Source organism: Leptidea sinapis, chromosome 32, assembly GCF_905404315.1.
Source record: "Leptidea sinapis chromosome 32, ilLepSina1.1, whole genome shotgun sequence".
Taxonomy (NCBI): Eukaryota; Metazoa; Arthropoda; class Insecta; order Lepidoptera; family Pieridae; genus Leptidea; species Leptidea sinapis.
This window is the reverse complement of record NC_066296.1, coordinates 2742730-2814818: the sequence shown is the minus strand read 5'-3', so window position 1 is coordinate 2814818 and position 72089 is coordinate 2742730. Positions and strand designations below refer to the sequence as shown.

General features: G+C 34.4%; 1 protein-coding gene across 1 annotated transcript; it reads right to left on the bottom strand.

Moving 5' to 3' along the window:
* Positions 1 to 30475: 30475 nt before the first annotated feature.
* Positions 30476 to 70093, bottom strand: LOC126974538 (putative transporter svop-1). Its single transcript, XM_050822057.1, has 11 exons — positions 69785 to 70093; positions 53972 to 54133; positions 53092 to 53254; positions 50234 to 50355; positions 45084 to 45322; positions 42210 to 42355; positions 39401 to 39524; positions 36873 to 37014; positions 33876 to 34032; positions 33023 to 33150; positions 30476 to 30649 (listed from the first exon to the last, which is right to left on the bottom strand). Exons 1-11 carry the CDS (start codon positions 69918 to 69920, stop codon positions 30570 to 30572), a joined length of 1599 nt encoding a protein of 532 aa, XP_050678014.1. The 5' UTR covers positions 69921 to 70093; the 3' UTR covers positions 30476 to 30569.
* Positions 70094 to 72089: the final 1996 nt, after the last annotated feature.

The window sequence follows — 72089 nt, the reverse complement described above, 5'->3', positions numbered from 1 at the left end:
GGTCATAGTATTGTAAATATAGTTATAACAATTGTTTACATAAAAATACAAAATAATTTATTTAATTTACACTTTTTAGTTTCAACTTAGAGTAATGCGGCTGATATATAAGACCAAACAAGGCTAGGAAGACAGTCAGCTATTATATATATATATATATATATTGTAACGCTAGACGGAGGCGTGCTCAATAGATTCAACGCGGAGATATCGCAGATATTAGCTAGTATTATATATCTTATATTCTTCTATCTTTAAACGAGCAATTCTTGTATATATATATATATATATATATATATAATCTGAATCTCGGAAACGGCTCCAACGATTTTCATAAAATTAAGTATGCAGGGGATTTCGGGGGTGATAAATCGATCTAGCTAGGTTTCAATTTAAAAAAAATGGTTTTATCCATGTTTGAATGAGAAACAGCTACAATAACAGTAGAATACAAAGGTAAATTTCGCCACTATATACAAGACTATTATAGCTCAGATGGGACATTGGGTGATCCGGAAAGCAGAAGACCCCGGTTCGAATCCAGATGTCCTATTAGTTTTTTTTTGTTCAAGTTTTGTACATTCTTAAAAATCCGAGCAAGGCTTGGTCGTCCGGATATTTTATAATAAAATCGCAAACAAGCTGTGTCTGTTATTGTTGCAATGAATATATTTTTTTAAACATATATTTTGCATAATATAACAGAATAGGATGGATAGTTACGTATTAAATAATTATAAATAATAGATATATAAATTATCTGAGTATAAATAATAATAATCATTTATTGAAGTGTAATAATATATGGTACAGAATGTTTTGTGCCCTACCCTCTGCAGTAGGTTTTTTTTTATGAAAATAAGAGACGAGACGAGCAGGACGTTCAGCTGATGGTAATTTATCCACCCTGCCCATTACAATGCAGCACCGCTCAAGATGATTGAAAAACCCAAAAATCCTGAGTGGCACTACAACTGCGCTTGTCACCTTGAGACATAAGATGTCAAGTTTCATTTGCCCAGTAATATCATTAGCTACGGCGCCTTCAGACCAAAACACAGTAATGCTTACACATTACTGCTTCACGGCAGAAATAGGTGCCGTTGTGGTACCCAAAATCTAGCCGGCATACGGTGCAAAGGAGCGTCCCACTGGTACCCTGACATCCTTCCGAAAGCTTATGTTATAATGAAATTGTTTCACAGTTTTGAAAGCATCGTGACCATATCGTACTATTGACAGTTCGTTTCATAATAACAGTGAATAATAATCAATCAATCAGTCAATAATAATATATAATAATAATTATAGTTGATATTAAAAAAATAAAAAAAAATCATAAAAAATTGTTACGTAGATTGAAATTATATGCAGAAATCGATACCGGAAAAGTCAGGGCGCTCGCCTAGTAATAGATAGTCTAGTGAAGAAATAAAAAAACAACTAATGACAATTCTTCATAAATATTACAATACCAAATAGAAAAGACAGCGTTTAACGAAATTATAGAGCGGTGAAAAAGGAAATATACGGAGGCTGTTAGAAATGACACTTTAACGTCTTCTTATGTGGTTCTCGTAGATTATGTGCTATGGACTCGGGAAGTTGTTAGTGGTTCCGGTTAAAACGAAACTCCCTACCAATTTAGTTTATTGTGTTGAATATATAATTAAAGTTCTATAACAGTAAGTTTACAGTAAAATAATATTTCTTTTTTTTTATGAAAATTAGGGACGAGATGAGCAGGACGCTCAGCTGATGGTAATGCAGTGCCGCTCAGGAGTCTTGAAAAACTCAAAAATTCTCAGCGGCACCACAATTGCGCTCGTCACCTTGAGACATAAGATGTTAAGTCCCATTTGCCTAGTAATATCACTAGCTACGGCGCCTTTCACACAGTAATGTTTACACATTACTGCTTCACGTCAGAAATAGGCGCCGTTGTGTCATTCTATCATTGAATATCGCTTGTGCTTCTTTGGTGTTCCATGACTTCTGTGTTTAATGGCTTTAACGGGTGCAGCTAGTGGTGCCATGTCGTTCTGTTATAGTTAATAAATCATTGTATTTGTTGGATGCAACTACTTATTGTGACAGTAATCACGACCATCATGTTCACGAAGCATCCTTACACAAACAATGAGTTCAAGCTCTAAAGGTTAATGGATTCAATAAACGATAATTTATATTTTACAGTTAATTTTTTTATTAATTTTTATGAAATAATTTATATTATTGAACACGACTCATATATTAGATGCAGCACCTTACGAGCTAATTTGTTATGTATATTACAGCCGTTGTAAAATACTCTATTTGATTGAAAAGAGTGGCCGTTGAGTTTCTTGTATGTTATTCTCACGAGCTCAACTTATTACGGATATATGGAAAAATCAGTAATTTTACAGAAATATCTCTAGTGACGATTAAAAAGCGCTTAGTTTAAGTCTAATAGAATAGTAAACTAAGTTTATTTGACGTTGACTTTGTGTGACCAGTGACTTTCACAGAGGAAATTGCTTAATTTTTATAAATCAATTTTAAGTTGCAAGCGAATAATTATTATTTAATGCGTGAAATATTAATTTACTGATTGTAATAGAAAAAATATTGAGCAACTCTTTTATCGTGCTTTAATTGGATTTAATTTTATATGGTAAAATCTTCTCCTCCCAAATACCATAGTGTCTGAAAACGAAGGCTTCCAACCAGTGTGTGTTGCCAGTGATGACTTGTACGCAGACGTGGTCGCTAACTATGGGCCTTATGAGACAGCTTATGATCGCTCAGAGGGCTATGCTCAGAGTTTCCCTACGTGATCGAATCAGAAATGAGGAGATCCGTAGGAAAACCAAAGGCACTGACATAGCGCAAATGATTGCGAAACTGAAGTGGCAGTGGGCAGGGTTCATAGCTCGACGGACAGTTGGTCGGTGGGCAGAAAAATACTCGAATGGCCACCACGTACCGGAAGACACAATGTTTGTGGGCCCCCACAAGATGGACCGCAATCTGGTCAAGATCGCCGAAATACGTTGGATGAGGGCAGTGCAGGGCCGACCGTCATAGCGATCTTTGGGGATGGTATTTGTCCAGTACTGGACGTCTTCCGGCTGATGATATACATAAAGACTCGCTATTTCGAAAAAATCGACTTACAGATTTGTTTGTTCGTTGTATGTCAAAATAAAAATAGCACCATAATTTTTGATGTTTGATACCTGGACACGTTATATAAACTGGATTTGATAATAATTACTATTAAGCTAAAAGAATCATAAAACGAATATTTATTACGAAAATTAAAAGAAAAACTACTTGTAGAAAGACAGAGCTTGCTGATTCTTAAAGTAGTAAAGTTCCGTGCTAGTATAAATATGTTCGTAATGCGTTCACATTGTTAGATAATTCTTCTGTTCGTCACGGACTCAAGTAGCGCTATCTGGTCCCGTTGTATAGCATTGTTGAGAGGCTATTTATATGGAATTCCTCTACAACCTGCAAATACACACTACTTGTTTTATATAATGGAAAATCGGTGGCGAGCGTGGGGAAAACTCATTCATATTCATTATAGCGCCTATGAAATAATATTAAAAAGATACTATATACCTTTTATTACGGAATTTCATATATATTATCTCACATAAATATTTAACCCAACCTAAATTTTATTACCCTTCACCCAAATCAATAGGTAAAAGAGAAAACAAAAAAACCCGGCTGCTAAACTTGTACACTAATCCTTCATTGTTTATACCCGCTTTTTATTAGCTTCACCTGTATGTATGTTTGTTTGCATCGACTCATTTGGGCGCGACTTTGACCCACTTTAAACGGCCAGATTTCGTTCAAACTTCGTAGATTTATCGAAGACCGATGACAATACATTATTTTGATAAAATTATTCAATTTACAACTTAACTTTCATCTATTGTCGAATTTAAAATTCAAAATACTTTTATTATAAAAAAATCTCACTTACACTATATACTAATATAACTTAATATAAATTTATTATTTATTATTTATAAATTGTTATAGTGGCAATAGAATACACACTGTATCAAAATTGTAGTTGTCTATCTTTTGCAGTCTGCTAACAGACAGACACACAGAAAGATCACTCTTAAATGGGTGTTTATGAACAAATGATATTTTCGTGGCGTCTCGAAGTCCGTTCCTTGAAAACAGCACGATGGTGGAAGCATAGATAATTTATACTAATAGATAGAGTCTTTTGCTGTTAGACAACCAATAAAAACAGACCAGGAATATTACTTCAGTGTCCGTGACAAGCTACTACACTCGCGATTTGTACGACACTTAGTTAAAATATAGATCAATTTTCTCGACGCTTTCACAGCTGTCCTATGACAGCCTTAGATCATATTTTATAAGTCTAGATAGACTATTCTATCAAGACGTACAAATTATCTATGGATGGAAGTTCTTTGCAGACTTAGACTTATTAGATGGTGAAAAGCGATGATCATGCGAATCGGCGGCAAGAAGCATTTATATTGAAATAAGACCGATTAATATCAAATTATATAGAATAAAATAAGTATTCTCTCAATATTTGCACAGACTCAACCCTAAAATTATCAAATCATCAGTAGACACGCTTTCCAAATTAAATAGATTATTATAATTTGATAATTATATTAAATTGATACCGAACTAAGGCGGCGCTGACTAGAGTGTTGAGATAGCCCCGAAGGCACAATTTGCACCTTAAATCATTATATATTTGTTTTTAAAAGGTTTAAGAGAATTCCGTCAGGTTTCGCTGTCAAAAGACACGACTGTGCTCTTAAATATCTATATTTTCTTTAATAAAAAAAAAAAATAAAAAAAAAGAAACAGACTTCAAAAACACTATTCCAAAACAATTTATATAATATGCACTTATCAGTATAAAAATAATTGAGTAAGTTTATACAATCTAAGTAATTAACTTAATTCAAGTTACGAATATTGTTATTTAGCAACGACGTTATTGTTATTTAGTTAATTATTAAGAGTTATTCGCTGTTGATTTGTCACATACATATTTATAGCAAATTTAAGACTTTTATGGTTTTCTCATGGTTGCCAATGTCAGATCTGGACCAAATTGCAATGGGACCACACAGAAAGCATCAGCTTCCAAATAAAAAATAAACGGTTTATTCAGTCGAAAGTTCTGAGGTATATAAAATTAAAAAAAATACCGACGAATTGAGAACCTACTCCTTTTTTGAAGTCGATTTAAAATCAAGAGTATATTATTTATTAAAAACAAAAGCACATTTACTATGTAACCCAATTTACACCTTAGGGAGATGGGGATGGCTGAAAACCAGCGCTGCATGAAAATATTATTTCAAGCAGCATAAGCTGAGCCAACTCCCTTTTTCTTTTCTTAATGACTATGTTTATAATAAGCTGATATTGTATACTTAAATTAAGTTCAAGGCAATAAATTTTATTATTATTATAATACTTGGGTTTCATATTTATAATATAGCAAATACAATGAAGTTTATTAAAACGAGAAATAAAAGAAATACAACAGTAATAATAGCATAATGCTTTAGAAATTCAACTGTATTTATTTATATTTCTTTCTTTATTTCAAAATAATCTCTCAAGAAAGATATTTCCTCAAAGTACGGTAGCTTTGTGCAATTAAAGTATTTCATCAGTTTGCTACTGTCCCGCTACAAAAGATAACCTAAATTCAATTGAAAGGCAATATATTGGTAAGCAACAATGATACGCAATAATTATCTGAAGCTATTTAATAAGTTGTTAACGTATGAAGAATATGGTATCAATGGTAGACCCAATTTGCTGACCTTTGCAGTAAATAAGAGCAATTTTAACGCAAACGGTATCTTTGAACAGGGCCGTACTGTTGAATTAGGACTAAGTAATTAAGGGCAACAAAATCAAAATATATCGGAGAAGAATTATATAGCTGGTGGTAAATGGTTTCACAAATTATCATTTTTTTGCATTTTAAGAACGTGGCAGCTTATAGTTAAATGAGATTTTATGTTATTATTGGTAGTAAGGAACATTAACAAAATATCAATAAAAATTCTAGTAACATTACAAAAAATGTAGTTATTAAAAAACTGTAGAAGACTTACTACTCCAATATAGTAAATAACAGAATAATTAATAGTAAATGGTGAAAATAAATTGAGTACAAATATAAATTATAAGCGATAGTATATTCTAGAAGTAATTATGACAGTAATCACGACCATCATGTTCACGAAACAACCTTACACAAACAATGAATTCAAGCTCTAACGGTTGATGCATCCAATATAATATAATAATTTATATTTATACAGTTAACTCTTTATTACTTTTTATGACGTAATTTATATTATTTAAACACGATTCATATATTAGATGCAGTTCCTTACAAACAAATTTGTTATGTATTATATGCAAAATACTATATTTAATTGAAAAGATTGGCCGTTGAGTTTCTTGTATGTTCTTCACACGAGATCAATTTTTTACGAACTTAATATGGTACATTCAGTAATAAAAAAATATTTGTAGTGACGATTCAAAAGTGCTTAGTTTAAGCCTAATTGAATTAAGTTTTATTTGATTATGACTTTGAAATGAGATTTATCAAAAATATGCCAATATTTAAGTTCGATAAAATCTTACAGAAATCTACTATTTAACAATAAAATACGATAATAAGGTTTTATTTAAAATATTACTAAATGTTGAATCCGTCCCTGGACACCATTACAAAATGAAAAGAGACTTGAGGGTTCATTGAAGAAGACAATAAACACGCAACTCCTGTGGTGCCTTTTGAGGTTACAATGTATTTGCTTACGTTAGCCAAGGCTAATAGAAAGGAAGCTGTGGTGATACGCATTCAAGATATTATATTATACAAATTTACAAAATTGTTTTTGCAACGGTACCTTTTGTTCTTCATTTTGGTTACTGTATTTACAAAAAAGTTTAAGTCAGTATTATCATATTCCCTTAATATGTACAGGTTGATCTTAAAATGCTTCAGAAGGCAATTTAGTATTTTTTTTGTATTAATTTATAAATCACTTTGCTGAGTGTCGGGTGTCGGTCATCTCTTAGAGAGTAAGTAGGGTAGGGCGGGGCTAGTTGAGCATATACCGCACGGAGAAACATGAAATAGCGAAAAGAAAGCGTCGACAAAGAAGAACTTATCGCACGACCGCCAGTGGTGCCACGTCAATCGAGTAAAGTACATGACCGCATTATTTATTTTGACAACAAAGAGTAAAATAGTTATAAACAGTAATATTTCGTCTGAAATTGTCAGATTTCATTTGTTTTCAATCGGGTAAGTGTTATACAATGATAAATTTATTCTACTTTTGATACATATAAAGGTTCTGCGTATAATTCTTACAGATAGTTCATAATCTCACCTTTGTCTTAAAATTTCGGGTGGGGCTAGTTGAGCTATAGTTGCTCAACAAACATGGATTCAGGGTATCAGATATATGGAATGTGGATGAGTGTCCACTGTGCTAAAGCCAAATAAGATTGTAGCTGGGAAGTTTAAAGTTTATCAGGCTAGAAACATGCATACAATGTCAAGTTTGCAGAAAATGGGCTCATACAAAATGTGCGCCTGGTGCTGGTCTAACTATCGTTTGTGTCAATTGCAACAATGACATGAGTTCATTATTCGAATAATTTAGTTTTGTCGTTTTGCCCATAAAAATTATAAATAAAAGATGACTGTCAAAAACAAATTTGATTTCTTGTCTAGTTAACATTGAATCCATCTGAGTGCTCAATTTGCCCCATATCCTTGCTCAACTTACCTCACCCATGGGGTTTGTTGAGCAAACATGACTTTCGGTATTTAAACAGCTGTAGCTCTTAATCTCATCTAGCTAGAAATAATTACTATGGACACTTTTGCTAAGGGATATATAAGTAATTGATCAGTATGCAGAACAAGACATTAAGAGTTATCGTTGAGGAGCTATAGCCGCTCAAGTGAAAAATTACTCAACTAGCCCCGCCCTACCCTACCGTTTATCCTCCACGTACATATTAGATAGTACAAACCTGAATTTGACATTCAAAAGTCACATAGTAATTATTAGTAGATAATTTCTTGTGAAATCGTGCTGTTTCCTGTAGTCACTTCTTGGCCACATCCTTCATTTCTGAAGGTCGTGTCCGTAAGCCTTCCTTATTGCGGTCGTCAGTGGTATTCCAGTTAGTGTCTTGATCTGGTCCGACCAGCGGCTAGATGATCGTCCGCGTGGTGTTTTGCCCTCCACTGTGCCTATGACTATCAGTTTGTCTAAATTAGTGGGAAGGCGTCGGAAAATGTGGCCAAAATACGCCAAGATCTTTTGATAGCAGATTGTGGACAATCTAGTGCCAAAGCGAAGGTGCTCCAGGATAGACTTGTTTGTTCTCTTAGCCGTCCACGGTATGTGAAGCATCACTCCTGCTCCTCCACCACATTTCAAACGCGACAATCTTTTCGACTCGACTCGGATCGTCCACGCTTCAGATCCATTGAGGAAGATTGAGAAGACTGAGATATTCCCGAGCCTCTTTTTGGTTGTATTAGAGATCTTCCTGCTTTGCCATATTCTGATCAATTACATATTACTTATCACGCCATTCGCTATTTGAATTCGTTTTGTGATATTGAGTTCACTCCCTACTTTGTGCGAAAGATCGGGATCCACAAACTCGCTTACAAGTTCTATATCCGAAAGTTTGCTAGTCCCAACAATTTCAGCAGTCCTGTCGATTTGCATAACTTATGTTTTTGACTTGTTAATAGGAAGTCCAACCAGTTCTCTCTCTAGTTTTAGTTTGCGGACCAGTTGAGCTAGTTCTTCACAGATAATGATAACGATAAATATGTATTAAAATTTATAAATTAAAAAAACAAATCATTTCCTACATACACAATTTGAATTTACAACGACAATTACGGATATAACCTCTACCAGGTTGGTTCATTGGGCAGTATTAACTAATTAGGCTTGTTGGTAATTATCTGGTATAATGTTCACGAAATATGCAAGTCAGTGCGAAGGCGCCGGCCACCTCGATAGTAATGCAAATCGTAAAAAAAAACGCCTTTGTCGCAAACCGCAAATTACAACTGTCATAAAATACATCCTTAAATAAAGCCACTCAATAGTAATCCTAAATGTAAAACAAATAAAGACGGAAGTTTTACAACCACCTGCACATTATGTTTGCAGATATCATCTAAATGGCACACTTCGTTAAGCAAATACTGTTTTGTCATAGCGAAAGATGGATGCCTTTGTGCCGCCGCGTAATTAGGACAAATATTACATTTTGCGAGTAGATTAGAAATAATAACCTGTATTTTTGCGATATTTCCGCCTATTGAAGCTGTCAAAGATACGCAGTTTTTTTTGTTAAAACTATGCAATTATTGTTTTGTTTAAACGTTTAGGGTTTTCGGTAGAAACCTTATGATATTCTGCATTTACTCTTTGCTGCGAGAATGTTCATCTACTTTGGTGGATAAGGTATATAATAGCATTTATGCCGAGCACATAGATTTTATTAAAATTAAATTATTAAGAATATTTTAGTCGTTGTAAATGTATTAATAGTGTGTGAATATTAAGTTTACGATAAGATATTCAAATGATTTAGATATCGGTTCAAAATGTTTATATACAAGTTATTGTTTATACGGAAAAGAAAACTATATGCAAAAAATGCTACTAGTTAAACCCGACCACGTTTCACTGTTCTTAATAAACAAATTATTTTGTACAAAGGCACTTAAACATAATATACTTAAGATGTAGGCTCTACCACGGGGTATTTTATAATGCCTAAGTATGATCCAAAAGTACCTAATCATTAGTGACTTTACGTGAGTCTATTTGAATAAAGATAAGGTACTCGAGTATATGGATTGGATATTTTTTTATGAAAATAAGGGACGAGACGAGCAGGACGTTCAGGTGATGGTAATTGATACGTCCTACCCATTACAATGCAGTGCCGCGCAGGATTCTTGAAAAGCCCTAAGCGAGCGAAAACTTCTGAGCGGCACTACAATTGCACTCGTCACCTGGAGACATAATATGTTAAGTCTCATTTGCCCAGTAATTTCACTAGATACGGCGCCCTTGAGACCGAAACACAATAATGCTTACACATTACTGCTTCACGGCAGAAATAGGCGCCTTTATGGTATCCATAATCTAGCCGGCATCTTGCGCAAAGGAGCATCCCACTGGCTAATACGGATTAATGAAAAGACAGATTTTAACTAAAATATTTGGTCGTAATGAGTTTTTTTTCGAATTGACACTATGGGTGGGACTTGAAAATTGGCTTTCCAGCGAAATCAAGTGTCTTTTAAGCGTACCCTTCTGCGAGACCTGAGTCTTGGTCTAGTTGTACGATAAAAGGAGAGATAGATAGGAGTGAAATAAACTAGACGGACCGCTGTACAATGTTTAGATGATGAGTGCCAGCGGTCGGAAAATAGGCACATGATTTTCGCCTATTGTGGCTGTATAGTGAATGTACCTTAGCCTGGATTGTGTATCGTATGAGCCGGTGATGGCGCGACCATGTCAAACTCAACCAGGACGTGTCAAGGTCGTGTTATGTCGAGTTTCACACACGGTTAGTGGGACACGTGGTCGCACGCCACCTTCACCAAGTTGTTAGCGTGACAGGGTGGCCATTTTCGATTTCGATGTTGTTTTATTCTTTAAAGGTGATACCATAATTAATCAAAAATAATATTTTATGCTATTAATGGCGGCCTTAACGTATATGTGTTGGTTACTAAAAAAAATATTACAATTTATTTAGCAGCAGTGCGCTACGGTATATAATGGTCGCGCCTATATTCGGCGCTGATTAAATTTATAATTAATAAAGGCACAAGTTGAGGGAATGAGAATGTTTATTTAATTTTTTTATCAAAATTAATCATTTTAGTCATAACCCTAAATTTACGTTTCGTTAATAAACGCAATCCGAAACTCCACCATTATTGTCTTAATAATAAAACACATCAAAAATTGCGTCCGTATTTTTATGTTGATGTACATCTTACATACATCCTTGAAATACATTGGCAAAATCCATAGGCTGAAATATCATAGTGTTTAACAAAATATATTATTTATTAAGGTTTTATGCGTTATTTTATTTAATTTATTTGGGACACAAAACAATTACACACTAGATGATTACATTAGAGGAATTACATAAGAAGTACTAAGTGCATAACCAACGACAATGTCCACGGATTACTATATAACTGTTAGATAACAAGAAAGTAAAGAAGACTCTAATAACGCAGTTATCAAAAGATTATTACAAACAGATGTTGCTTACAATATTATTATGATGTTACATAAAAGTCTCCAATGAGAATATTTAATTTCACAACAATGAGATTTAAGTTTAAATTTAATTAACTAATATTAATTAAGTTGATGCTGTTTCAATGTGCTATTAATTGCTGATTTGAATTGTAGTTCCGATATACCTAATATGACAATATCTATATGCTTTCTCAATTTTATAATATTATTCATTTATTTATTTAGTAGGAAGCCCACGTTGCATACAATATGTTGCCTTATGGTAAATTTACACATAACTTATATTATCTATTATCTTATACACCATGTACGGGCTAACTCGACATGATAATAATAATAATAATGAAGCTTTATTTGATTCCATGCAAAAATAACAATTATTTAATCTTACTCAAATTTACTATCTCTATCTCTGCTTTTGTATGGAACCCTTTTGGATAAAAGCCTCCTCCAAAGAACTCCATTTTGTTTTTTATTCCCCCCCCCCCATATTCGACATGCAATTAATTAAAATACAAGTTTTTCAAGTAAACAATTTCCTTGCTTACTTACTGTCTAAATTACTTTATAAAGGACTTACACAAAAAAAATACAAAAACTTATACAACAATACAAATTAGGAAAATACAATAACTATTATAAAAAACAAAGACGAATGATACTATTTAATTAAATTATTTTTAATTTTGCGCTTGAAAATCGATGCAGAGTTCCAAAATATGTCCAAATCTGCTATTTTAAATATATAGTCATAGGACATTACAATTCTGTCAAGATTACTTCTTTGTAATTCTTGGCCTGAATTGCGTATTCTAATAAATTAATTACTTTATTGTAATAACCGTTTATTGCGTTCCACTTTCGTATAAAGGCATAAAAGTCATTTATTTTCTCAAAATTGATTCCTTTAGAAATAAATCTTTTTGGTGTCATTTCTAATATACTAGATACTACTATCGCTTCGGAATTTGGTGCTCTGAGAGAGAAGAAGCGGCGCAAGAAACTCTCCCAGCATTCTTTTTTTTAGCGCTCTTTTTAATGGAATAATATTGTACAGTCATTTCTATCGCTATAAAATAATCATAATCTAGTCCAAGGCTATCGGATCACTTATAAATTCAGCTGTGGAGTAGTAGGATTTACGACAAAGCCATTTTTTAATAAAACATTTAAAGTTCTTTATAGATAATGCCTGAACAGTGGCTGGGACTTTATTATAAAAGTGTATACATTTACCCTTAAGGCTATTATGTATCGTATTTTCCCCTCAATCTATGATTTGTGATTTTGTGACAATAATACATTTATAATTATGCTAGTTTACAAGGGTCTTATTACTAAATACATTACCTTTTAAGGTGAAATTATGTGTGAAATAGTTATATAAAATAATTATAAGTTATAAAACAACCATTCTATGTTGTAATGAAATAAATATTTTATTAAAAGTTCTTTCAACTATTGACAAAAAGCGTTCGTTTGTATTTTATATGATGTTTGTATGTACCTGTGTACCCATGTATGCATAAAATCATTTTAGCAGCTCAAGTTTTAGTAATAGCTCTCAAAACAGCTTCACTAAGAAACTCTCCAACCTAATCGAGTTCAAACAGTAATCATCTGTTTGTTATATTTTTTCATCAATTCGAATCGTGCACAAAATTTCATCGTATTATTTTAGACCACTGATCCATCAGACCCAGATGATTATAGATATTTTCGCCTACCAATACAGACCCAAACCAATCACCTAATAAATTACGTTTGTTTGTTTTTGGGATGTAATTTCGGTGCCTTGTTAACACTATGGGTAGAAATGGGTGCTGAAACGATTATTGAGTGATTACTGAAGTATAAACTTTGAAATTAGATTTGAATGTAGGGTTTTGGATAAGTATTTGTTTTAGAAGATAGAACGTTTAATATAACAATGTTTACTTGCGTATCTACACGATTTAAATTTATATTGTTAGGTTTTAGTAACCCTTAGTAAATTTTACTAGGAATTATTAGACCATTAATTCTCCATAAATTATTCGTATTCGAATATTTAATACCTGGACATTTTATTTTCAATATATAGTCTTCACAGAGGTCTGGATTGTTTTTAATATCATTAAGGACTATATTAAGTATTTAAAAGTCGAAACATTTATAAAATAATATTTCTCGGCAGAAAAAAAAAACACGCAAAAAGCAAGGTGATGGCGAGGGTCTCTGTTCAAAGAATGGGAGGCTTCTTCTCTTATTTACCGTTTCACTACTGAATAACGCAATGGGTATTTGTAGTTAATATTAATTATTGTAGTAAAGGAGTAATGTGTAAGCATTACTGTGTTTCGGTCTGAAGGGAGCTAGTGAAATTACTGGGCAAATGAGACTTAACATCTTATGTCTCAAGGTGACGAGCGCATTTGTTTAATTTTTGGATTTTTCAAGAATCCTAAACTGCACTTCATTGTAATGGGTAGGGCGTATCAATTACCATCAGCTTAGTGACCCCATTTGAATAAATGAAACTCATCCATGATACTTTATAATCCATGTACCAGATAATAATAAGACAGGCATAGCATGTTATAACTTCCTAAAAAACAATAAAATATATTGTATTTCAAACTGACCAATTGGTCTGGTCGACATCATTATAAAAACGGCAGTCGAAATATTTTTAACGATCGAAGTAACAATATAATGACATCTATAAAAACAGTAGGACGATTGTTTTTTATGCGTTAAATAGAATTTAGTTTTTTTTAGACTGAATTGATTGGAAGTTGAATTGTTAGGAAAAGTTTTCGGTTTTACAATCAAACATTCGGATATTTCGATCCAATTGCATGAATCGTGGTCGCGGCTGAAATGCGGTGGCCGCGAGAAACACTTGACACATTGACACTTGACACTAATAGTACATCAATCTGTCCATGTCTGAGCCTAATTCGTTTTGGTCTTTGATTCCCTAATTCACGACACACTCTGCAGACGACGTCAATACTTTCGGGTCTTTTTGTTGCATTTATACTGCAGAGTAAAAACCACTCCAACCACCACCAACCACTGGATCGAGCTGCATAACCCACGGGTGATTTCTGCTGAACGCCAATACATCCCACGGCTTGTTAGAGAAGCTATTGAAATTAAAACAATCCTAACAATTAAAATAGGGAGGATTGTTTTAGACTAGCGCAAACACAGAAACCCGTGGTCCCAGTCAAATTCAAAAAGCATTCACGCCTTAACAATAATAATGTTGCTCCATTGACAAACAATGTACTATAAATGTATCAAAAGCCTTTTCTAGTGTTTCACTTTGCTATATTTTTTAGTTTAGTTGGAAGCAGAAATGAAACCATTATAGGTAGTATAAACAGGAGTAATAAAACCAAAATTATGGTGTTACAAACAACCAATAAAGCACAGGTCGGATCATTTAATTGGTTTGGCAAAACCGTGAAGATGCGACGCGGGTACTGTGCCATAGATTATGTAAATGTCAGAAACGTCTATTGTTTCACCTTTTTTATTTTTCTGTGCAACATTTTACCCTATCAGATATAATATATTTCGTTGCTTTTTATTGTCATATATTAAATACTCTTTTTTTTTAAGTAGTTTCATTAGGTAGGCCAACGAAAGGTGCCGCGCGTCTTAAACAATATAGACCCCAAGAAACGGGAACGGAAAAAGGAATCAACTCCAAAAAATGCTGTTTGAAACTCTATTTCACGTTGTGAGATAATGAAATATCGTGAAGATCTTTTGTTCTCCTACTCCTACAAAAGCCGTACACAAACTAAAATTACATAGTTGTTCATAAAAAATGTTTATAAAATTAATACTACTGGGTAAACACTATTTATTTTACCTGTTTTGAATGCTTTACAGTCTGTTTTACTCCTAAATAATATATACGCTACATTACAAATACGCTCCCGTGATCATTCAAGGTTTAGACTTTGCCCAGACTTTACTTACGTAAAACTTAGCTGAGTGTGATAAAACGCAAATTTTACTTTTACATTAGGCTGCCTAGTTTAAGCTAACCATAATTTCAGCTATCAAATGACTATAAAAATGAAATCAAAGATTATACTAAGCCTACGCTCAGTTATAGCTTACGTATGTAAAGTCTGAGCAAGGTCTAAGTACACTTTATAGATCTCAGCCTTATAGACAAGTGTTTGTCACAAGCAAATATTTTGTTCTCAATTCCCATAAAATTCGCATGGTCAAAGAAGTGAAGTATCTGTTTATATTGATCTATGACGCACCAGCCAATCACCAATCAATGATTTATGAGTGTGGGCGATCCGGACGGATGTTTGTTTAATCGATTACAGGCATTATGTCGGTAGCGGCGGCAATGGGGTTCACAGCATCGCGGGCGCCATAATGTGCTGATTGCCAAGCCTTCCAATTTTGTACGAGATAATGTTATAATAACTTCTTTTAGTTGTTTAGATTTTTTTTTTAAATAAGCAAGACATACAGCTCAATTGTTACAAGTAACCTTATCCTTAATATAATAGCAAAGATTTTTAAATTCCCGCTAAGAAAATTGCAAATTTTGGAAATTTCGCGAAGTTATTGATTTTTGAAAATGGAGGTTTCATCAGATCTCGACGTTTTAAGATCCTAGGAAGCTTCCCTGACTATTTGTGCAATGGTGTCCATATATATGTATGTATGTATGAGTGTGTGTGTGTATGAATATAAACCTCTTAAAACTTTTGAACGGCTCTACCGATTTAATTTTGGTTGGCGCCATTCGAAAGGTCTTTACCAAACTTCGGAAAAAAAAATTCGGACCGATTCGGACCAGTAGTTTTAAAGAAATCTGATGAAAACTACGAAACCATTTTATGTGAAAAGGGTTTTTTTTTGGAATAACTTAACCAAATACTAATCAGCTCTTAACATTACAAAACCACCAAGCCGGTCACAATTGGTTGATTAGTTCGTGAGTTATCGCTGAAAGAAAACCGAAAAAAGTGTTTTTTCGGAATAACTTCGGAATTCCGAGTTCGATCAATTGAAACTCAAAGTTTCTCTATGAGGCTCAAAAAACTGCGTCGAATTTGTTCATTCATTCAATAGCTATTGCAGTTTGAAAATACAAAATAGTGTTTTATTAAACTTTTACCAGACTTTTGAGCTAGAAGCTCGTAGAACTCAAAATCGTCATAAGACCAATTTGAAGCGTTTTGTTATGGAATTAACGAAATGTTGCAGGGATGGTCTTTAGGTTCAATCGTTTTCCTATTTTTTTTTGTGGAGACTATGAAAAATTATTGTGTTATATGAAATGTTAGAAATGAATAAAAATAATCCCAGAAGTGAGGGAGATCACTTAAAATAATCACTAACTGTTTAATTAGGAAGCTGCTAGTAGCCGTGAAAAAAGTAGGTTAGTTGCTGCTTATATTGAACACCTTAAAACTTTTTCTTAATTTTTTTGTTTATAATGTCATTCATTCGTAGAGTTGGTTGGAATAGTAAATTGTAATACAACGGTGGAAAATAATACTAAACTCAAGACATTAAAAACACTAGTCTTCGAATCGGGCTTGTTAATCTCAGCTTGTTTGCAATTTATGATGCTGTCGGCGCCTATTTCCGCCGTGAAGCAGTAATGTGTAAGCATTATTGTGTTTCGGTCTGAAGGGCGCCGTAGCTAGTGAAATTAATGGGCAAATGAGAATTTACAGCATATGTGTCAAGGTGGACATGCACAATTGTAGTGCCACTCAGAATTTTTTGGGTTTTTCAAGATTCCTGAGCGGCACTGCATCGTTATGGGCAGGGCGTATCAATTACCATCAGCTGAACGTCCTGCATGTCTCGACCCTTACTTATTGTCATAAAATAAATAACCTTCACACTCGTGTATCATTTTGTACATCATTATTTCAACCCAATTGTTATAATAACAAAAAAAAACAATTTATCACACAAAAAAGGGCTTTTTTACAGCGAAACTAGGCAACAGAGTATAATTTTTTTTCTGAATAAAATTTTAATTAAAATTAACAATAAACCAAATGGTATCGTATGAAGTGAGTTTCACCCCCTTTTGAGCGAATAAAGAATCCATTAAAATATGTTTATATCCTAAGCATTAATTCATTTAATGTTTGCATAATTTCCCGAAGGGCTCCTCAGTTGAGTGAGCGTGCCTTATGGGAATGTAAGATGTGACAAACAGACGGACAGGTGGTGTGGTTCCCACGATATAGCCAATTATGGCCTTAGTGCCTTATTACAGCAGTTTTAACTAGCTACCTACAGCTGTAAAGATACGTTGAAGAGAAGGTCTCTTCTTAACAATCTTTCCGAAGTATTCATAAAATCATAAAAGCAGAAGACCTTGTGTGTGAGTTCCTTGAAAATTTTGAAAACAAAAATGTATTTTGACGTATGCTGTGAAGAAGTATTTGGGTGAAAGGCATCAAACAATTCTTCGTAATAATCCCCGAGATTAATTCGATTCTATCGTTATCCATGTTGTGAAGGTAATATTAATAATAAACTTTATTTCATTACACAGAGGTTCACAACATTTAAATTTAAGTCCTACGTCTTAAAAAATGAACTTATATTTAATAAAATGCAGTGTTGAATTGAAACTCTGATAACCCTTATAAGATCTAACTTGTGTTATGGGTACCAGTGTTCGCGTAAATCAATGTATATTGGTTTAAGATAATAATAATATTAAAAATGAAGGAGCTCGCATACATTTAAGGTAATTAACAACAATTTTACAATAATTAATATCATATTACGTACAATATTCCTATGTTGTAAACAGTATGTACTCATTAGTATATTTTTAGTTTTATAAGTTACATATCTCGAGGAGATACGTCTCTATGCAAATCCACGCGATGAAATATTCAGATAGTTGTGGATCCTTGGCAATTTGAGTAGCTGTGCGTAGCAGGTTGTCAAATGGTTCAAAATAAACAGTACTTATTATGTTACCAGACCTGCGGCATAACAGATCAGAACATAAAATGTTCACCGGTTCCAAGTCTGGTCATTGCAAGCTTATTAAAGTTACACTACACAAAGCTGTGGAATGAACTTCCTTGTGCAATCTTTTCGGGACGATATGACACGGTTATCTTCAAAAAACGGACACCTTCTCATCTTCTTGGAAAGCCGACAATGCTCCTGTAACTTCTCTGGTGTTTCAAGAGTAACCCGTACGCTCGTTTGTCATCCTTATCCAAAAAAAAAAACTTATGCGACCAAAACTTCACGCTTATGAACTTCGCTAGAAACAGTGTAAAAAACTTACTGTAAATTAATTCAAAAGACCAACCGAATATCTATAGGGACAGCGTGGCTTACCGTTACTGTTATGGTGTTCACCAACCATGAACAGGCGATATCATCACGAACCATATGCGTTTATATAATTAGATGAGGCAATTATCATTGCCTTGCATGCGATGTGTTTATACGTTTATTGTCAACGGGTGTTACAAAGAGAAGAAGCTCTTCTCTTGCTTATTGACAAGTAGGTACACTACACTAGGTTACCAGTAGGAGGCTCCTTTGCACAGGAAGCCGGTTAGATTATGGGTTCCACAACGGGTCCTATTTCTGCCGTGAAGCATTAATGTGTAAGCATTATTGTGTTTCGGTCTGAAGGACGCCGTAACTAGTGAAATTACTGGGCAAATGAGACTTAACATCTTATGGCTCAAGGTGACGAGCGCAATTGTAGGGCCGCTCAGAATTTGTGGGTTTTTTAAGAATCCTGAGTGGTACTACATTATAATGGGCATGGGCGTATCAATTACCATCAGCTGAACGTCCTGCTCGTCTCGTCCCTTATTGCATAAAATAAGCTCATAAAAAAAGCTCCGTACGATATTTGAGTCCAAAATACCATAGTGTCTGAAGATGAAGGTTTTTAACCAGCGTGTTTCACTGAATGGCATTGCTTGGCTGCGTCGTGTGCCGGGTCGTCTCCATCCCTCATATATATGCGAACGGAACGATGACTGGTCTATGCGTCAACTAGTGAACGGGTGCTGGTCGTGGTGCCAGGTCGACCGGTTGTAGTTAATGAATCATTGTATTTATTGTATGCAATTACTAATTGTGACAGTAATCACGACTATAATCTTCACGAAGCATCCTCACACAAACAATGAGTTCAAGCTCTAATGGTTGATGCATTCAATATAAGATAATTTATATTTGTACTTTAAATTTTTTATTAATTTTCATGAAATAATTTATAATTTTTAAACACGACTCATTCATTGGACGCAGCTCCTTACAAACTAATTTGTTATGTATATAACAGCCATTGTAAAATACTCTATTTGGTTGAAAAGAGTTGCCAGTGATGACATACGGAATGCAGACGTGGTCGTTAACTATAGGTCGAAAAAAATGGCGAAATAAATTTAGCGAAATTGAAAAAACAAAACACCGAATTTTGTTGCTTTTTTGTTGCTAATTAGTTGCTAAAAAATTATTTTTTTTCCTCTAACAAAAAATCGACAATAACGCTAACTTTACATTAAGATAGCGTGGGAATCACTGAATGTAGACTGATCAATCAAGCAAATAGGGGTCAATTTGTTGCTGAAAGATGCTAAGAAGAAAAAAAATTAAAAAAAAAATGATTTTTTTAATTATGCCAAAAACAAAATAATCGGCCACGCTAGCCTAACTAACGATTGTTTCGTGGAAAAACTATGATGAAAATTTGTTGCTGTTCATACTGCAGCTTGCTTTAGCAGAAAGAGTCAGCAACAAAATAAAAACCGAAAGTCAATAGAAGTTGGAGATCGGTTTACAAAAAAATCGGCCACGCTTGCTTAACTAACGATTTTCACATGGCCTCATGTTGAAGCTCATGGTCGCATAGAGGGCAATGGAGTTGGCTATGCTTGGAATAGGTTGGATGAGGCAGTGTAGGACCGTTCGTCATGGCGATCTTTGCAGGAAGCCTTTGTCCAGTAGTGGACATCCGACTGAAATGATGAATTGGTTAAAGGTTCACGGATACATATTCCATACAACGAAGACCCTGGGTTCAAATCCTTATGAGTCTGTAGTTTAAAGTCGATCATGCTTGCCTTGTCCGAGTTTGTTAGTTTCACACATAATTTCTGAATATCTTCGCAGTTGGGTGAGTTTCCTTAAATCAAATCAAGTAAAAATCTTGCAACGATGGCTTTGACAATTATTTATTAAATAACGAATACGGCCGTACGGGCTTGAACCCTTTGCCTTGCTTTGAAACCAAAAAACAATATCGAATGTCGCAAATGTCAGAAAATTACCAGTGGGAGGCTCCTTTGCACAGGATGCCGGCTAGATTATGGGTACCACAACGTTTATTGCTCCTATTTCTGCCGTAAGCCGAAGCAGTAATATACAAGCATTACTGTGTTACGATCTGAAGGGCGCCGTAGCTAGTGAAATTACTGGGCAAATGAGACTTAACATCTTATGTCTCAAGGTGACGAGCGCAGTTGTAGTGCCGCTTTTTGGGGTTTTTCAAGAATCCTGAGCGGCAGTGCATTGTAATGGGCAGGGCGTATCAATTACCATCAGCAGAACGTCCTGCAAGTCTCGTGCCTTATTTTCATAAAAAACTACTTTTGTGTTACAGTGTTGCGCGCGCACTCAAAACTGTATATTATTATAAAAAATAACCCACTGCTAGAACCGTTAAAAAATAATATACTAAAATAGGAACCTACTCTTTAATTTATGGAGTTTAATACTTATTACAAACACCATTTACACTGTAAAATGTTTAAGGCTCAGCAGATATTATTTCGACCTACTGTACCTGCATTTTGTTGAATAAATAGATCATTCATTCATTCACGATGAAAAGTTATATTCAGGAATAATTATCAGCAATTATCAATAAATATGGAAAACTATCTTTGATTACATTCTGCTTTCTAAATTTCATTTACTATCACTTAATAAGACGCATCCTTATATATATATAGCTAATAGATAAATTAAGATAAATTTGATAAATTAATTAAAACACTCGATTCTACAGCGGTATGTCACATATATATTAAGATTGTAGTATATTTTTTCTATTCTTGTATTTCTTATATACCTTTCAATATATAAATTTAATATTTACATAACTTAATTTAGCCTTTACTTATAACATAAATTTTAAACTTTTTGTACGACTTGTATTTATGTACATGCTGTAACTGCCTATAAATATAATTGTATGTTTCCCTAGTACCTAAGACTTGTTTAGTGTAAGTATCACATGTTATTCTGTTGGTAGTTCATAAATAAATAACTAAATTAAATATAGTTTGAAAGTTTAATTATAATATTATATTTCTTTAAAAATTGTCACTTAAGACATCTGAAGACTGGTGTTAAAATAAAAATATTAAACTAATTTAATCTAATATCTAAATACATGCTAACGTTACTTCAGTAAGGCCTCATTTAACCCTCGGTCATCAGGATAATACATTTGACCTTGGCTATCACCCTGGGTTACATTACGTGGGGTAACACTTAATTTGCTTTGTAACCCTTCGTCGTTATAACAGGGTTAAACTCTTATTTATTATTTACTTAAAGAAGGTTTCGTTATTGTTTGTTTTACAGAGCTTTTAATACTATATGGCGCTCTGAGAGAGAAGGAGCGGCGCGAGAAAACCTCCCAGCATTATTTTTTTGCGCTCTTTTTAATAATATATACAAAATTGTACTGTCGTTTTTATTGCTATAAAATAATCATAATTTAGTCCCAGGCTGTCCAATCACCTAGATATTCAGCTGTAGAGTAATAGGATTTACGACAGAGCCATTTTTTAATAAACATTCAAATTTATTTATAGATTCCTGAACAGTGGCTGGGACCTTATAAAAGTGTTATACATTAAGGAAAATGTAACTCTTTTTGAATTTGCATTATTGATCTCATGTTTATGAAAAAAATATATAATAAAAAACTTACATGACCATACCAAGCTATAGAGATCCTAATTTGAAAGCTTTTTTTAAGTAAACATAACTCGTTGTGACATATTAACTAGGTAAATATAACTCGTAGAGACTCAGTCTTATACAGAAATGTATACGAAATAAAATCAAAAAATGTTGGAAAAGGTTCAATACAATTCACAAAAGTTCACATTCATTTCACATACCTTTGAAAAGTTATTTCTATACTTGAAACAATTTATCTTCAAATTAGTTTTTCTTTTGAAACCTAAAATTGGGCCTTACAACGATAATGGCAACTCTTGGGCACGTGCGTTCATTCAGTTTTTTATAGTAGTTTCACTCGGTATAGCACGTGTGCAGGTGGTACCGGTAACGGTGTTGCCATATGCCACACCGGGAACTTTGTATATCCTTTCTTCCGTAGCCAATAGCATGCCGCTAATAAATGTAGGAACTTTTATTGGCTCTTATAAATTACTAGGTGATGTGACAAACGCTGTTCTGTCAATTGAAAAAAAAATATGCAGGTACGTTAGTATTCCGGAATAATGTAGTCTAAAGCCATCGGAATTGTGTAATCAAAGTTAATCAGTTAAAAATGAAATAAATACGTTTTTTATGAATCATTTTATAATACGTGGTGATAAAATGATACGGATTAATATCGCATTTATGTAAATAGTTGTTTTCTATTACCGCTTTAATTTATAAAGTATAAAAAAGGGTTTAGTGTGTTATCCTTAACAGAAATATATATGCCACCGTGGACTTTTCTGTAGCCCTATATAAGATAGACAATTTCACAATACATTGTTTTATTATATCTCAAAGGGCTTCGACAGCGTTTTCGTTGTAAACAATGGCTTTATTTTTTCGGACACCAACAAAATATATCGTTAATTTATACAAAAATGTACACCATGTTAAATTATATACTAAAACCTTCCTCGAGAACCATGCATTGGTGGAGACATCATAAAAATCGGTGCAGTAGTTTTTGAGTTCGACACGCGAACAGACAGACAGACAGACGCGGTGGAGGACTTTGTTTTATATTATGTAGTGATGTATTGTGCGAATCTCAAACGTTTCTCAGTTTTGAAGTATTAACTGCTTTAGCGGCGTTGAGCACTTTTCTTGGGATAGGTATAAAATGTTAAACTCGCGTCAGGACACGTGACCTGATCGAAAATTCTTAAGATTGTCGTTGAAATTATGGATCAAAGTTGACTTTTCCGAGAGATAAACTTTTTAATGTAAAGTAATTGTAATAGTTCTGATGTGTAAATTTTTTTCGTAATATAAATTGTCATTTATGTGTACGACAGCGCAATAAATGAATATTGTATTTAGCTACATAAATGCTAGTACTTTTATTCTGATAAATAAAGCATTTCGTGCGAAATTATTCCCTAGCCATTCCAAAATATTCAAAAACACAACATTAATGTTCAAGTTTTCACTTTTGCCGGCACTCCCGGAGTTATTTTATCGTGATCACTAGAGCTTGTATTCAGATAGGGAAAGTATTATCATGGAGTAGAGATATTTATGTATAAATAATTAAAAATTTATTTTAATTATTATTTTATATATAATTTATTAAAAAAAAATGTTGCATGCTTTAATTAAGCAGAGTTTGGCTGCTCATATATTTTCGTTTATATACAACACCTGTATATCACCCAAATTCGCAAATAAAGAAAATTGAATTGAATTGAATCAAAAAATCGTCGCTGACCCAATAGTAATGTTAGCTTTCACCACGAAGTCTCCGGTTCGATCCTCGCCACATACCAATGTATTTTCGGATTGTTTATATTTTCATAATATGGAAATAATGCTCCTATAATGCCTTTATTTATCTACAGTTACTATATGAGAATTGATGCATGTACAATAATAATAAAATAACTCCCCCAATAACTCTAGTGGTTTTATTGAAATTTATTTATATTTTTTTAATTTTTAACTTAGTTGTGTAAGTCATGACGGGCTAAAGTTTTTGATCTCTGTACATAGGATTATAATTGAAATAAGTTTAAGATGATGAAGCTTAAATATTGTTTTAAAGATTTTCTTGCCACTTCTGCTCATTAAAGCTTTTACACACTTTTACCTTTTTTGGTGGTGAATGGTGAAAGTTTTGAACTTGATAAGTATATTTTTTAACCTAATTATGTCTGATTTGAGACGCCGACATGCTAACGATTTCATTATAATTATAATCTAAGTACATTAACACTAAAACAAAAGAAAAACAAATTCAAAACTTATTGATAGCAATATTTCCAAAAAAAATATCAATATTCAAGCAATTTTTTTTTCTCGTCAGTACTGGGTATATATACATTTTTTTGCCGATATACCTAGTAATTTTTTGTATAAAAATGTAATTTATTTAATGTAATGTAATTTCGGCCTGTAAACTGAATGTTACTTCTTTAACGATAATATTAACTACAGTTTGTTCATACCTGCTACTTATAATGACGTTCGAATAATTATTCGCGAAGCATAAACTATTCCTGACCCCAACCCCATGTAATTCCATAAACATTTTATGACAAAATAATAGCGGCGAGCTCTCACTGTGAAAAAATTGACAGAAAAACTAAGGTTTGGAATAAATTGGGTTGCCCTGACCCAGGTAAGGACTATTAGCTCTGCGGTTGTGTTTTTATGTTTATAGTAATTTTGGAGTGTAGTAATATATTCTCTTGGAAGTTTATTATGAAGATTTTTAACTGGAATTATTGTACCTTAGATTATTTATATGTCTAGATAGATTATGAAAGCTGTGAAAACGTCGAAAAAGAGTATTAATGGAGAAATCTATAACCTCTATTTTAAGCAATTCACGCTCACTAACACAAAGTATCATACAAATCGCGAGTGTAAGACGTAGCTTGTCACGCATACTAAAGTATTATTCCTGGCCTGTTTTTATTGGTTGTCCAACAGAAAAAAACTTATAAATTATCTTAGCTTCCAATATCATGCGGTTTTCAAGAAACGGACTTCCAGACGCCACGAAATTAGGAGTGGTGTCTATTTTGTCAAATTTTCCGTCACACCAAAGTTTTTTTTATGAACATAAGGGACGAGACTAGTAGGACGTTCAGCTGATGTAAATTGATACGCACTGTCCGTTACAATGCAGTGCCACTCAAGATTATTGAAAAACAAAATTTTATGAACGATGCGGGACTCGTACCCACGACCTCCAGCGTTCCGTGCCGGTGCACTAACCAACTGAGCTAACCGTTCGAGTACCGCCTCGTTATAAAATGCTGTTTTAGTCTGGTTTCAAATTTTATTTGTTTAGTAATCCTAGAAGTCAAAGAAAGAATCACTTTAAAAACATAACATATTGTTTAGATTTACAAGAGCGACATCTCAAGTCAATTTCCTAATGTGCAAATATTGGGGTTGAGCAGGTTATCAACTGTAAAGTAGATCCTGTAGGTGAAGCCACAACCTGAGAGTTGAACAAAGCAAACAGAATTTTATAACGAGGCGGTACTCGAACGGTTAGCTCAGTTGGTTAGGCACGGCACGGAACGCCGGAGGTCGTGGGTTCGAGACCCGCATCGTTCATAAAATTTTGTTTTTCAAATTTTATTTGTGTATTAATCCTAGAAGTGACGGTTATCACTTTAAAACATAACATATCATTAAAATGATTAGCACAAGTACTATTCCTGGCCTGCTTTCATTGGTTGTCTAACAGCAAAAGACTCTATGTAGACGTATATATTATGGAAGTATTGAACCATATAGCCATATTTCTATCCCTCAGAAGTACAACTACTACGGAGAATTAATGTCTTAATGTGACGAATGAATAATTGTGAACAGTTCCGGATGTTTGTGGGCAAGTCAGTGATGGTAGAACTCGTAGGACATGCGTTTTTCAAAGTCTAAGTCAAAGTTCATTATTTGCAAGCAACATTTACAGCTAAAGTTGTTATAAATGTAAGACTGGGCACATGTATTGTCTTGACAGACATGCAAATATTCCAGTGTTCCAGTTATTATAAACTAACAAATCAATAACTAGTACATTCAAGTTGGCTAACGTAAGGCCATACCTAATAGACCCTACAACACTGATTGTCGACGATCCAACTCTACTCTATGAATGTTACAATCTCAACGCCAGGTTTCAATAGACGGTCTTAGCCCTCTATTGATTTCAATGATATTTTTATAAACATTGTATTTAATACCTTCATTATGAAAATATTGTTTTTTAATAATATAATATTATAATAGCACGAGGAATATTTTTTTCAGGATTTTTTTTTTACATTAAGAGGATAATTGGGCAAGTGGCTATCTAAAGAAAAATAAAAGCCATCTATCTGCCCATCGACATAGGCAATACCAGACTTCAAGAGATGCGTGCCAACCCTTGTGATTGGAATGGGACTTAAAAGTCCCTAGTTGGTTTTTCTTATGGAAAAGGAGGACAAGCGAGCGTACGGGTCACCTGGTGTTAAGTGATCACCGCCCCCCATATTCTCTTGCAACACCTGAGGAATCACAGGAGTGTTGCCGGCCATTGAGGAATCTGTACTTTTTTTCAAGGTACCCATGCCGTATCGCCCCAAAAACACCGCACAAGGCAGCTCATTCCACAGCTTTGTAGTACGTGGAAGAAAGCTCCTTGAAAACCGCACTGTGGAGATCCGCCACACATCCAGATGGTATTGGTATATACAGGAGCTGGTAGGTTATTTCAATAGATAGTCTAGTTCATAAGTTAAGGGAAAAGTCGGGGGCTGCCAGTCATCAAGCTGATGCCAGTGGAATATCGCATTTTGCCATGATATCCAGTGATGGAATGAGGGATAGAATCTTTATTATGCATATTAACTTGAACCACTCCTTAGAATACTCCCCCACATCTCTACTACTTGATAGGTCCACTTATAACACAGACGCAGCTGACTGAAATGATTTAACCGCGAAGAATCAAATTCATTTCATCAAAGATTGATTGATTGTTGTGATCCAATTGAATGGTTTCGACATGTAGGTTTGTACATGAGGATGAATGGTGGTCAGTCATCTATTGTAGTTCAAAATGGGTTACAACTACTCAAAATATAAGTATCGTCAGAATAAGTACTAATTCTCTATACTCTGTGGTATAGCAGTATACTAGATATAACTCTTATGGATCGCAAAAGAGTGCGGCGTTGGTGAAAATACTTCATCATACATGGATTTTTTTTGAGTACAACACAATCCTCAAAAATGGTAAACAAAAGCGCATAAAAACTTCACTAAACTTAGCAGGATTTGATAAAAAAAAGGTGTTAAGTAGCATAGTTATCCGATCTGCCATCAGATTGTCATTACCATAGATAGATTAATAATTGAGGCCATTTGTCACCCGCTTAACCCTTTCGCAGGTGACATAATTTGGGGTTCTATTGCCATTTGGCGGTTAGGATAACAATTGACTAAAAAATAACGTGTTAAAATGTGATTAGGGTAAATGGTATATAAAAATATTTTTAAGTCTGACAAAAATATATTTTGATTCGGTCTTACTTGATTTTATTCTTACATAGCTTTCAGCTGATTTCTAGACAGAATGCAATTTATTTTATAAATTATTTATTAAGTTAATATTGTGCGGTCATATTCGTTAACATAGGGTCGTGTAGCTAAGACACACAGTCTTTTATGGTTACATCAAAAAATATCTATTTACAAGTCATAGATAATTCCTTCAGAATCTTGTATGAAATGTTGGTAATACTGCCATCTAGCAGCAAACAATTGAACTATTTACCGCTGACCAATAGTATAGCAACGCCACTCTTAATCCAATAGATAGATGGCGCTTTTTCACAATTTGCAACAATGTACCTACTTACTTTATTTATTTATTTATTTATTGTATTTGTATGCAAGCTCATTATTTAAGTATTGTAAGTTGTCGTCGCTTTGTTCTTTACCTACCAAGTATTTGTGATAAAAATAAGTACAAACATTACAATAAAATATTAAGTTAAGAAAAACTAGGCAGTTTAAAGGCGGAAAAATATACGAGACAGGAGTGAATAAAGAAAAAAAAAACCGACAAAAAAGATGTCGACAACAGCTTTTATTTTTTAGGAAAAGAATAATATCAAAATTATAATAACAGACTGTATTGAATAATTTTATTATCAATACCTACATAACTAGGTTTTTTTATAATATTTTATTATATTATAAATGTGTATGCCAGACTATGCTATTAACCATAGAATAATAACGCTCTATTTATCATAATCCAACGTGACAAATTCTAATTAATTCATAAATTCTTACATATTGTTGTAACGCCCTCTGTTTTTCTCTTACTAAATTATTTGAAAACATTTGGCGTCATATCTTGTACGATCGTTTCTACAGATTCCAACTCGCACTTGGCTTTTCACGTTTTCACGACGAAGCTTTCACTTCTGTCGTGATCTTAAGCTCAGTGTGAAGAAACTTTTCTCTCTTCAGGCTAAAGCTTTCTCTCCTTTGATTCGGTAAAAGGGGGTTTTTAATAACTTTTAACTGATAACTTGCTTTAGGTTTTGAAAGAGAATAAGCCGTCACTGACTATGTAACGCTTGATTCGACTAGGGAGACTCAAGAGCAGACCTCTCCCGGCTATTATTTCACACACAACAATATAATGTAGTTATGTACCATTATTGTAATTTTTGGAGTCGGTGTCAGCCATGTTAGGTTTGTAACTACATATATAGTTGTACGTTAGATGTGCTTGTGTCGCACCCGGAACGTGACATAGCGACAGGCTAGGGTGGGGCTGCGGCATTTAGGCAGTCCAGTATTTTTTTCATTTAACTTTCCTTAGGAGAACTCTCGAAATAAGTTGATTACTAAGCTTTAGACGATAACGCAATTTTTTTTTGTTACTTTTTAGTGCATATTATAATGTTTCGGAGGTCGGTTTGTTTTTTTTTTGAAGTCGGTTGTTTTTTGTAAATTGGTTTTGCACAAATTAACTTACAGGCTATGCCTATTTAGGCATAGCCTGTAAGTTATAGGGGTGCTACTCAACGATATTTGTAATACGACATATAGATTAATACATTTTATAAATGTTTGCACCTACCGGGATTCAAACCCGAGCTTCTAAAAGGCTAGGCTCTGTAGCCACTCTACTATATGTGTCGTCAAATTTAATTAGGATTATAATTATTGTGATCCAGGGGCGGAACTAAATGACTTCAATATATCTGTTGAAGGTTATTCAGTTGTTTTGTGTTTGTTCCTTTGATAATTGATGAATAAAATAACGTTGACCTTCTACTACCCAATTTTTTCCTAACGTTTATTTATGTAAATAAATAAATAAATAAACGTTAGGAAAAATTGGGTAGTAGGGTCAATCCCAAACATCGGGATGAGTGACGGTCCTCCACAGTGAGGTTTTCCAGGTACTTTCTTCCACGTACTACAAAGTTGTGGAATGAGCTTCCTTGTGCGGTGTTTCCGGGACGATACGACATGGGTACCTTCAAAAAAAGCGCTTACACCTTCCTTAAAGGTCGCAACGCTCCTGTGATTCCTCTGGTATTGCAAGAGAATGTGGGCGGCGGTGATAACGTAACACCAGGTGACCCGTATGGTTGTTTGTACTCCTTTTCCATAAAAAATGTCGTTAGATTACTTGGCAATTCCTGTAGAAAATGTAGGTGTTTAAGGATACCAAACCATCTATCTAGAAATATTGATGAGGGATAATAAATACCAGTGGGAGGCTCCATTGCACCGGATGCCGGCTCGGTTATGGGTACTACAACGGCGCCTATTTCTGCCGTGAAGCAGTAATGTGTAAGCATTAATGTGTTTCGGTCTGAAGGTGACGAGCGCAGTTGTAGTGCTGATCAGAATTTTTGGGTTTATCAATTATCTTGAGCGGTATCAATTCCCATCAGCTGAACGTCCTGCTCGTCCCGTCCCTTATTTTAATAAAAAAAAACATATGTTCCTTGAATTATTTCTTTTCTGCCACGCCATTATCTTATCAGGAAAAATAATTCCATCCAATATTTTTTATAATACACGTGGAGATAAAAATAAATGTCAAATGATATACACAATTTATTTAATATACTGTTGCTTATAACTAATAGAGTCGCTAATAAAATATTAATTCAGTCTATAATAGGTAAGTAGCCATTTTTAGTACGATAGGCCTCTTTGCTCCATTTCGTCTCGAACTTTCTCTGGTTTTGGCCAAAACACCATCAATATCACAGAACCTGTAACAAAAATATAAATAAGTAACTGACCCGACAGATATTGTTCTGTATATAATAAATAAAATACCGTTTTTATCTCGTAAAATATGCTCCCTGTTGTTATACTAAAATTGTTTCACACCAGAACTGTGAAACCGTGCGTCAATCTCATAAAAAATATGTACATAAAAAACAAATATTTACGGAACCCAAATCGAAATAAAAACTATCCTATTTCTCAAGTTGGACTAAACTGCACTCCATGAAGTAATCCCCATTAAAATCTGTTCATTAGTTAAGGAGTTCACTGGAAACAAACATCAGGACACTGGATTTATATATATTAACTAGCTGACCTGGCAAACGTTGTTTTGCCATATAAATTATTTTTAATATTTGAATTAAACCGTATCTAGGATATCGCAACATTACTTTATTTTTCTAAAATATTTTTTTCAAATGGCCTAAGTTACTCCTTATTAAATCAGCTACCTGCCAATAAAAGTCCCGTCAAAATCGGTCCAGCCATTTCAAAGATGAGCCGGAACAAACAGGCAGACAAAAAAATTGTAAAGAATAATATTTTGGTGTATGTATTACTGTATGCATTATATCCATATATCTAAATGTAGTAAAAAACGGTTATTTCCATATTACAAACAGACACTCCAATTTTATTTTTATGTATAGATATTTAAAAAGAAGGTATTAATAATTATAACCAATGCAAAATTCAACGGATCAGCCTTGCTATCCAACGCGGAAATGCTGCCAGTATTCTTGGTACCCTTCCACGTAATGATAGTTTTAATTTTATGTAGTCATAGTATTGTAAAAATACGTAGTAGTATATATATGTAGTTATAAGATTTGTTTTGTTTGAATAAATAATATACATGCAAAATAAAATAAATTTAGTTTGAAGTATGATACATATTATGGTCTAGTTCACCAACACCAACTTACTTCAGGGTGTCCAATAGCGATGTAAGTGTGAGCGCGCCTCGTAAAAATACACTCAAATGTACAACGTTACTCTTATTTGAATAAGCTAAGCCTGTATAATTTGTCAGTTCTGTGTTTTACGTTATTTCAGTTGTTGTCTATTGCTGAGCTGAGATTCCGTTTCGCTCAGAATTGATGTAGTTGGGGAGACCAGTAAAAATTAAAAAGCAGAGGACGCTATGTGATCTTCTTGTTTTGTAGCTAAAGATTATGATTTCAGCCAGAAGACGTCCGCTGCTGGTCAAAGGACTCCCCCATAGATCGCCATGACAATCGGTCCTGCGCTGCCCTCAGGCATTAAAAGCATAAAAGGCATTTATTTTCTCAAAATTGATTCATTAAGAATTCTTTTTGATGTCATTTCTAATAATATACTAGACACTACTATCGCTTCGGAAACAAATGGCGGTCTGAGAGAGTTCTTCTCTCTCAGTGCGCCGCAAGAAACTCTCAAATCCTTCTTTTAAGCGCTAACAATTTTTGCCTCATCCAACGTATTCTGGCGATCTTGGCCAGATCGTTGGTCCAACTTGTGGGGGCCTACCAACACTGCGTCTTCCGGTACGTGGTTGCCATTCAAGGAATTTACTGCCCCTCCGGCTATGTCCCTCGAACTATTTGCCCTGCCAATTCAAATTGCAACCATCTGCGCTATGTCGGTGACTTTGGTTCTCCTACAGATCTCCTCATTTCTGATTTGATCTCACAGGAAAACTCCGAGCATAGCCCTCTCCATAGCCCTCTGAGCGACCATGAACTTCCTCATAAGGCCAATAGTTAGCGACCACGACTGCGTACCGTAAGTCATCACTGGCAACACACACTTGCTAAAAACCTTCATTTTCATACACTGTGGTATTTGGAACGAAAAGATTTTACGGAGCTTCTTGATAGCAAACATCTATCCCTTAAATTATATTAATTGTAAGAAGGCTCCTTTTTACTTTATAAAGTTTCTATTTTTGTGATTATTTAGTTTTAATATCAGCTCTATTCGCCTGAAACACAGATTTACCTAGGCCAGGCACAGTGTTAACTAGCTTTTGTATTATAATTATCCAAATGTTTTAAGTTTTCTTTAGTGTTAATTCCGCCAATATTTGTCCTTAAACAATTCGACACGTGTTTCACCTATACACGAGGCATCCTCAGGACATGTTGACTCGCCAAACTCTGGCACGAGACTCAAGACTGAGTCTCGTGTCAGAAAAAAAATTGCCAAATATTGGCGGAATTAACACGAAAGAAAACTTAAAACATTTGGATAATTATGGATTTCCGCAAAGTTACGCCTAAGTACTTCATTAAATTTTTTTGTATTACTATTCTTATTTTGTGATTCAATAACCTCTTAATATATAAACTGAAATTGAATAGAATCTAAATTACCTGATATAAAAACTCCAAAGGTTGTGAATGCAAGTTGGCAATGTCTATCGAGCGTGGCCCCGAGGATGTTGGAGCCAACGGCGGCACCAGTTCGGCCCACCATGTACATCACACACATAGCCATTGCTCTGGAGAACACCAATAAAAACATTACAAATAATTCTTACAAGGAATAACGATGAGATCTATACAGCGTACTTAGACTTTGCTCAGACTTTACTTACCTAAGACTTATCAAAAGTCATAGTCAAATATATATTATTGACATAAAAATAAAAGATTACTCGTCAACGGCAACCAATAAAAATACTATTCAGATATATATTAATTACACAAAAGTTTAACATATACATATTTTTAAAATAATGCAATGCAGTAGAACAATACAAGGCTGAACCTTAAAATCATAATTATATAAATTCATATTGTAATATCGTTTACGTAATCTTCAATACTAAAGGTAATAAGGCTTCGACATAAGTCTGCGTTTAATAAATGATTTAAATTTATTTATTGATAATTCAGATACACTTTTTGGTAATTTTTTGTAAAATTTAATATCATTGCATACAAAAGAATTGTTTATTTTACAGAGCCTAGTAGTGGGCAACGGTATCGTAGTGTAATAAAACATGAACTTGACTTATGCATTAGGTTGTCGTAGCTTAAACTCAACATAATTTATGTAAAGATTATGCTAAGCTTACACTACATACGATAATATGTAAAAGGCCCTTAAAACTATCTTAAATAGCCTTAAGTAAATTGAACGTTATATATTAAATGAACAATGTTTGAATATACCAATGCAATATAAAAATTACAAAAGTGCCAAAGCTTAAAAAAAGAATACCTCAGGCAAGTTGGGAAGACGTCGACCGCAATGGCAGCTAGTATGGAAGCAGCACACCCAGAACACAGGGCGAGGATTAGCAGCGCTGTCGCCCCGGCAGCCTGCGGCACGAAAGCGGCACTTATTGTCGCCAGGCCGCAGACGAACATTATTGAACCTGAAGATGAACGAAAAAGGCATCTTATAATAATCTTGACCTTCCCAAACCATCAGTGCCCCAGGGCACAAGATTTTTCAGATACACTAAAACCGAAAGTGCCGTACGGCACACTACTCTCTCCTCAAGTTCTGAACCTTATTTTGATTATAAGATTGTTTATTTTGCATGGTCTTATAGCTTGTTTCAATAGCTTTCAGATACATTTACTCAAATCATCCTAATTATATATAAACAATCTATTTCTACACGTAAAATAAATACACATTGACAGAACGTTGCGCGAGCGTCAAAATCATGCCAATCTGAGACATACCGTTCGATCAGAGTTTCCCGGAACGGAAAGGTTAACGAAAACACCTCACAAACTTGTATAACTTAACATACTAAATATGACAATATGAATAAACAGTAGGCGCTCGATAAGCCGGCTCCAAATTTTTTCCCTTTTGCCGGATTATCGGATTTGCATGGGAAATAAAATGTAAAATAAATGCTACATATCATAAAAAGGTACAAAGCTATCTAGCTAGCTATATAAAGTTATTTTTATTATAAAAAATAAAGTTGACGCGATTGTTTTTAATAATGACAATACCTTACCGTTACCTGAGTCACTAAGGGCCATATTCACCGACGAATAATCAAGTGTTATTATGATATATAAATATTGACACGGGAGTGGGTCAGGGATTGGAAATAATACTCCACTTATAGGAACGAGTCTTTTTTGCGTTCACTTTTTCTGAACTTGCACTTCGCCGGTCTGCCGCTGTTCCTCTTGTGGGCGGCGGTACCTTCAACGCGTCACACCGCACCGAACACTAAGTCTCTTCTATCTTTTTCCTTTTGGAACACTTCCACTTTTCACTACTTCTTCTTTTCTTCTTCTTCTTTACACTTTCGAGTCAGAACTAGAACAGCCGTAGGCCACGCTTAGTACGGCTTATATACCCCCGGATCCGTTCTATTTTCAAAATGATTCTCCCATTCCATCTTTAAATTTAAATTGTACTAGAAAATTCTTTTAACCATTTTTATCCTGCTTACACATTTTCCATCCCTTTTTTTCTGTTCGATTTGATCCTGAACTTACTAGAAATTTCCTTTAACTTTACAAAACCCAAATTAAATCCATACACTGGTAGGTGTATAGAACCCGGGTCTACAGCGTCTAAAGTAAACACTTTTCCGCTGAGCTACGAGTATTGCTGACGGAGCTGTTGAAATTAACAATGTCTTGAAGTTTGACAACTCTCGTCATATACTTCGAAGGGTTGCTACGCAACAATATATATATATATATACAGGTATCCCAGAAAGAATGGATAATCCTGGAGCGTCTAATAGTAAAGCTATGAGGCGCTTAAAAAAATATACCCAAAAAAATTCCAATTGGTGTACATTATAAAGTTTAAAAAAAAAACTTTTAATTGACTTTCCTGTACTTTCATGTCACCAGGCCGCAAATTAATGAAATTTGTTGTGTTTTTGGTGTTTAATTATTCCTCACAGATAGTCTTATTAGGAATACAGTAAATAGTATGAGTCCCTATTGTACTTTTTTGGAACAAAAGTATCAACTTAATTTTTTTTTGGTATGAAATTTGATACTAAAATAATTTTGATAAAGTTTGAGAGTGTTTCGTGAATTTTTTTATGAAAACCTTAGTGGCCAACTATTTCAAAAAAATGCCCAATGAATATGGTTTTCAAAATGGTATAACACATAATTTTACTTCACATAAATATGCAATTAAGGCTATTAAGATGCAAAACGAGTAAATTCGATTGAAAAATTCTTGTCGTAAATTTTAATATTTATAATTCACAGTAGCCTCACAATATATTTATTCAAATATTATGTTCGTTTATAAAATATTAAAAAATTTGAAAGAAAAGTGATGTACATAGTATAAATATCAGAAGAAAGCAAAAATTAGTTAATCCTTGTTTTAGATTAACAAAAGTGAATATCTCGTTTATGGGGCTTTTTTAACAAAATTCCTGATGACGTAACTTGCTTAACGCTAAACAGATTTAAATCTCACGTTTAAAGCAAACTAATTGAGAAAGCTTATTATAAGGTAGTTGATAATCTTAATAACAAGAATGTTTGGTCCTAAAAATTATATTGCTCTCAAGTGCCCTTGATTAGTTTTTAAGATATATGTTTGACAGTAATGATATTGTACAAATTTTAATTTAATTTGGAATGAATAACGTTGCTATATTTTATTACATTTTATATTCATATTAGCTGACCCAGCAAACGTTGTATTGCCGATATTAAAATCGCGATACAAAAGTAACTGTTGATCGTAGATGGGTGAAAATATGATGTTGTATGTATTTTTAATGCTGACTCAAAATTTAAAAAAAAATTTGGCATGGACCACCCTTAACATTTAGAGGGATGAAAAATAAATGTTGTCCGATTCTCAGACCTACCCAATATGAACTCAAACTTTCGTGAGAATCGATCAAGCCGTTTCGAAGGAGTTTAACTACAAACACCGTGAACGTGACAATTTTATATATAAGATTATTAGTATTTTCAAATGATGACGTATAAATTATTAATGTAATTATTTGACGTGAATAAGTGTATTTTGAAATACCTACTTTCAATAAACTGTTTTGATTTGATTTGATTTGAATAATAAAAGCGTAAAGTTGTACATAAATTATTGTTGAAATTGTCTGCCACTGACTTCCTTCCAGGAATGGCTTTGAAAATTTTAAATCTTTGTTTGTCCCCATTGCAATGGATTACAGAAGCAATGCTGTGAAAAATAATAAATGAAATTAATTTCTATGTATAAATGAGAATAGCTTACAGTACAGAGTCTTCCTGCCAATCCTTGAGATTAACAGTCCTATCGCCATGTATGTAACTGCAAATACCACACCCATCCCCATCGATATAGGGAACACCTTCACCGACACCTCGCTGTGACACGGACCAGTCTCTTCTTCCAACTGAAATGAAACCATTGGAATAAACAGCTTTGATGGACTTCGGAGATTGAGACCATCAAAAGAGTTTTTAGTGAACACGTGTTGAAGAGGAAACCATGCAATAGATCTGGATGTTACCGGAAAAACCCGATTCTAGGGCAAACTAGTTTATCCTAGGCTAAACCAGTTTTTTTAGTGCGTCGAACAAAACAACAATTTGGTAAAAAATTTGAGTTTTGAATGACACTTTAGGCAAAGTTGGGCTGACGATATTAAGGGCAAAAAACTTTTTGCCTCTTTAATTATTATTTACAGCCTCGTCTTAGTCATTATTTGTATAGACTAAAGAATTACTTCAAAAATAATTATTTAGACACAACAAAATACATTTACTTGTAAGTTGAGACAAATTCAAAGTAAAATAAATAATAAAAACCTTTATTCAAGATATACCAATGAATGTGAGCATTATATCAACAAAATATGAAATGAAATTCAAAGATGTATTAAAACTTTAATCATCTTTGTGTACAGGATCACCCCGAACAGCGCCCGTTCACGAGCATGACGCGTGGACCAGCCATCGCCCCCATGTAATACTTTAGGGAAGGGAACGATATGCCCCACTACGCCGCCACAATATACTTGAGATTTACTGTGGCTGGTCATTTATAAGAAATTTACTGTATTTGAAAATAGAACACTCCGAGAGTAGTGAATTTTAGTTAAAATGATAGTGGATTTAACATTTACATTTTTGCGGCATTATTTTAAAAATTGTGTAGCAGCAACAGAACCTTTATAGATAAAATATTTGCCCTTATTGCTTAATAATATCACTTATTGAAAGTCAAAAACTACCACCGATTCCAAAAGAATATATATAAAAATGTTGCCAGAAACTTTAATCCGCATTTCAAGCTCTATTTCATAGAATTTTGTTTGCTTCAGTGAAATCGTGCAAATCATGTCTGGGATGATTTCGTATAGATCGCCCGGCAACATACTTTCAATGAACTAATATTGATACTTGAAACTGGTATGAGCCAAATACAAAACATTTGCATGTACACCAGATAGTTTGGAAGATTTGCAATCAATGGATACCGCATGAATTAACGGATCACCAGAAACAGCCTTAAAATGATAAAAAATGAGGGAGGACGGTCATTGGCTGTATAATCCCTACTAATATTATAAATGTGAATGTAAGTTTGTTTGTTACGCTTTTACGCCGGAGCTACTGAACCGATTTTGATGAAATTTGGTACAGCGATACACTAGAGCTTGCGAAAAGACATTATTTTATTTTATTCCGGAAAAATTCATGGTTCTCGCGTGATTTATGAAAAACTTCATGTCGATGAGCTATTCTAATAGTAGGTTTAGTTTGCCATAGCATTATTTTCAAGATTCATATAATATGTTCGGAACGGGAGCGAAAACGTGAACAGGAACTGGAATAGGAAATGATATAATCTTTAGTTCCAAAATTGCTTATTATTTAAAAAAAAACCCTAAATCTACGCGGATGAATCAGCGGGCATCAGCTGGTACATAATATAGTCACCGGTAGAGACACCGAGATGCATTCCTTTAAACCTGAAAGAAATCATTTTGAAGATTTGCCTGCAATGGTTAAGAAAAGTGGTAGCACTCTTAACAAAATGGTTGTTTTTGTTTCGGAAGACGGGACAGAACAGTATAAAAAAGCTTGCAAAAGAAAGGATGCAGATTGGATGAGCATGCACAGAGTTATTTAAAATGTTTGCGAAATCGTTTTCGGTGCAATGTTGCCCTTCTTCATCACAATCAGTCGTCCTCATATTCTGATAAGGTATCGGATGAGTTTTTGAAGGCCTCAAATATGGAACTAATGAGTCTAATACAGGTACAGTCCCCGGACCATCATCTTAATTAATTTTAAATTAAAAAAATTAAAGATAAGCTATTCAAGCTATAAGAGGTATATGATTTACAAGCCCTGAAGAGCAAGTGAATGCTTTCCAATCTATATGTCCCTCAGGAGGATTGGAACAACTGCTTCATGCAATCATTTCAAAGAAACAACAAAAACATCAACAACATTAAACTGGATAATCTAGAAACTTACAGCATGACTCAAGTAATACTAGACATCATCATGACATTTAATCTTTGTGGAGCAAACAACTCTATTTGTACAAATTTAATCAATACTTAGCCCTATGTCCTCATAGACCTAGCTCCGCTCACCCCTGGGCACTTCCTCATCGGGAGACCACTCACCTCATTACCGGCACCTGATCTGCAAAATGCAAACCCTAACCGCATGGATATGCCAAATTTCGGAGGCCTAATCATGTCATAACGCTAAAAGCGCCGACTTGATGTGATCTTTTTTTTATTTCTCATTGGAAAACCTCACCGTTTCATTCATGGCTGCTTGGAACTTGTTGTGGATGATCTGACATATGGTAATATCCTCCGCACTTGTGTCACTCATTACGCTGTTCAGAATATCCGGGACCCACATGTATAACCCACTGGACCTGTAATATATTATAATCAAGTGAGATACATACTTTTTTTTTAAATTTAGCTATTTATATGCCATTTTCTGCTGAATAGGCAGAGGTTATTTACAAAATTTCTCATGTCTTTTCTTTCTTTAAGTCCTATCAATTGCGTACATACACAAAATTATTACTTCGTATACTTATTTTTCTGCATCCTTTGTGTGTGTTTATTTCCTGATGTGTAATGTTTAAAATGTTACACCGAAATAAGAATCTAGTCCAGAAAAAAGACTGCAACGAAATGGTCCATTTCGTCGTACGTTAAATTTCAAAATGGTTTTCTGCGAAATATACAGCTTACTGTTTTGAAATTTTTAGTGCATATTATATCTATTGTTTTGGAATAGTGTTTTTGAAGTCGGTTGTTTTTTTGGTAAAATATTTTTTATGTTTTGATTTTTAATGAATTTGAAGTACACTAACTAACAATTTATCTAAATATGTGTAGATTGAGAGTTGACTAAGAATTGAAGAGTTCCGTTACTTTGTCATGGATTCCGTAATCAGAACCTAACCAAACTCTCACCAAAGTACTTTGAAGTATATCCTTTCCGATAAAAAGAGAATCATCGAAATCGGTTGGTACGATATTGAGTTATTCGTAAATTTATCATACACTTTGCTATACGTATGTATAGCAAATTTAAGACTTTTGTGGTTTCCTCATGGATGCCTTTGTCAAATGTAGACCAAATTACAATGGGACCACACGGGAAGCGCCAGCTTTCAAATAAAAAATTATCAAAATCGGTTCACCCAGTCGAAAGTTTTGAGGTAACAAACATAAAACAAAATACCGACGAATTGAGAACCTCCTCCTGTTATTGAAGTCGGTTAAAAATCGGCTCTGTCGCTCATTTCTATTAATTAAATATTAGTAACTATATATCCCTACTAATGTGATAATGTGAATGTAAATATATTTGTTTCGCTTTCACTCCTAAACCAACAGAACCGATGCTGATAAAATTTGGTACTGAGATAGATTAGAGCTTGAAAAAGAATGAAATTGAAATATTAAATATTGATTTTACAAAATTTAAAAAGTATTTAATTATTTATTACTCCTCGATGCGAGAGGTATCTGGCTGCTTTCCTTAAGTTATCGTTCATTGTATACGAACCGGTCGAATAACTCAGCTATCTCGGGTCCGCGAATTCTTTTATTGTCGCTCGACTTGTTTATTAACAATTTTGTAGTATCGCCGCATAATTATAATTATTCAATGTAAAACTGCTTCTGGTCGTCATTTCTTTATATTAATTCTATTAAAGATACGATATGGGTTTTAGTATTATTTCGTAAATGTGAATGCGTGTCCAATTCATCACCGCGATTACGCGTATTCGTCTCTGTGTAAAGAAATTTAACTAATCCAAGTCAAAAACGCGTTATGTAGAGTACTCGCTTCATTGTCTTCTTCTCCATTTATCATATTCGCACGGCAAAGAGCTGGATATTTTCCTCACCATCTGGGTTTGTGACGTTTCACCACAGTACAGTTTTGAAGAAATTTATGCAGAACATAACTGTGGATTTTTTTGAACACCTGGCCTAAAAGAACTAAGACCCTACCGTTTAAAAAGCTGCCACGGACATGTTATTAAAAATACCACAGTGTCTGAAGACGAAGGTTTTTAACCAATGTGTCGCCAGTGATGACATACGGAACGCAGACGTGGTCGCTAACTATGGGCCTGATGAGAAAGTTCATGGTCACTCAGAGGTTCCCTACGAGATTGAATCAGAGATGAGGACATCCGAACTCGGAAGAAAAACCAAAGTCATAGTCCAAAGTCTGACATAGCCCAATGGTTGGGAAAATGAAATGGCAATGGGCAGAGCACGTAGCTCGACGGACAGGTGGTCGTTGGGGCAGTAAAGTCCTCGAATGGCCACCACGTACTGGAAGACGCAGAGTTGGTAGGACCCCCACAAGATGGACCGACGATCTGATCAAGATCGCCGTAATACGTTGGATGTGGACAGCACAGGACCGATCGTCGTGGCGATCTTTGGGGGAGACCTTTATCTAGCAGTGGACGTCTTCCGGCTGATGAATGATGATGATGATCACAATCAGGGCGGGCTTCTACGTGCCGATTTAACAATTTCAAGACTCACGCCACGGGCGCCGCAGTGCGTGCTACCGTGCGACACGTGTTGTAGGTATCCGAGGCAACCGATGAGATACGCCGTCGGGTACAGGTACGGGTAGTAACCCAGATTCCGCTTATATCTTCTTCACGTGCCTTTGCATTACTGGAGATCAGCAGTCAGCTTTTTAAACTTTTCCTTGTCCATGGCTAAGCGAAATAGTTCTTGGACTGTCTTGATGCCAGTTCACTCCCTTATATTTCTGAGCCAAGATTTCTTTCTTCTTCCAGCACCTCTTTTCCCCATTAAAATAGATTGCAGCAGGCGGTACCTATCGTTGCACAGTATATGACCGTTGTACGAGATCTTACGCTGTTTGATGGTTCTCACTAACTCGATATTATTTTGCATTCAGACAAGGACCTCTGCGTAAGACACTTTCGCCGTACAAATTATGCGGAGCATTTTCAATGCGTCCACATCTCGAAAATCCGCTTATACGCAAAAATGCTTCTTGTACTTTCTCCAGCATAAGGAATAGGTTAGTTATTTATACTTACAACATGAAAACAGCAAACATCGATGTGTTTGATATAAGAACACAGCGCAGTAGTGGCGCTTGAAACATAAGCGTAAGGTTTTTGACCGCGCCAACAAAACCGCTGCTCTGTTTCGCTTCCGTACTGCTTGTTATAATTCGCTCAACCTGAAATAATATAATACAAAGTTAATCGAGAAATATACACATAAATAAAACTTGAAAACAAAATTTATGAACGATGTGGTACGTGGTTCGAACCCGTGACCTCTCTCGTTTCGGGCGAGCGCTCTTCCAACTAGGCCGACCATTCCAGTAACGTATCGTTGATAAATCTTATGTGTCTTGGTCAACTCTCAGGTTGTTGTTTCATCTACAGGATCTACTCTACTTGATAACCTGCTCAAGCCCAGTATTTGCATAAATTGAATTAATAATTTGTTAAGAGCGCTCGCATGGAACGCGACAGGTCGCGGGTTCAAGGCCCGCATCGTTCATAAATTTTGTTTTAAAATTTTATTTGTGTAATTAATACCAGAAGTGAGGGTTATCACTTTAAAAAATAACAAATTGTCGAGAAATATATTTTAATACGTACCACTATTAAAAAGATATTGGACTTTCCTGATATTTCAATCATGTGTCAGACGTTGTGATCACGTTCAAAGAATGGCAGTTATTTGTAGTTATAATATAGATCTACCCTCTAACAACTAACTGTCAAACTTTACTATCGTCGATATTACCATTGATTATTGATACGTTGATATGAGTACCTATCTAAAGCCATTATAGTTTAAAAGTTATAATTTTGAAGTGAAATCTTCATTAGGTTCTCACGCTAATTTTATACGTATTTATTAGCTATGTTGATGTATAAACGGTTTGACAAGGGAAGAGGAACTTAGAGACCAAATATTAAATCTTCGGCTCATACTGGAGAAATGCTATGAATACAACAACTCAACTTTCATATATTTTGTGGATTACCAAAAAGCTTTCGACTGTGTTAAATGGGACAAACTATGGGAGGTTTTTGGCAAAACAGGTATCCCCACTCATCTTGTCATGCTGATTCGCAACCTGTACGAATCGGAATATGTCACCGTTACAGTAAGGGATGCAACATCAAGCTGTTTAAATTCCATAAAGGCGCTCGCCAGAGATGTATTATCGGTCCTATATTATTGAACAAATATGGCGATTATGTCATGCATCGATCGTTTGAGAACTGGGGTAGTTGAAACCACTCTTTTTACATCATCTAAGACGGGAATAGCAGAATTGCTGAAACGTCTGGAGATCGTTTGTCAAGACACGTGACTCGCCATTTGTAAAGCGAAGACCAAACTCATGGTGTTTGATCGGTTGCCCATTCATTGTACGGGCCTATTTCAAGAATATGAAACCGTGGAACAATTTCAATGCTAGAAATACATAGACAAATCGGCATAACAAAAACTCCAATGACTCAACTGAGTTAGGTATCGTTGGCAAACTTGTACCCATCGCTCGATGCGGCGCAGAGACATGAACTTTCAAGGTCGCAGATAGACAGAGAGTCAACGCACTTGAAATGTGGTGTTGGCGTCGCATGCTCCGAATATCAATAACAGCCCGTCGCACAAACATCTGCATCTTAAAGCAGCTCAAGATAGAGAATGCTCAGCGTCTGCACACGGTTTACTAACAGTGCATTATGCCATAGTTTAGCCATGTTGTACGCAGAGGAGCCAATAATCTTACGCATTTGATGATGTCGCGAAAAATAAAGGGTAAAACGACCTGGAGGCCGTAGATCTAAACGGTGGAAGGATCAAATCTCCGAAAATCTGAGAAGAAGTGAAAAAGACAAGAAAAACGAAAGATCCCTTTCACCGCCTTTCACCAGGTGTAGGAACACGATGGAGACAGCTCGTGACCAATTATTGAAAGTAAGTCATGATCCTTAGGAGTGAGGGAACGACTAAGAAGAAGAATTGGCTATGTTCCGCTTGTGTAAGGTCGGTTTGATCGATTAAGGCAGCGCAATCAGTCATAGCAAAATATAAATTATTATGAATGAAGAAAAAATTGTTTTGTTTCTTATTATCAACCTCACCTTTATGAAGCTTTCAATTCTGTCATGTAGTATTAAATACAGACTGGTTTTTGATACATGTGCGGTACGGTTTCCAAGGAACTTTCTTCCACCAGCGTACGCCCCAGTGCGAAGTTTCCTAGACGACATGATATGATTCCTTCAAAAAAATTACTGTCAACTCTCCTATGATTCCTCTGGTTTTGCAGGAGAGTGTGGGCGACGGTGATCACTTAACATCAAATGGTTCGTACGCTCGTTTGTCCACCAAAAAAAAATACTATAGCGCCACATCTAATCCTAGGATTGTATCATTCTCTTAACTTAACTTTCACTAAGAGAATTCATCTTAATTATGCTATAACCTAATAGAAATAGAATCCTTAACCCTCTTAAATACGTATATACATACACACAGAAAAGTGTACAAGCGCATTTGAAGTTCTTAACAAGGATTTGTTAAAACGAGAATTCGAGTTTTACGGCCTCACAAATCTGAGAAAAAAAATCTGAGAATTAGCCAAGAATATGCAAAACATTGACTTTATCGCTGACTACACTGTCAATACATTGTTTTTTCTGAAGTATTCCGAATGTCAAGTAGTTTTCCAAAAAAAAACCCGGGAAACGGTTTACGTCCGAACAAACCAATCATAAGTAAAATGTCTATGTGTCTTATTTTACATTTTCTTGGTTTATTATGAGGTATAAGGTTTATGCCAATTTATTTTGTAATGCAGAATTAGTTTAGTATGGCAAACGTATTATATAATATAAGTAAGTCAAAAATATGTTTGCAAAAGTGAATATACTCACTGGATAGTTATCGACACCCATTCCCTTATTACAAGCATACATCCTCGCGAGGACAGGCAGGGCTTTATCTGGTCCCTTGGCTGACAGAAGATACCTGGCGCTTTCTGGTAGCCAGGCCAGAATACAAGCAGCTATGATACCAGGAACACACCATGACCAGATGAACACTCGCCAGGGCACGATGGGAAAACCAAACAGGGACCATGACCATTTTCCTGGTATTATAATCCATGCGAGAGCTGGAGGCAAAAAGAAAATCATAATAAAATATACAAAGAAAAGTATAACATGAAACGTGGTTTGTATGCGCACAACTTTACAGTCCGCATCTTTAAGAAACTATTTCGTATTCGGGAATAATGTAGTCGGAAGCCATCGGCAATTCGTAGTCAAAGTTAATAATTCAGAATGAAACAAAAACGTATTTCTCAATGATATCGTAATGATAGTATAATGAAGTAATAAAATGATAATGAATTAATATCGTATATATTTGTGTAAACAGCTTTTATGTTACAGCTTTATAAATGCTTTTAAAGTCTTAAAATATATATAGTGTGTTATCTAAAGAGATAGACATATGTCATCGCGAACTTTTCTGTAATAATATAAGACACTCAAGTCCATCATACATTATTTTTTTATGTCTCAAAGGGCTCAGAAAGCGTTTTCGTAGAAAGCTCAAAATCTAATTATTTTTTACGACACCTCCAAGAAATTTCGTAAATGTATACAAATATGCAAACGAAAACTTAACAAGTTATATACTAAAACCTTCCTCGAGAAACACGCTATCCATTGGTGAAAACAATATGAAAATCGGTACAGTAGTTTTTGAGTTTATGGCGAACAAACAGACAGACAGACGCGGCGGAGGATTTTGTTTTATAGTAGTGATAATTATATTGTCTGACATGATATATGAGTTTGCTATAATATTCATAATATAACCGTCTTCTGCGGTCATTGCCTTCTCTGTTTATATTAAACCATAATATTTGTTTTTCTGCATTAAATTCTCTTTACTACAGCTTATATTATTTATGTAATAAAATATGAGATAGTTAAATTAATTTCAGTATGCGCCCAAGATAATGAAAATTAAATTCAATAGAAATAATTATACATTATTATGTAAAATTTGAATAAATACATATTAAAGCAATGTACAGCGCTATTTTTGGTCCTTTTTTAAAATAATCATTTTGGATGTGACTCTGGTATTTTGCCATTTGTGAGTTATGTCATATTTCTATTAAATTATTATTCTCTTACTAAACATTTGCTTAGATACATCTAGATTGAGCCTCTTGCTTGTAGATAACCAATGAAAACAGGCCTAGTTTATTACTTTAGTGTGCGTGACAAGCTACGTTTTACACTCGCGATTTGTATGTCACTTAGTGTTAGTGTGCGTGCATTGTTCAAAATAGGTCAACTGACTGTTTGAAGTAATCCATTTTTTCTTTATTTTTTCATGTCTAATAGACAGCGCGAAAATGTGACGAAAATACCCCAAAACTTTTACAGGTATGCATCTAACTGTTAGCTGTTGTAAATCCTTCAATTTTGGCAAAAATAGTAGGAAAATTAATCAACTGTTTACCAATACTATTCAACATGACATAGTTTTGTTAGTTTTATAAAATTATGTTTGTAATAAATCAAAAATACTTCTGACTCTACGAAATAAAACAATGGCCATCTTGGCCCGGGTATTGGTAACCTAGCTCCGCTCGTTTCCTCAAGGCCATTGGCTCAGTGCCAAGCCTTGGTAATAAATAGGTGCTAGTGGGAAAAGGACGATTGCCCGCGATCACTATGTGAATGCTAGCGGAGCAGGCAGGGCTAGCACTTTTGAGTTATTAGCTCATAATAATTAAAATTTTAATAATATTACTGATATCTGTCCATTAATTAATCGTTAATTAATATTTTTATATAGGTAAGTCAAATGTCAAATCATCAAATGAACCTTAAATTTCGTTGTTTTTTGTGTAGGTAGGTTCATATCAATATAATAGGTTTGGGACTTTTAATAAAAAAGTATTAAAAAGTTATACACATATAAAAAAAAGCCCGTTGAGTTTCTTGCGCCCGTTCTTTTCAGGTCTCAGGTCATTTTGAATGGGTGGTACTTCTTGGCATTCAATAAGTGATTTTGAATCCTATTTTGAATTTGAATATAGAAGTTCATGCGTGTATTATAGATTATAGGTACAATTACTCAGGGCCTTGCGCTCCAAGTACGATGCCTTGTGTCAGATAGAGAGATTGATACTTATATTTATTGCTTGTTATAAATATGTCTAGGTCTAGATTACAAGTCTCACATAATATTGTGAGCAACATTGACATTGTTATAATCTGTTCCCATTTGCTCCGGGCACGTTTTTGAACCCATTCTATTAACGTAAAGTTTATCTATGTCTTATCAAATTTGCCTTGTATGTTTTATCGTGTGGACTCTACAGGGGTTAAATAGATGTTTCGATATATTATGTACTACAATACTGATATGCTATAAGATGTTGCTGGGTTAGCTTATTACGTAATAACTTAACTTATTAAATGATAGCTTTTTGGGTAAATGTATACACTATTATAATAAAGTCCCAGTCACTGTTCAGGCATAATCTATAAATAAATTTAAATGTTTTATTAAAAAATGTCTTTGTCGTAAATCCTATTATTCCACAGCTGAATGTCTAATCGGACAGCCTGGGACTAGATTATGATTATTTTATAGCAATAGCAATGACAGTACAATATTGTATATATATTTTTAAAAAGAGCGCAAAAAAAGAATGCTGGGAGAGATTCTTGCGCTGCTTCCTCTCTCTCAGAGCGCCATTTGTTTCCGAAGCGGTAGTAGTATCTAGTATATTATAAATGACATCAAAAAGAATTATAAAGGAATCAATTTTGAGAAAATAAATGCCTTTTATGCCTTTTAATACATCAAGACAGATTTTAGTTATAAATTTTTTAAAATTACTGTCTTAAAAAATTAGTAAGAATTATGAATGCTGTGGTAGCTTATAAGTGAATTAACTCTTATCCATATTATCCGTAAAGAGTATAATTTGTGGGTTGCCCAAATAAATAAATAAATAGACAAAAGGACTATATAGGGACTAAACTTACTAAACTTTAAGACAACTTTTTACGGTACAAGAAATGATTTGGCACACTTGGTTTCTACAAGTTTCTTTTTAAGATAGTCCTTCTTTTTTCCTTTCCGATACCATTCATGAATACCAACAACGAATTTTCTTAAAGTCCACTCTCTGTCTTATGAGCTTTTCTTATCTTTGTAAGTAGTCTTCCTTTTATACTTCTCCGGTACTATTATTTGAGCTTTAGGTACATAATATAGCTTTTCTCAAATAATAAGGAGGCTAGTTTTATAACCACAATAATGCCCATTACTTAATTGTAATTATATATTGAACACAATAACTTCTGTGTGATTGAGATGACACCGTCTGACCTTAACTCGCACACTTTTGCGTGTAATGCATGCGGTGTGTGCGGGAAATAGCTGCGTGGGTTGTTAGGGGTGTGCGGGTTGTTAGAGGGGTGTGTGGGTTGTTACATCGGTGTGCGAGTTGTTAGATGGGTGTGCGAGTTGTTAGATGGGTGTGTGAGTTGTTAGATGGGTGTGCGAGTTGTTAGATGGGTGTGTGGGTTGTTAGATGGGTGTGTTGGTTGTTAGATGGGAGCGTTATTTGTTTGGGGTGTGCGGGTTGCTAGGGATGCGTGGGTGTTAGGGTGTGGGGGTTGTAAGATGGGTGCGTGGGTTGTTAGATGGGTGTGTGGGCTGTTAGATGGGTGTGTGGGCTGTTAGATGGGTGTGTGGGCTGTTAGATGAGTGTGTGGGTTGTTACGGGTGTGCGAGTTGTTAGATGGGTGTGTGGGTTGTTAGATGGGTGTGCGAGTTGTAAGATGGGTGTGCGAGTTGTTAGATGGGTGTGTGAGTTGTTAGATGGGTGTGTGGGTTGTGAGATGGGTGTATGGGTTGTTACGGGTGTGTGAGTTGTTAGATGGGTGTGTGAGTTGTTAGATCGGTGTGCGAGTTGGTAGATGGGTGTGCGAGTTGTTAGATGGGTGTGTGAGTTATTAGATGGGTGTGCGAGTTGTTAGATGGGTGTGTGGGTTGTTAGATGGGTGTGTGGGTTGTTAGATGGGTGTGTGGGTTGTTAGATGGGTGTGTGTGTTTTGTTAGATGAGTGTGCGAGTTGTTAGATTGGTGTGTGAGTTGTAAGATGGGTGTGTGGGTTGTTAGATGGGTGTGCCAGTTGTTAGATTGGTGTGTGAGTTGTAAGATGGGTGTGTGGGTTGTTAGATGGGTGTGCGAGTTGTTAGATGGATGTGCGAGTTGTTAGATGGGTGTGCGAGTTGTTAGATGGATGTGCGAGTTGTTAGATGGGTGTGTGGGTTGTTAGATGAGTTTGCGAGTTGTTAGATGGGTGTGCGAGTTGTTAGATGGGTGTGCGAGTTGTTAGATGGGTGTGTGGGTTGTTAGATGAGTGTGCGAGTTGTTAGATGGGTGTGCGAGTTGTTAAATGGGTGTGTGAGTTGTTAGATGGGTGTGTGGGTTGTTAGATGGGTGTGCGAGTTGTTAGATGGGTGTGTGAGTTGTTAGATGGGTGTGTGGGTTGTTAGATGGGTGTGTGTGTTGTTAGATGGGTGTGCGAGTTGTTAGATGGATGTGTGAGTTGTTAGATGGGTATGTGGGTTGTTAGATGGGTGTGTGGGTTGTTACGGGTGTGCGAGTTGTTAGATGGGTGTGTGAGTTGTTAGATGGGTGTGTGGGTTGTTAGATGGGTGTGTGGGTTGTTAGGGGTGTCCGATTGTGTTAGATGGGTGCGTGGGTTGTTAGGGGTGCGTGAGTTGTTAGGGTTGTGTATTTTGTCAGGGGTGTGCAGCTGCAAAACGGAGTTGTGAGGTATAGTGGATTCGGTCGGGTCGGTGGGGTGTTTGGATTTATTCATCAGAGTGTGGATCAGTAATCCGATTTGAGACGCTATGTTTTTTTGAATAAAGAAAGCTCCTTAAGCTAGTTAAGGAGTAACTCAAGTTACTTAAAGCTACGTTACTAGCGTTTTCAAATAATAAATAAATGACAAAAAAAACAGTTTCCAAACCTGGAAGTATAATGAATGAGAAGGAGATGAAGGCAGATGCCCAGGCGATGGCTGATGCTCTCCTACTCTTTATGTGCAACTCTCCAAGATAAGCGTAAACTGTCGCACTTGAAGCTGATACACTGGAAATTTAACACAGATTCATGTAGCTAGAGATAATATGAGAACTAAATGACAATTGTTATCATAGCTTTTATCGAATTATGTATATTGATTTGGTTAAAAAAAACATAATACAAAAAATTATAAAAATACTTCTAAAAATATAAGATATTTATTATAAATAAACATATATTTTTAGATTTTACAATCATACATTGAGATTTTCTTTTTACGTCCATTTTTTTTTATTTCTAAAGAGTTAAAATAAAAAAATATATTTATTTATACTGCCTTTATTTACTCATTTTAATTAAAAAAAATACTAGTAGCTGCTACTCCAGGGGACAATTATTGAGGCTTCTGAAAACCAGTGCTACATTGGCGCCTCGCCAGTTCAGCATATTACTGAGTTAGCTCCATTTGGTTACATACACTGCCGCACATTACTTTTCGTTTTTAGTAATAAATTGTATTATTTAATTGGTTTTATTAGTTAGATGTAAGAACTTATTAGTAATTCAAATTTGTTATTTAATTTTATTTATTTACTTAGGTTCACCAACAGATTATACACTATTACTAGCTTATAAAAATAACAAAATAAGTATAAATTATGGTGTAAATCCAATTACAGGCAAACCAGCATGCATTTTTGAGCTGCACAAGTGCGGGGTTTCAAGTTTACAATGAAAAAATATTGTATAGTACTATTAAAACGTAGAAGTAAAAATAAAAAAAAAAAAAACTAAAAATTAAAATTTTGGATATAAATCAAAACAAAGCATAAGTTATGTGGTTTGTGCACTGATAAATTGCTGCAATATTTTTTTGTAATGCGGAGGGGAGGAGGAGTGGATGTCAACACGAGTAGTTTTGAAAAGATTATTGTGCTCCCGGCAGAGCCTTTCTAAAACACTATTAGCACCGAGTTCAGTTCTATATAAATTTCCAATAAAAGGTTTGAAATTTGTGAAACGTGCACTTTCGCGTGGAACATAAAATTTAATTTTGGCTAGGATATTGGGACAGTCTAATTTGTGATTTAAAATTTTATATAGAAACATTTGATCATTCACCCAGCGACGATTTTCTAGTGACGTTATATTAAAGAAATGCAATCTATCGTTATAAGAGGTTAACTCGAACTGTTTTTTTTTTCATGTACTGACAACAAAAAAAGAAAGCGTTTTTGGATTCTTTCGATTCTTTTGATAGGATCCTTATAGAATGGATTCCAAACGGTAATAATTGAGTGGTGGTTTGTTATCAATAAATTTTAAATAAAATCAAAATCACATTATTCATGCAGGTCACGGAAATGACACGTCTTATTGAATCTACCGCTACTTTGTAAATGGTTGAACTAATGAGAAGAAGTAGCATGAAACTCATTGCCACTATCTTATATCAAGATTTACATTTCCATCGATTTACAAATCATTTCAATTACAATATAATATGTAGGTAATATGATGCATCAAACGTCAAATAGTCAATGCCTTACACGAGTAAGTCAAAGAAGTAAATGTAAATTAATACAACAGTTATTGAGTACAGTAGCTGCATCATCCACACACCGAAAATTCTATTCGATTCTATTCCTTTCTACAAAGAATAAATAATATGCAATTATAAACTTAAATATTTCTTATAAAGACCTTAATGTTATACTTATCACTACATATGGATTCAGGACGTGTGTGCAAACAGTAAACTACCATTTTATTATTTATAGAAAAAAAAGAGAGACTTTAACTTTTAACAATGAGGACTTACAAGACTAGTACCCAACACTTTTAACATCGATTTGGCCTGAATCCGCTTAAAATAATAAGATAAATTATAATTTTACCAAGCGCCTAGTATAACCATTTTATTAATTAATGCCATGGGCTTGTTAAAACCTATTGCACATATTGTTATGTATTGTTCACTTCTGTCAGACTTAATTAAATGACTTTGATATCTGTTAATTTCAAATTAACGAGGAACTTTAATATAATAATCTTTAATGAGCACTGACCAGTTTAAATACTATTCGACAGGCTGTTCCATGTGTTTAACGGAAAAATATTATTTGTGCCTATTTGAAGCGCCACCGGCGAGCGTCTAGAGAACTAATTTTGACGTATAAATACAAATGGCTGCGAGAGAAGCGTAGAGTACTCTGAAGTATTTCTGCATTTTGAACTAATTGCGTTCTTGAGACATTATTAACATATTTATTAAAACGTATTAATAAATAAGTTAATAACGTTCGTTTTCTTTATTATTTATACTTTAGGAATCAACTTAATAAAGTACACATTTTTTTTGTGTTTGTAAATATGTCCCACCATATTTACACCATATGCGACATTTGTTTAACTGAGGTCGTCATCACTAGCTTTAGTACCGCAGACTCTCGCTATGGCCAACAGTGCCAAAATAGCGAATATCAAACAGGCACAAAAGCACTTTGACAGCCGCCAGTCCAGTGGCTAATAGTAGCAGTCAGTTATAATAAGGCTTGTGAACAACGTGTGGCAGAGTCAAATTCTTTAAGATTGAGAGCTTAAAATCTTCACAACATGGCAACTGAACGAAAATTGGAGAATATTTTTAGGTCGAACAAAAATTGAAGTTGAAAGCTACCACTATTCAATATTTTGGAACATAAAATGGGGATTGAATATTTCGTCTTAGTAATTTACCTAGAACATGAACGGAAACATCTTCCATTCAGGTATTAAATTAAAGAAATTGTTATAGCTTACAGGCAACCAGTCAGTATCCTCAAGATTAACAGCATCCAGACGTTAATGGAGAATGAAGACGTTATTGATAACACAGCTGAGGCCAGCATGGACGGCAGCATCACCGCTCGTCTTCCAAAACGATCACCCAGGTAACCCCAGAGAAAAGACGTGCTTATTATCCCTGGAAAAATACAACAACCCTGTAATACCCAGTTACAGTTAAACCGCTTTTACATAATAAAGTTTGTAAATGTACAGTTTCTTTTTATTTAGTTGTCATCGCAGAAAACTTCGACAACTAAAATAATTTGATAAAATACTTGTCTAAGTAAAATCGATTACCACAGTCAAATCTTTTAGATGTAAATATTTTTTTTTGCAGTTGCTGATCTTACGGGATGGTGACATTTTTAGCGGAGGATTTAAATGACGATCAGTTAGAGCAATTTTACCAGAGTAAACTATACACAATTTAATGATTATTATTATATTACATAAATAAAATTTTAAGACAAAATTTTATGAACGATGCGGCACTCGAACCCGTGACCTCTCGCGTTCCGTGCGAGCGCTCTTTCCAACTGAGCCAACCGTTCGAGTGAGGTATCGTTGATAATATCTTGTTCAATTCTCGGATTGTGGCTTCAGTTCAGCCAAATGAATTTTAATTGTGTAAGTGAGGGTTATCACTTTAAAAACATAATAAATTGTTGAGACATAAGATGTTAAGTCTCATTTGCCTAGTGATTTCACTAGCTATGGCGCCCTTCAGACCGAAACACTATAATGCTTACACATTACTGCTTCACGGTAGAAATAGGCACCGTTGTGGTACCTATTATCTAACCGGCATCCTGTGCAAAGGAGCCTACTACTAATAAAATATAATATATCTTACCAATAAAAGCTGCAGCCGTGATGAGTCCCTTATGCTCGCTGGTCAGCTCAAGCTCACACTCAGCTGCTGTGATCACGTAGCTCATGCCAACAGACTCCATGGAGACGTTCAGCATGATGAGGCCGCAAGTCAGCAGCACCACGTAATTGAATTTTCCTTGACCTGGATAAAACATTTAATTTTATTAATAATTAACCCAAATGATTGCGAAACTGGCAGTGGGCAGGGCACATAGTTCTACGGACAGATGGCCGTTGGGGCAGAATAGTCCTTGAATGCCGACCACGGAACGGAAGACGCAGTGTTGGTAGGCCCCCACAAGATGGACCGACGATCTGGTCAAGATCGCCGGAATACGTTAGATGAGGACAGCGCATGACAGATCGTCGTGGATATCTTTGGGGGAGGCGTTTGTCCAGCAGCGTCTTCCGGCTGATGATGACATATACCTTTACTTCTTATGTCTACGTTTTTAACATGACTGATGCATTGTAATGGGCAGGACATGTCACATGCCATCAGATAAACGCCGTAGTTGTCTCAATGCTTCTTATCATTAAAAAGGGCTGTCAGATCCTTTTTTGGCGAGTTTCTTAATAAGCTGACTCTTTTTCAAGGTACCGACAACCTTGTTAAATAACTCACACAATCCCTACTAATATATGAATGGAAGTTTTTTTGTTACGCTTTCACGCCTTAACCACTGAACTGATTTCGATGAAATTTAGTACAGAGATAGGCTAGAGCTTGAAAAAGGACATAAGCTACCTTTTATTGCGAAAAAATAAATGGAGGAGTTGAGTTAGGGGATTGAGGTTTGTATTGAAGTTCTAGCATTTTTTAAATTTCGAACTGTATGGGGATGTAATAGGGGATGAAAGTTCGTATGGAAGCCCAAACGAAGTCAAGCTTTCACGACTAACTCCGAATTCAATTTTGATTATAATTGGTACAAAATTATAAGGCTTTGTAGTTATATGAGTAAATTAAGAAACAAATGGGACAAATTTATGAGCTTACTAGTATTAAACCTGCATAATAATTATGTTTTAACAAGGGAATAAAAAAGGGAGTTTATAAAAATGTATTAAAATAAGCAATTAATAGTTAACCGCAGTAATTTGCATGTGTATATATTGGCAAAATTTTCTAAAAAAAAATGATTCCCAAAGCAACTTCTCCCACGAGGTTGCGGGTAGATGCTAGTGAGAGAGTAAAAACAGTTTTAGATATTTTTGATTGCAGACTTCACAATATAAGGAAGGGTTACCTCCAAATGCTTACGCTAAAAAGTCAAGCCTCTTATAAAGTGTAAGATTTTAAAATTTCGAACTTTAGAATAACTAATTATATATTCATCTTATGTGTAAGCATTACTATGTTTCGGTGTAAAGGCTGCCGTAGCAAATGAAACTTAACATCTTATCTCAGGGTGACGAGGGCAATTATAGTGCCGCTCAGTTTTGAACGTCCTGCTCGTCTCGTCCCGTATTGGCATAAAAAAAACTATTATTGATTATTTAAGAACATCTTACAATACAATTATATAACTTCTTCGGGCTAACCTAAATACTTCTATATATATATATATATATATTACTACTAGACAAGGTCTGTGGCCTTAAATATTTGCTAAATGAGTTTCAGTTACGACACCGCAAATCGTTTAGTCCACTTCGAGCAAGCGAGAAGACCAGTACATTGTTTTGTAAGCCGTGAACGTTGTTTCCAACAAACTCACACCTTAATTAATTAATAACTTCGGCTGCCGAAGACAGCAATCGTCGCAAATATGTTGGGGTACATACATCAGTCATACATCTTTGTGCCGTTTGGTGTCGAAACACTTGGCTCCTGGGGCCCCGAGGCACGGAGAATGTACAAAGTACTATTTTCGCGCCTCAATAAGGCTATTGGAGACCCAAGCGCTGGCAGCTATTTCAGTGAACGGATCAGCCTAGCTATCCAACGTGGATATGCTGCCAGTATTCTTGGTACGCTTCCCCGTAATGATAGTTTTAATTTTATGTAATCATTGTATTGTAAATATAAATAAATTGTAAATATAAATGTGAATAAATATTAATGTTTTTGCACGGCTGTCAAAGTGCTTATGTTTCTGTTTGATATTCGCCATTTTGGCGCTGTTGGCCATGTAGCGAGAGTCCTCGGTACAAAAACTAGTGATGACAACCTCAGCAATATCGATAGATGGTGGGAAACTATTTACAAAATGCAAAATACTTCAGAGTATTATACGTTCCTTCGCAGCCATTTGTATTATACGTCAAAATTAGTTCTGTGGACGCTCGCGAGTGGAGCTTCAAATAGGCACAAAAAATTTGCTGTCAAACATATAGAACAGCCTGCCTAGTAGTATTTATACAGGTCAGTGAGTAGCATACATTGTCTTTGGTCTGACCAAACTAAAAGCGATTCAATATATCCACGCCTATTGTATTCTGCGGTCATATCAACCACAATGGTGAAAGTCTTAGAGAAATAAGTCATTGACAAAAGACTACAAACAATACATATTTCTCTTGATATTTTGGCATGCTCTATAGAATATAATTAATTTATAAAGTACCTAATTATATTTACCAAACACCTGCATGATATATATTTTTTTCATCTTATAAACCATGCATAAGTCGCCATAATAGACACCTTAACTTATGTCTTATGTGTTTTTTGTCCACGTGATGTGCACGTCTTAATTCACCGAATGCCAATTGAAGTCTCTAATAACATTCTTGTTGACTTATTACAATGAAAATAATAAAAAAACATGGCCCGTATATTCTTCAGTTTCACTAATTGCATTGCCACATAATTTTAAAAAACATTGCCACAAATGACAATCACTCAAACTCAAATGTAACCTACTTACGGAGCGTTCCATTTTCAAACACCTTAATTGTTTTTTAAATATTTGTATTAGAAATGAATAGTCTAGACATTTTCAGTATGGCACTCGTATTGTAAATAATCAAAGCGTTCAATTTCAGCAGTTCATATAATATAATTACAGTTATAATATAATAATATGAAAATAAGTCCACACTGGAAGCACCAGTTTTCAAATAAAAAAAGAATTATCAAAATTGGTTCACCAAGTCGATAGTTATAGAGGTAACTAACATAAAAAAGAGTGGATGCACGCAAGAAATTATACCTCTTTAGTTTAACAAAGCACAAATCTTTGAAATTATTTATCTCGTGATATTCTACGTTTGCAGAAAGAACAATATTGTAAAAATACACACATCCTGTTACTTTTGTGTTACAGTGATGCGCGCGCATCTTAAAATTTCACTCTCACCATTTTTTCATAACGCGCCTAAAGAAGTATAACTTCAAAAACAGTGGAATTGAGAAACACCTTCTTGTTTGAAGTCGGTTAAAATATATTAAAGTATAGATTAATACACTGACCCAATATGTCTCTCAACACGTTTTTTTAATGTACAATTCATACCGCATTTGTTACATATAAACTTAGGCTTAGAGTAGATGATAGACACTATATAAATATTAAACCTTAACCTACTGGCATTATTAAAATAAACGTGATAAAAAGTTTATCGTTTTATCTTTACAGTTTAGTCACAGCACCGTGTGGCGGCGAAAAACTGGTAAATAATGAATATGCAATAATAAATAAATTAGTTAGAAGAGACAGACAGACAATAACATTAATATGCCAGTTTCATCAAAATTAAACTATGAAAGTTTGTTATATAGAGAGCTTTTACCTTAAGAAGTACGGATTCATTACTAATTTGTTATAAAAACATGAGAATTATTTATACTTTCAAATAGAACGTCATTGTTTTCAAAATCATAATCATAGTTTTATTAACTGTATGTCACGTGATCGAAAACATCGACCACCATTTTGTGACGTGGCTATAGCAGAAACAATATATTTTTAGCAAAACACCAACGATACGGACTATGAAAAGGGATTTTTATATTCATTATAAAAATCAATAAGGATTGCACCGCATATTTGACGTTTCTTTGTTTATGTTCTTATGACGTCACGTTCATGGCGGCTCCCTTGGCGCGACTATTGTAACAATTTTTTTAAACATAAAGTGGAATTATTTTGAGAAATTAAAAGTACTAGTTGGCTTTACGGTTATTTTTGAATATATTTTAAAAAATTAAAGAATAGCCTATTGTTGCATAGGTGAATTCAATTGCATGGTAGTGAAATTATGAAAGATTTCTACTTACATAATATTTTAATAAACTACAATCAACTTTTGAGCATTTGACGCGCTGATCTACAGATATTATCGACGTGAACGTTAAAGCCTAGTTCGATGTCGATGCTTATCCCTAGATCACGGATAGATTCCAGTTTTTGTAAAGGACAGTCGTTAATCTTATATTTGCCTTCTATTAGATTCTGTTTACGTGTAAAACGAATATAAAAACATTTGATGGGATTAAGGTCATCGTTAATAAGTATTAGGTATGAGATAGGATAGTGTACATTGTCGCATTAGGACTCCCCTGTTAGGATAGTGTGGTATAATAAATAAATAAATGAAAATGTTGAATAAATAAATATTTTTTCAAACAATTTGTTTTAATTCTGATTTGCATATAATCGATATTAATACTACAAGCGAAAGAAGATTCGGCCAAATGTGATAAAACCTTACGCATATTATTAGATCAGCTAATGCGTTTTAAATGTGAGAATAGTATTTAACTATTGTAATATTTGCAATAAAAACTGTTAGTTTATCACAGACTGGATTTAATTGAGGCCGCCAATTCAACGGTCTATAATTATTCTATGAAACGTGTGTTGCAACTGACTCGAATGTAGGACAAAAGCTAGGATTCAAGTTGAGGTCACGGCAAATGAGACTATTTGCTTTAAGTATTCTCACTTTATTTTAACTTAAGGCGAAGAGTAAGCAGAAAACACGCAAACATGGTGTTTTTAGACAAGTTTTGTGGTGAAAGTATAGCATTTCGAGCTATGAACACTATTTTATCGTGATACACATATCCTTAAGTCTTATTTGTAGGTTGCTAATGCTTGCTGTTGGTTATAGTTAACACTGCCGAGCCTTTTTGAACTACCACTTTTCTTTGAAGTTAAACAAGTTTTTTGGCATGGCGTGACGCATTTTTTTGGTACTTCTCTCAGAAAAATTATTCTTATAGCTTGTACTTTTTTGTGTAGGTCCATTTATTCAGATTAGTAGTAAATAACTAGAATTGTAAGCATATAAACTGTTTTCTACGCAAGAATTTTGACAATATTGGCTTTGTTACATAGATGGCGGGCCGTGAACTCATATCGCTCAAGGTCGCTGTCATTTAGTGTCGCCTTAATGAAAAAAAAATATCAATAGACATTACGAAAACACTTTACTTACGATGTGAAAATATTTCGCCTGTATCTAGTACGTATATAACGAAATATGTGAAAGTAATTTTCATTCACTTTAAAGCGTCTCATTTACTTCACAATTGGTACATCAAGAAATGATAACAATAGAATAATTTCTTCATTCATCACCTACTATTCGAGCACTACGTCTGATCGGCGACTTGCTCACTAAGTTGTGACAATGATTTATTTGCTGACAAATTACAAACGAATATTAATGATATGCATATTAAGTTAGATGGTTCTTGAATTATTTATTAACTTTAATAACGTTTTATTTTTTTATTATTTACTTAAAACTTTGGACTTATTTTATTTGGCGCTATCAACATATTTTGACTAATTTGACATTTTTCGGATTATTTTATTATTGTTTTTTTTAACTTTAATTTTGTTATGTTATTTGCATTTCTGTCCAGCTTGTAAACGCTTTGGGTAAAACTGTAAGTTTACAAGTTTATATAATATTATATAAATAAATAAATAAATTAATTAATTGCTATGTGTGCCATGTTTGGCAAAGAAAAGCGTTAAATAATCTGTTTTTCATACTAAAAATTGTAGGTACTTAAAATATGCTTAGAAGGAGAAAAAATATTTTTATTGATGGAGGAGCACAGGCCGCCTACTAGATATTTTATTATTATAAAGTCAACAAATTAAAAAAAATCTCGCTTTCCTCGCTCAATCGCCACGTAACATCGTTATAGAATAAACGTTCCCTATTAAAATTTTCTATTTTTAGAACCAAGTCGCGTATTTTAAAATATAACTTAGGACTTCCAGCCTATAAGAGATGTACTGCTCATTTCTTTACTGATAATTTAAAAAAGAATAGGGTGATAAAATCGTAACAGCTACTGAAGCAGAAGGTACGCAAAGGGAGGTCACAGAAAAAATTTCTTTACGAATGAGAATTTTTTACAATTGAGAAACATTTTAATAAAAAATAACCGTATTTATGCTCAAAGCTCTAAGGATGCATCCCAATTAGTCGACAAAGTGCAACGTGGGCACTATCCGACATCAGTGATGGTTTCGTGCGGTATTAGCTATGAAGGAATTACAGAGCCATAATTTTGTGAAAAAGTTATGAAAACCTCGGCACAAGTGTATCAAGATACAATTCTTGAGAAGGAAGTGAAGCCCCTTACCAACGCCATATTCAAAAACCAAGAAAGGTCCTTCCAGCAAGAGTCGGCGCCGGGTCATAAAGCTCGGTCTACGCAGTCTTGGTTGGAAACGAAAGTTTCGGACTTCATCAGAGCTGAAGACTGGCCGTCGTCTAGTCCCGATCTTAATCCGCTGGATGTTGATTTATGGTCAGCTTTAGAGAGTACGGATTGTTCTAATCGCATTGATAATTTGGAATCACTAAAACATCGTACGATTGGCAGTGAAGAACTTTCCCATGGTAAGAGTGCGTGCTTCTATTGATAACTGGCCTCAACGTTTGAATGACTGTATTCGAATAAGCTTTTTATTTTATAAATTGTTTTATATTTATGTATTAAAATAACACACTGTAAAAGTAATAAATGTTATTTGCAAAAGATTTTTTTTCTCTTTGTTTCTGTATTTATGGCAAGACTAGGTATAACACAAAAGATGGCGATGGAGTGTATATTGTGATATGTGTATTGTTTTTGTGATCGGAATGAAAAATACTGACCAGAAGAGCGACAGGTTTTCCTATTGACACACCCTACCCATTACAATACAGTGCCACAGGATTCTTGAAAAAAAAAAAACAAAATTCTGGACTGCATCACACACGTCACTTTGAGACATTAATTAAAATTAATTAAAAATCGAAACAATAATTCTTGTACGTTACTGTTTCACGACAGAAAAAGGTGCCCCGTTTCCGGCATATTGTGTTAAGGTATCTTCGACTGGTAAAAGGTCTTACAGTTTCATTAAGATTCCATCAAATGCAATATTTTATTACGTGCATTAAAATGCAGTTTTTATCTCGCTTGCTATCAGGTGGACCTCAAATAATTCACGCACCTTGTCTCTTGTTCTTAAGCCAGTAAAGTTATATTTGGCTTTGTCGCAACATATCTTTCGTTGTGATTAATTGTTAATTTTATCTTGCATAAGTCACAAACAAAATGCGTTTGCAAACAGCCGTAACGTCTTTTCAAACTATCCCAAAGGGACAGGATATCCCAAAGTTATGGGACAGGAAGGGAAAGTACCTTAAAAATCGAAGATAGGCTATTTTACTGAAAGAAGGCTTTATGTTATTTTTAAGAGTTAGTACTTCTGCATTCAAAGATTTTCTAAAAATTACTTGCCTCGTCTGGGAATCGAACATACTGAAATGTAAAAAAAAAAACACCCCTACTTTTATAATGCCAATCGAAAAAATGGCCGAAAACTAATAACTCTTCTTAAGTAACATAGTATTTTAAAAGAAAGGAAAGGAACAACGTAAAATGAATGTTTTCCTACTTGGATTGGTACGAATGGACCGATTAGATGACCGGCCAGATCCCCGGACCTTACACCATTAGATTTCTTTTGGGGATACGTGAAAGATATGCTATACAAAAAACGATACGAGAACGTGGGCGAGTTACAAACAGAATTGTGCCATATCATATCGAGTATTCACCATAAAATGATAAGAAAATCAACAGGCAGCTGACTCATTAAAAGATTGGCGATATGCGTCAGACAAAAAATACCCATTTAATTTACTACTTTCTTTTAAAATACTATGTTACTTAAGAAGAGTTATTAGTTTTTGGCCATTCTTTCGATTGGCATCATAAGAGTAGGGGTGTTTTTTTTTACATTTAAGTCGGTTTCACAGACGAGACAAGTAATAAAAAATCTTTGAATGCAGAATTAATAACTTTTAAAAATAACATAATTCTTCTTTCAGTAAAATAGCCTATCTTTGATATTTAAGGTACTTTCCCTTCATGTCCCATAACTTTGGGACACCCTGTATACTACTACTTAGAAAATTTATATAGGTAGAGTCTCTTGCTGTTAAACAACCGATGAAAATAGGCCAGGAATTTTTCACAAGCTAATTATTGAAAATCGAAAAACACAAACATGCTGTACATTAAATCCTTCTTCAAAAATACAATAATAATATTATTATTTTCATTAATTCATTCTTACTCAAATTATCTTGCCCCAAACTAGGCATAGCCTGTACTATGGGTACAAGAACGATATAATTAATACAATATACTTACTTGAAAATACATAAATACTTATAAACATCCATGACTCGGAAACAAACATCCATATTTATCATATAAATGATTGTACCACCCGGGAACTCTGGCTAACCACTGGGCTATAGGGGTGTCCAAACACTACAATCCACATTAAAATTTTGTAATTGAGACCAAAGTATAGTTTAAAAAAAAATATACAGAGAATTAGAACAACCAGACAATCATCTGTTTATGTGTGCACGCTAACCGGTTAAACCGGTTTGAATGCGGTTTACATTGATGTATTGTGGTAAATTCTCCCTAACATTTAGTGTTATTACATTTCATTCGGTTATCAAACAAAAAAGTTAAGTTAATTTATTTCGAACTAGCTGATGCACGCGACTTCGTCCGCGTAGATAAAGGGTTTTGAATTGATGATTATCTCATGTCCTATTCCAGTTTCGGTTCCCGTTTTCGCTCCCGTTCCCAACATATTATATGAATCTTATTTAGAAAAAGATTGCTATGGTTAATTAAACCTACTATTGGTATAGTAATAGCTCATCGACGTGAATAATAGTTTTTCACACGTCCCGTGGGAACCATGGATTTTTGCGGGATAAAATGTCCTTTCCCAAGCTCAAGTCTATCGCTGTACCAAATTTCATTAAAATCGGTTCAGAGGCTCCGGCTTAAAAGAGGAACAAAAAACTGAAGTTCACATTTATAATATTAATAGGGATGTCGTGGGAAAAAGCCACGTGCGCCCGCTAATCTATATATATATATAAAAATGAATTGTTGTTCGTTAGTCTCGCTAAAACTCGAGAACTGCTGGATCGATTTTGCTAATTTTGATCTTGGATTATGTGTAGAAGTCCAGAGAAGTTTTAAAAGGTGAATAAATATGAAAATGCTCAGAATTAAATAAAAAGAACGATTTTGATTTTTCTTTGATATGTATCAAATTGAAAGAACAGTTTAAAATGAATAACTAACTAATATGAATTTTTATATATTTGTAACTTTTTCTATATATATATATATATATATAATTAAACCCTATCAATAGATAGCACATACAATAATAGTATTTTATTAATATTGAAGGTATAAGATTTGCATAAGAAGTGTATTACATTAGATCTTTATTTTTATACTTTTGAGTGTTTGGAGTAGGTTTTTTAAACAAAGTTTTTTTTTTTATTTATTATGTACAGAACAACGTGTGTCGGGTCAGCTAGTTCATTGTAATTTTTGATTGTATTAAAACATTCTGCATTCAAAACCCTTATGATACAAATCATATTGTCCATATTTTTGTAGAGTTCTATACTTAGACTAAGGATTGGTCTCCGCTGATACTAGATACCGTAGGCATAGTCGCCAAGTGCGGCAACTAATACTACGCCCAAGTGGGCGTACTCGATCCAGTCTCGTACAATGAGTGACGTTGACGTGCCACATGTTCTGTTAAACTTTGCTAATAATTGAAACTAAAATGCCGGATTGCGTAGTAAAACTTTTTAAAAGTAATAAGAAAGACACAGGGATCACATAGCATCAGTAAGTATTTTGTATTTTATTAATTTCAATGTAAAATAACAAAAAGCGTATGTTATAAAATTTGAAAGATGCCATTATGTGTCAAGATGCCACGCACACAAGCATCTAATAGTTGCCGTAATAAAAAAGCTATTGTTCTTAGGTAGTGCGGTATTTAGTTAGAGCGCAGCGGAGACCAATCCTTAATCTAAGGTTCTGTACCTGAACGGACACCAGCCCTATTACAATGGCGCAGCAAGTGTCCGCCTGTCTGTCTACCAGTCGGCCTAGGCACTACAATTGAGCTCGTCATCTTGAGTGATAATATGTTAAGTCTTATTTGCCCAGTAATTTCACTAGCTACGGCGCCCTTCAGACCGAAACACACTAATGCTTACATTACTGCTTCACGGCAGAAATAGGTACCGTTGTGGAACCCATAATCTAGCCGGCATCCTGTGCAAAGGAGCCTACCACTGCCTCGGTATTCACAAAAATTTAAACGCAAAAAACGGAAAATATGTAATGTTGCTACAGGGGATCGAACCCGCAACCGGTTGCTACACCGTTCGATAGCTCAATATATTTTTATCCTGTAAAACTAAACCCGGGAGACACAGGAATGTAGAGACACAGGATAAATTGCTAAAATTAAACAGTAGTATGTTTTTATCACGACGTCCCGATTACAGGTCATTCAGCTTGGTTCTTAAATAATAGGTTCTTATAATTGTAAATAATAGTTTTAATCTTAAACATTATTATTGTCATCGTAAGTCGAGTGGCCGTCGACTGCAAGAAAAATATTTAGTGACGTCAGCAATTCTAAAATACTTAATTAAGTATAATAAAAGTAATTCTTACATATTTGGTTGCTCAAAATATTATCGAAGGCATTCAGTAAAATAAAACACTTTTTAAAGGATTAAAACGCGTGTAATTGTAACTTTATTTTTACATTACATAAAAGTTACATTTGCGTAAAAATTACATTTTTATTATAATTTAAGTTATCCCGTTACAAGACCTTTCCAGATCTTGTTTTCAGGGGGACTGGAGAGGTTGAAACGTCGGGTTAACTAAAATAATAATAAAAATGTAAATTTTACCCAAAAATGTAATGTTAAAACAAAGTTACAATTACACGCATTTTAATCTCTTAAGAGTTTTTACATGATTTTTCATTTGGGCGCGATTTTGACCCACTTTAAACTGCCAGATTTCGTTCAAACTTCGTTGGTTTATCGAACACCGATGACAATAATTTGATAAAATTATTCCATTTTACAATTTGCAAAATAAGATTTTTGTTGATTTATATAATTTTTATGTATAAGGCAGGAAATGATGTTAAATTAATTAAATTACAAACATTTTCTTTAACCGATTTATCTAATATTAGGAAATTTTCGAATATCACATTTTTTTAAAGGCCGCATTTACTCCAGTTCTTTATCATATTCTTGGTAAATAAGCAGTAATGTAAAACATTTATTTAGTTCAGATTTGATTAGGACTATGACACAGGACTAAGGATAAAAGTGTTCTTACACTACGTAAGACATAGTAATAAGACATAGTCACAGTAGCTGTGACATAGTCCTCCACAGGGTATTTCTGTCTGTCTGTTCGCGATAAACTCAAAAACTACTGGGCTAAACATGACACAGAATACGTGGCGCGTCAACGTCACACCATGATCAAGACTGGCTCGAGTAGGCCCACTTTGGCTTAGTATTCGTATCTAGTTAGAGAGCAGCGGAGACCAATCCTTAATCTAAGTTCAGTAACTTGAAACATGTAAACGTGTGATATAAAACGATGAACTCATAAGTATTGACTTTAAATAGGGTTATTGAATTTTAAGATTTTTATATGGAAGAGGCAGAACAAGCGTTCGGGTCACTTGATCTTAAGTGATCACCGCCGTCCACATTATCTTGCAACACCAGAGGAGCGTTGCCGACCTTTTAGAAAAGTGTACTCTCTTTACGTTAGTGTCATAGCTCAACTTATCGAAGCGTTGAAAATTTTATGGTTAATGTATTATTTTTGACCTACATTAATTAAATATCTTGATTTGATTGTTAGATCAGACTTAAGAGGGTCGTAGTGTCTATGGGGACAATCCTGTTAGCCCAACCAGTTAACAAATAAAGGTATTCAAAATTCTAATAACAAGCACATGAGAGGGTGAGAAAATAATATAAGGGTGCGCTCTAGTGGGGTTTGCACTTGTTACCAGATACTTGTACACGTTTTTGTATTTTTGACGAAATGAGCTATTTATCTATAAGCTTAAAAACATAAAATTATTTTCATATCTGGACATTTGTAACATTAATTATTAAATAACAACGAACAAATACGATATGTTCTAAATGTTCATAAGAACATTGAGAATGTAGGTAGCTATAAACTGTGACATGCATGATGTTAACACGAGGAACAGACATAAACTTGATATACCTACTACTCGGTTAAGTCGAGTTAGTAAGTCTTTTATTGGGTGAAGTATATGCTTCTACAATATGATCCCAGAAAATGTACAAGACAAATGTGTTACTAAGTTTAAAAGAATTGTTGAAAAATTTGTGTGGACCTTTCCCAGACAAACGTTTTTCAACTATAGAGTAAATTATTTTCTTAATGACACCAAGGACTGGGAATGAAGCGAAGACACTCAGGCTCTTTATTTAAAAATATTTATTGTACGATATTACACTGTAATCGATATTTTTATATAAAAAAAATCCCGCTGAGTTTCTTGCGCCCGTTGTGCTCAGGTCTGAGGCAGTCTTTTTTGAATGGGTGGTAGTTTTTGACGTTCAAAAGGGATTTGAATTCTATTTTCAATAAAAATATTTGAATTGGAATTTAAATTCGATCATTGGCCTATTTAAATTATTTTAAATCTCTCTAGTTCAATTATTTCTTGCAAATTTTGCAGTTTGAAAAAGCGCTGTTACAAAACGAGTATTTGTTCGCGCAAGAGTTATAGTAATTATCGCTTGTTAAGTTGAACGTAACAAGATACGTATGAAGTAACGCAAATAACTATTCTACGAAATTGAAACTCAATCCCTACTAATATTATAAATGTGAATGTAAGTTTGTTTGTTACGCTTTCACGCCTAAACTACCGAACCGATTTTGATAAAATTGGGTACAGAGATAGACTAGAGCTTGAAAAATGACATGGGTTACTTTTTATTGCAAAAAATAAATAGAGGGGTTGATATAGGGGTGGCAGTTTGTATGTAAATTCGTCATTAACGAAGATGAAACTTTGTATTTAGGCACTTGATAAGAAATAATTTATAAACATATGTTGGAGCATTTTTGAAACTTTGACCTACATGGAGATAAAATAGGAGATTAAAGTTCACAGGGAAATACTATTAAAGAGACTGTCCACAATGACAAGGTATATCCGTTGTATCCTAGAAGAGCACTGCCAGCAGCGGAGAGCAGTTTGTATGTGTATTATTTGAAAAGTTTACTAGAAAATAAAAAATAAATTGTACAGAGTAACTATTCAAAGTGGACGAAGTCGCAGCTAAAAGCTAGTATATTATAAGCAAGAGAGTGAATATTAGGCTGTGTATATTTGTACACCCCACATTTTTTTAAGTGTGTTAAAACTAAGTAAGTAAACTTTAATCCATCACAATGAATATGTAACATTTGGCACAATTTTTTTTTATGAAAAAAGGGACGAGACGAGCAGGATGTTCAGCTGATGGTAATTGATATGCCCTGTAAGCAATGCAGTGCCAGTCAGGATTCTTGAAAAATGTAAAAATTCAAAGCAGCACTACTCTTGCGCACGTCACCTTAAGATATAAGATGTTAAGTGTCATTTGCCCAGTAATTTCACTAGCTACGGCGCCCTTCAGACCGAAACATGACAATGCTGCATTACTGCTTCACCGCAGAAATAGGCGCCGTTGTGGTACCCATTATCTAGCCGCTATCCTGTGCAAATGAGCCTCCCACTGGTAAAAAATTAACAAGTATAATTAATTACAATGCCCTATCTCGTGTTTCAGCAATACTTCTATTATTCAGCTATTCTTCGGGTCTGACGAAGCTATTGCTGGACTTCAACTACATTGAGGTGGTTTCCAGGAGCTTCAGATGTTATCCAGTTTCTTCGTACCTTGACTTCAACTAACGGACGGTTCTTAATGCTACACACAATGATTCTTGCGTATTCTTCACGCGAAAGAGGCATGATAAGTAAATCTTACGAGCTGTTCACACCTTGGCCTTTGAATAAAAATTCATCAATCAAGAAAAAAATGTCGTTACAAAATCGTCAAAAGTATATTCTTTTTATTTTGAAAACAAAATATCATGTCTTTTTTAAAGGTTATTGCAATTTTAAAAGTTTTTGAAGGTCAGAGTATATATATAAGGTATAACTTGAAAGGAATCCTACCGCGTATTAAAATAATTACCTCCTTATCTGTAAATTACCATTAAAAGACTTTTTTTGTGAATCTATCTTAAGAATGAACGCGAGTTTTATTAGCGTGGTAATAAAAATCTCAATAAAACTTACAAGGGTAAAAAAATTAATTGAATTTTATCAGCTTTCGATTTGCAGGTTGTTAGTGGAAGAACAATCGTGATTTTATGTATAAAAATGAGCCTTAAAACATGTAATCCACAACCTAGATTTAAGTTCGTTGATAAGATTTCTTTTTCCTTACCAGAATTTTGCAGAAATTAATAATTTATTAACACAGAGGAAGATACTGTACTTTTTTGAATGATGCTTCTCAAAATTGATTCCTTTAGAATACATTTTTATGTCATTTCTATTATACTAGATACTACTACCGCTTCGGAAACAAATGGCGCTCTGAGAGAAAAGAAGCGGCGCATGACACTCTCCCTGCATTATTTTTTTGTGCTCTTTTTAATAAAAAAAGAATAATTAAGTAGAAAACGAAATTACTAATAAACAGTAATAAATACACAATAGTTCATCGAAATGTTCTTGCTTATGTTTCTCATATAAATAATGTTACCACTTCTCCCGAAGGTAATTATTCTAGTAACAAAAGAAAAAACAGGAATTTGCGGAAAAAATCCACCAAAGCAGGTTAAATAAACACTTTTATTTTGATTTTATTCAATAACAGTTTTCTTAGATTCATTTTATTATAATTATTTAATTCATTTAGTAACGACCTATTCATTAGGTCATTTACTAACTCCAAGACATTAAATTTTTATTGAGTAACTAGCTGACCCGGCAAACGTTGTTTTGCCATATAAAGTATAATTCACGCGATAGTTTTATAAGTAATAAAATATTGCCTATATTTATAGCCTGTACATCATTTTGTTCTGTTGTCAATAGGTTTTCGATTTTACACCTTGTGTTACAAAATAGCAATTTTATTACGGATCCCTAATTTTGAAAAAAAAACATAGCCTATAGCCTTCCTCGATAAATGGACTACCCAACACTGAAAGAATCATTCAAATCGGACCACTAGTACCAGAGTTTAGCGCGTTCAAACAAACAAACAAACACTGCAGCTTTATATATTGGTATAGATTAATTAATTGCGAGGTTATAATAAAAAAAAAATATTGTCACCCTTTTATGAATTAAAAGTAAAAAAACATAAAAAAAATCACCTGTCAATTCAAAAGCATCTTCAAAAGCCAATTCGTTATTATTCCCCGAACACTCCTCGTCATCGTGTGTATCTCTGTTTCTATTGAGAAACGTTTTTTCCTCATTTTCAGTTCTTTCTAATGAATTTTGCGACATTTTAAACGTTACCAAAAGCGACACTTTAAATGAATACACGTGACTTTGACACCATTTTATTGTTCCATCGTTCGAATATTTTATCTGTGGTAATTTAGAGCGCCGTAAATGTTTATTTTTAAACTGTGCCGCGCCACGTCTGCGCCGTGCGTGGACTAAAAATGCACTAACAATGTTTGTAACGCACGGTTCAAACAATGTGCGTGAGTCTACGATTAGAACCACACTATATAAACCGGTCTGAACCTTTCTGAGATGGCTTATCATAATCGATGATAATTATTTATTATCATCAACTACAAAATGAAGGTGATTCTTAATTCATGATAATTTAAAAAAAAAAAGGATCTCAATTCGTCGGTATGTTTTTTTATGTTTGTTACCTCTGAACTTTCGTCTGGGTGAACCGATTTTGATAATTCTTTTTTTATTTGAAAGCTGGTGCTTCCCGTGTGGTCACATTGTTATTTTTGGAGTCGGTGTCAGCCAAGGTTTGTAACTACATACAAAGTTATAGGTGAGATGTGCTTGAGTCACACGCGCGACCTGATGAGGTGAGAGGCGAGAGCGGGGCCGCGGCGGGAGGATACGAAAATGAACAATAATCTTAATTAGAATTAGATTAATTAATAAGATTGTAAAAAATAAGCTATTATTTTTATACTTTTAAGTATATATTGTATCTATTGTTTTGGAATAGTGTTTTTGAAGTCAGTTGTTTTTTTGTTAATTTTTTTTAAAGATATTTTCCCTTTTAGAACACTTCCTTGTATGTCGGCTCGTACTCTCATGTGACGAAGAATTAAAAAAACGTTACCGGCCAAATATTTTTCATAGTACCGTTTACCGTTTCAAAAGCTCTCTGCTTATTACTACTATTACTCCACCTCAATTTTTTATATTGAACTGGATTCTATTATAACCAAATAAAAAGACATTGGAATCCGTCTGATATTACATATCACTCAAATAAATTTAATATTTTGCCTAGAATGAACAAGTTACCATACAATTTTTATAAAGCTAGTTTTGATCAAATTAATAATGTAATCTCAAATATTGAATAAACTATTAATATGTTTTCTTTTTATACTTAACAAGCAATTAATTATTTTTATATTTATCCGCCTTTATATCACAGATATACCGTTTTTAATGATAAAGTTTTCAAACTACCCACTTTAGCTATCCCTTCAATATAAAAGACAGTTTAAACTTATATAGTTATATACTGACTTTTGTGAAGCTTTCGACAAAGTGAATCACCTCTATTCTATCTATTATTTAAACCATATCTCATTTTTCTTTGCCATCATCACACACCAACTGGGTTGAAGAGTGCAACTGACTAAAATGTAAGAAGTTTAAATTTAGAGTAATTCACAAACACACATACACACACACACACACACGCGCTCACGCAATCTCACCAAAACACAGACGCACAAATATCATGTCTTATTATAAATCCGTTATTAGATGTAAGTGATGTTTTAAATAAATAAATACTTCCAAAAATTTATCTGCAATTAATCTCTTTTACCTTAGTGATAGTGGTTTTAATATTGAATTAACAAACCATCTTTTTGATAAACCTAAAACATAAATAGTTTTTTTTAGTATTGTATATTATTTTTTGGACTGTATTTGTATGTTTTTTTCCGTTATTGTTAAGACCATTGCGCTAATAATATATTTAAGCAATTTGTTATTTTAAAGTGATAACCCTCAGTTCTGGGATACAAATTAAATTTATAAACAAAATTTATGAACCATGCTTCGTCCAATGAGCCAACCGTTCGAGTGACGTATCATTGATATGTCTTCTTCAATTCTCAGGTTGTGGTTTCATTTACAGGATCTACTTCACAGTTGATAGCCTGCTCAACCCCAAAATATTTTGCATATTAGGAAATTGACTTGAGATGTTGCTACTGCAAATAAAAAAAAAAATATTTTAAAGTAGTAACCCTCACTTCTGGGTCACAATTAAATTTATAAACAAAATTTATGAAAGATGCGAGTTGAACAAGACATACAAGATTTATCAACGATACGTCACTCGAACGGTTGGCTCAGTGGTAGAGCACTCGCACGGAAACCGTGCGAGCCGTCGCGAAGGTCCGAGTCCCGCATCGTTCATAAATTTTGTTTATAAAGCTAATATAT

Excerpts from the sequence above, each read along its gene's own strand:
- LOC126974538 (XM_050822057.1), bottom strand. The coding sequence starts at position 69,920 with ATGTCGCAAAATTCATTAGAAAGAACTGAAAATGAGGAAAAAACGTTT. Across the intron at positions 50,356-53,091 it reads AGGATACTGACTGGTTGCCT|TGTATCAGCTTCAAGTGCGA; the intron begins GTAAGCTATAAC and ends TTAAATTTCCAG. Across the intron at positions 42,356-45,083 it reads TGGGTGTCGATAACTATCCA|GTTGAGCGAATTATAACAAG; the intron begins GTGAGTATATTC and ends ATATTATTTCAG.